The sequence below is a fragment of the Camelina sativa genome, chromosome 2 (assembly GCF_030686135.1).
Source record: "Camelina sativa cultivar CO46 ecotype springtype chromosome 2, ASM3068613v1".
Classification (NCBI taxonomy): Eukaryota; Viridiplantae; Streptophyta; class Magnoliopsida; order Brassicales; family Brassicaceae; genus Camelina; species Camelina sativa.
This window is the reverse complement of record NC_141881.1, coordinates 14,250,702-14,311,649: the sequence shown is the minus strand read 5'-3', so window position 1 is coordinate 14,311,649 and position 60,948 is coordinate 14,250,702. Positions and strand designations below refer to the sequence as shown.

At 35.8% G+C, this 60,948-nt stretch overlaps 2 protein-coding genes, 1 long non-coding RNA gene and 6 pseudogenes across 5 annotated transcripts; 5 read left to right on the top strand and 4 right to left on the bottom strand.

Annotated features, from left to right (window-relative positions):
- Positions 1 to 215: 215 nt before the first annotated feature.
- On the bottom strand, positions 216 to 3,090 carry LOC104718733 (cysteine-rich receptor-like protein kinase 34; annotated as a pseudogene). The gene is made up of 6 exons (XR_015567356.1): positions 2,761 to 3,090; positions 2,505 to 2,634; positions 2,091 to 2,431; positions 1,772 to 2,009; positions 1,534 to 1,687; positions 216 to 930 (listed from the first exon to the last, which is right to left on the bottom strand). The product of XR_015567356.1 is annotated as a cysteine-rich receptor-like protein kinase 34 (transcript).
- A 4,329-nt stretch (positions 3,091 to 7,419) lies between these two features.
- LOC147948593 (putative cysteine-rich receptor-like protein kinase At4g11521 pseudogene) lies at positions 7,420 to 8,034 on the bottom strand (annotated as a pseudogene).
- A 1,081-nt stretch (positions 8,035 to 9,115) lies between these two features.
- On the bottom strand, positions 9,116 to 10,117 carry LOC104718740 (putative cysteine-rich receptor-like protein kinase At4g11521; annotated as a pseudogene). Its single transcript, XR_015579230.1, has one exon. The product of XR_015579230.1 is annotated as a putative cysteine-rich receptor-like protein kinase At4g11521 (transcript).
- A 7,054-nt stretch (positions 10,118 to 17,171) lies between these two features.
- On the bottom strand, positions 17,172 to 19,036 carry LOC104718745 (uncharacterized). The gene is made up of 4 exons (XR_756449.3): positions 18,515 to 19,036; positions 18,315 to 18,420; positions 18,034 to 18,078; positions 17,172 to 17,959 (listed from the first exon to the last, which is right to left on the bottom strand). It is a non-coding gene; the product is annotated as an uncharacterized LOC104718745 (long non-coding RNA).
- A 3,813-nt stretch (positions 19,037 to 22,849) lies between these two features.
- LOC109126439 (uncharacterized) lies at positions 22,850 to 25,990 on the top strand. The gene is made up of 2 exons (XM_087467775.1): positions 22,850 to 23,458; positions 23,696 to 25,990. The coding sequence occupies exons 1-2, from the start codon at positions 22,850 to 22,852 to the stop codon at positions 25,988 to 25,990; spliced, it is 2,904 nt and encodes a 967-aa protein (XP_087323901.1).
- Positions 25,991 to 27,427: 1,437 nt separating this feature from the next.
- On the top strand, positions 27,428 to 27,899 carry LOC109128197 (protein RALF-like 28 pseudogene; annotated as a pseudogene).
- Positions 27,900 to 30,002: 2,103 nt separating this feature from the next.
- Positions 30,003 to 31,665, top strand: LOC104718749 (ASI1-immunoprecipitated protein 3-like). Its single transcript, XM_010436559.3, has 6 exons — positions 30,003 to 30,141; positions 30,296 to 30,427; positions 30,696 to 30,779; positions 30,946 to 31,005; positions 31,104 to 31,190; positions 31,378 to 31,665. Exons 1-6 carry the CDS (start codon positions 30,079 to 30,081, stop codon positions 31,594 to 31,596), a joined length of 645 nt encoding a protein of 214 aa, XP_010434861.2. The 5' UTR covers positions 30,003 to 30,078; the 3' UTR covers positions 31,597 to 31,665.
- A 4,203-nt stretch (positions 31,666 to 35,868) lies between these two features.
- On the top strand, positions 35,869 to 44,332 carry LOC109126441 (uncharacterized; annotated as a pseudogene).
- Positions 44,333 to 46,238: 1,906 nt separating this feature from the next.
- LOC109127648 (protein RALF-like 28 pseudogene) lies at positions 46,239 to 46,689 on the top strand (annotated as a pseudogene).
- Positions 46,690 to 60,948: the final 14,259 nt, after the last annotated feature.

The following is a 60,948-nucleotide window of genomic DNA, read 5'->3' as shown; positions in this document are numbered from 1 at the left end:
CAATTGATCAGAGAGAAACTAGTAATTCTAACTCTAGTCCAGAAGGGAATCATACAAATCAAGCTTAAACACCCTACATCCTAAGATCCTCCACCTAATCTATCCCATCCTCAAGAACTAACGCACTACTCAGATCCAGAAATCATCATCAACAATACAAACTCAGAAAACATTGAAACAAGCATTCTTAGATAGGTAAAAATAAGATAAACAAGTTTGTAGAAGAAATCAAATGCAAATACTCAATGTATCAAAAGATATATGGATACAAAGCCTGAGAACGGTTCTTGGTGGCTAGGGAAACCTTACAAAATAAAAACGAGATAAAAACTAAGATGATCTCCGCCAAGACTTAACAAAACGTATTTATAGTAAAAACATGTAAATCCCTAAAACTTAAAACGACAAGATGAAGTGTCGGTTTGGGAATCTCCTGAAGCGTGTAAGACGGAACGTCTTCCTGACATGTGCGAACGAGTAGTGGCTCGAGTGGGTGATGGTGTTGGCTCGAGTGGAGGAGAATCGAGTCGACGGGCAGCGGCTCGAGCTGGAGGGTCGAGTCGACGGGTGGCGACTCGAGCTGGAGGGTCGAGTCGACGGGTGGCGACTCGAGCTGAATGTATACGCTTCCACTAAAACGATGATAACTTTTGAACCGCACCTCCGATTGGCTTGAAATAAACGGCATTGGAAAGATGACTCAATTCTCTACAACTTTGATGAAGACGTCGAAAGCTGATTCCCCAGACCGGTGGCTAGAAGGACGACTCGAACGGCGACTCGATCGGCACGACAGCGCGACTCGATCGGCATGACAGCGCGACTCGATCGGATGTGTGACGATGGAATGATGGCGTGAACCAAGCGGATGTGTGATGATGGAATGATGGCGCGACTCGAGACAGCCTGACTCCAAAGTCTCCAAAATACCTGAAATACTCCAAAATACACGATGTATGCGAAGATAATGCAAGAACTACCTAAATATGAAAAGTGTACAAAAGAGAGTAGAAATTCATGCAAAACAATTAGTTATCCTAACTAGATGCGTGACAAAAACATGCTTAGCAGAGACAAAATATAGACATATCAAGTATTTTAGTGGAATTGACTAACTTTATTGCCTACTCAATTAGCAAAATAAAATATTATATGATTTGAAAATGTGTAATAATTAAGGTTTATAAAATTACATAAATGCATAATCATAATTATGTATTTAAACTATTACATAAAGGCATAATCATAATTATGAATTTAAACTATTTCATTTCTCATCCAAGATATGGTTTTTATTATGATATTTTCTTTTATTATAAAATAGTGTGTATGTTTTCACTTTAAAGGATGAAAGCCAAATTAAATAAAATGTAAGAAAATGTGTAAAACAGATGTATCAAATATCAGTTAATTTATTAGTAAATGTTAGATGACAGATGTCAGTAAAAGAGAATGCCAAATGTCGCAATGTGAGTAAGAGTTAGAAAAATCTTCTCATATTATATAAGATGTGGCTGAAAAGATTATACTCACATGTGTGACCAAATTGCCACCAAAATCATCAATGTCGCAGAAGCTGCGGATCATTTTGCCACTGATAATCTCCAAGATCAGTATTCCAAAGCTATAGACATCAGATTTCATGGAGAAGTGACCGTGCATTGCATACTCTGGTGACATGTAACCACTGCAAAAATAAAGAAACACACCTTTTAGCCTACTTGAATTATGAAACAGTTTTTTCTAGTTATTTTTTTGATAGAGAGTTTACTAAGTTCCAACGATTCTTCTTGTGCTGGCTTGACTTTGATCAACTCCAAATATCCTTGCCATACCAAAATCTGCGATTTTTGGATTCATATCGGCATCTAAGAGAATGTTACTCGCTTTGAGATCACGGTGTATGATTGTAAGCCATGAATCTTGATGAAGATATAGAATTCCCCGAGCAATGCCTCCAATAATGTTGAAGCGTCTTGTCCAGTCTAGTTCTCCTTGCTTCTCAAGATCTATAAATTGCATAGATAGAAATCATTAGCTACAGAAAGACTACTCGAAACTTGCAAATATCAATGAAGCTCATATCATACCGAACAGGAAATAGTCGAGGCTTTTGTTTGGTACAAACTCGTAGACGAGGATCTTTTCTTCTCCTTCCAAACAAAATCCAAGAAGCCTAACCAGATTCCTATGCTGATGCTTCGTTACAAGAACAGCCTCGTTCTTGAACTCTTGTGCGCCTTGTCCTGATGTTTTTGACAGTCTCTTTACCGCTACTTCAGTTCCATCTAAAAGAATAAACGCATTACCTTGTAAACTTCACCAAATCCACCTTGTCCGATCATGTTACTTTCCACAAAGTTATCAGTAGCATCTTCAATTGTCTTAAAACTGAATTGCACTGAGTGTGTGCTTGTGATCTGGTCACCAGCTGCACAAATAAAGTGAAATCATCATATTTTCTTCCACAATTTGTAGCTAAAAAAAAAGGAAGAGGAACCAACCTTGAACTTCAACTGTTTGGTATGATTTTTTTCTCCTGCAAACTGCAAATCCCACAAGAAGCAGTACCAAGATTACTACCGTAGAGATAGTAACTGCCACAATAATCCCCGTCGATTTTTTTCTTTTTGTCTGAAACCATCAATAATCATTGCAAACATGTGACTTAGTTTTAGTTTTCAACAGATTCTTTACTAAGAATTATTATAGTACAAAGGCAATATTACCTTTTCCAGTTGTATTTGTGCGATTGCTTACCGGTGGCTGAGGTAAAACCGGTGTTGGAGGTGGAGAAAATTGTGGTGAAGGTGGTGGCGGTGACAATGTAACATTTTCAAAAGCACCAGCAAAAGGATACAAATCCCACCGGATAAAGCAAAATGGTCTTACATAAGCACCACCCTTGTTACCGCGACAACATTTCTTGTAATCAACAATAGTTTTCTTCAGACAGTACTCACAATCCCCTGAAGAGACATCCGGTGTACATTGCACCATAGCGTACATAGTTTGGAATGTTGTCAATGAAGCAACCTCAGCTGCATAGTACTTATTGTTAAGGATACGATTATGATACGATCGTATCATCTCTTCAATGTCTAATATCTACCTTCCTTCTATGTATATTCTTCCATAAGTAGCTTAGCCTAGAACCTTCCTCTGCTCTCTGTATATAAACGATCTTGTAATCACTCTTGTGAATATATCGAATACACTACATTTACATGGTATCAGAGCTTAGCCGATACCCTTAGATATTTTCCTTCCTTTCAGCAGTCTCCAAAACCAAATCCTCTGCTGAGATGTGGAAACATATCGCCTCTACCTACGCAAATCCAAGCTGGGGCCACATCCAACAGCTCCGCCTGCAACTCAAACATGCCTCCAAAGGTGAGAAGACCGTTGATGAGTATATGCAGTCTCTCACAACGAGATTTGACCAACTCGCTCTTCTTGGCAAGCCTCTTGCTCATGAAGAACAGCTCGACCTCATCCTTGGTGGCTTACCAGAAGACTACAGATCTGTGATTGATCAGGTCGAAGGTCGTGAAACTCCTCCATCCATTATCGAGGTTCATGAAAAACTCATCAGCAAAGAAGCTAAACTTTTGTCCCTCTCCATGTCTTCCTCTTCCACTGGTCCCATCTCTGCGAATGTTACCACCTACCGTCTGAAGTTCAACTCAGGGAAGCAACGCCAACATCAGACCTGGAACAACAACAACAACAACAAGCAACAATATCAACATCCTCGTCCAGAAAATCGCCAGACCAAAGGCTATCAAGGGAAGTGCCAACTCTGCGGTGTGTTTGGTCATAGTGCCAAACGGTGTTCCCATTTTCAGCAGTCCTCCTACGGCTCCCAACAAGGTCTCCTCCCGTCTCCGTGGCAACCTCGCACGAACCTTGCTGTTGGTCATACACCACAGTCCAACCCTTGGCTCCTTGATAGTGGGGCTACTCATCATATGACCAGCGACCTAGGCAATTTGGCGTTGCACCAACCATATCAAGGAGATGATGCAGTCCTCATTGGTGATGGTTCGGGTCTTCCCATATCTCACACTGGTTCCCTATCCCTACCCTCTAACTCTAAACCTTTATCCCTCACAAATGTTTTATGCGTCCCTCACATACACAAAAACCTTATTTCAGTATATCGCCTATGTAACTCTAACAACGTTTCTGTTGCATTTTTCCGTGCTCACTTTCAGGTGACGGATCTGATCTCGGGGGTCCCATTGCTCCAAGGCAGAACTAAAGGCGAACTTTACGAGTGGCCGGTTTCTCTATCCACAATCCAATCTTTCTTCGCCTCTTCATCCTCCAAACCATCTCTAAAAGACTGGCACTCTCGCCTAGGACACCCTTCCCATTCTATACTCAAAACAATTGTTTCTCGTTTTTTGCTTCCTCATTCCCAATCAGATTCACAGATCATGTTGTGTACTGATTGTGCTATCAATAAAAGCCATAAACTTCCATTTTCACAAACTACTCTCACCTCCACTCAACCACTTGAAATCATTTTCTCCGATGTATGGACATCCCCAATCATATCTGTTGATAACTTCAAGTATTACGTCATATTTGTTGACCATTACACACGATACACTTGGATTTATCCTCTCAAGACCAAATCTCAAGTTCGTGACACATTCATCACGTTCAAGTCACTCGTCGAGAATCGCTTCAAGACCCAGATCAGAGCTCTATACTCTGACAATGGTGGAGAATTCATTGCTCTCCGCTCCTTTCTGTCCACCGCTGGGATCTCTCATCTCACGTCACCACCACACACTCCCGAACACAATGGGATCTCTGAACGGAAGCATCGACACATTGTCGAGACCGGACTGTCTCTCCTAACACATGCCGGAATGCCACACAAATACTGGACTTATGCTTTCGCCGCTGCTGTCTATCTCATCAACCGTCTCCCTACGCCGGTGCTAAACATGGAGAATCCCCATCAAAAGCTGTTTGGTACCGAACCGAACTACACTAAACTCCGAGTCATTGGCTGCTTATGCTTCCCTTGGCTGCGTCCATACACCAACCACAAGCTCGAAAATCGCTCCACTCCCTGCATCTTTTTGGGTTATTCTCTCTCCCAGAGTGCGTACTTATGCCTACAACAAAGTTCTGGCCGGATCTACGTATCGCGTCATGTCAAATTTGATGAGAGAAGCTTCCCCTTCCTCAATTCCACTCAGTCTCAACCCGCAAACACACCACCGTCTCCCTCACCTTCTCTTCATCCGCCTGCAATCCTCATACCAACTCCAACCTCTATCGTTAATCAGTCACCATCTCTACCTCCGCCACCGTCACCACTCGTAACGTCGCCACTGCCGGAACCTCCGACCTCCGACCTCACCAGCCAGTGGTCGTGGAAACAGACAACACTCAAGACGCCGATAGGGTTACAACCGATGTTACTGAATCTCATCATCATCCTCGCAACACTCCGGCCACTCAAACACGTCAACCCCCTCCTCTACAACATTACACTCGTCGGTCCAAACCCACAGGCCCATCAGACCAGGCCCATCCAAATCCCCTATTACCAAACCCAAATCCACCTTTACCAAACCCAAACACACAACCAACAAACCCGAATCCACCCTTACTAGCCCCGCAACCTCAACCTCAAATACAACCAGCTCCACAACCTCTAGTCGCTGACAATCACCATCCGATGACTACTCGCCGGAAAAACAACATATCTAAACCAAAACCTAAGTTCAACCTCACCGCATCCCTATCCAACTACATCCCACCTGAACCAACAACAATGAACCAGGCTTTGAAAGACCCCAACTGGCGTGGTGCCATGTCCACTGAAATTGATGCATTTGCACGCAATCGCAGGCTTGACTTGGTTCCACGTCCACCGAACCGTAACGTCGTTGGTTGCAAATGGTTATTTAAAAATAAATTTCTTCCTAGTGGTTCTCTTGGCAGGTGCAAAGCAAGGCTCGTCGCCAAAGGATTCACTCAGCAACATGGACGAGATTACACCGAGACCTTCAGCCCGGTGATCAAGTCTACCACGATACATCTCGTCCTCGATGTTGCTGTCTCCAAAGCTTGGCCTATAAAACAGCTTGACGTCAATAACGCATTTCTGCAAGGCACCCTGGATGAAGAGGTATATATGGAGCAGCCACCGGGTTTCATTAACTCAGACCATCCCGACTATGTCTGCCGTCTTCACAAAGCGATCTACGGACTAAAACAGGCACCCAGGGCATGGTACACGGAGCTCAGGAACTACTTGGTGGGACTTGGTTTTGTGAACTCCCTCGCAGATACCTCTCTGTTCGTACTACAAAATGGGAAGGACTTTCTTTACCTCCTTGTTTATGTAGACGATATACTAATCACCGGGAGCAATGCAGCCAATATTCAACAGATCCTTAACTTGCTTGCTGAACGTTTCTCTGTTAAGGATCCTGAAGATCTCAACTATTTTCTGGGCATCGAAGCACACCGCACCCCACAAGGACTTCATCTCTCTCAGAGGAAGTATATAGTTGATCTCCTTCACCAATACAATATGACCGAAGCTAATTCTGTCCTCACACCAATGGCTTCTTCACCAAAGCTCACTCTCACCACTGGTAACACTCTCTCCGATCCATCGACTTACAGAAAACTTGTTGGCAGTCTTCAGTACCTCGCATTCACCCGGCTTGACATTGCATATGCGGTTAACCGTCTCTCTCAGTTCATGCACCGTCCTACCGATGCACACTGGCTAGCTGCCAAGCGAATTCTCCGCTATTTGGCCGGCACTCCGACACATGGTCTCTTCCTTTCTTCAAGGACGCCGTTAACTCTTCATGCATTCTCTGATGCGGATTGGGCAGGCGATTCACACGATTATGTCTCTACCAATGCATACATTGTTTACTTAGGTAGCAACCCTATCTCTTGGTCTGCAAAGAAACAGAGTGGTGTTGCCCGCTCTTCAACAGAGGCTGAGTATCGATCAGTAGCAAACACCGCCTCTGAGATCCGATGGATATGCAATCTCCTCTCTGAGCTTGGGATACAACAAACAGCACCTCCGGTGATCTATTGTGACAATGTCGGTGCCACATTTTTATGTGCCAATCCGGTGTTTCATTCTCGAATGAAACACATTGCCATCAATTATCATTTCATCAGAGGTCAAGTCCAGAATGGTCTTCTTCGAGTTGCTCATGTTCATACCATAGACCAACTTGCTGATGCCCTCACCAAACCGTTAGGACGTCAACGGTTTCTTCACCTAAGAAACAAGATTGGAGTAACTAAAGCCCCTCCATCTTGAGGGGGGATGTTAAGGATACGATTATGATACGATCGTATCATCTCTTCAATGTCTAATATCTACCTTCCTTCTATGTATATTCTTCCATAAGTAGCTTAGCCTAGAACCTTCCTCTGCTCTATGTATATAAACGATCCTGTAATCACTCTTGTGAATATATCGAATACACTACATTTACACTTATGACCAAATGATGATGATTCATGAGTGCTCGAAGAAGCTGCTGTTATCTTACGGGACATTAACTCTTCCCAGACTCTATCAAATAGTGTCAACTCAACATCGATAGGTGCAGGATCGGACACCCGTTGAGAGGGTTCCACAATGAGTGATCCTGATCCAGAGAAGGAAATGTTGGAATAACGTACCATACAACAATCTGGCCATACATAACCAACGGTTTGGTTAGGACAGCGTCGTAACAAGCCGTCTGATGAGCCTTTGATACATTTTGAACAAGCCTCTGGTTCAGTTCCTGGGATACACATGCCAATGATGAAGAGTTGGTTAGGATTCTGGCCGATGGAGGTGCTATAGAAGCCGTTGTGAGTTGTGACATTAGAAGCAAGATTTGAGAGAATTTGACGACAGTTTAGGTCAAAAATACTATTGGGTTCAAAGTATCCATTGAAGCAGGTTTGTGCAGAAAGGGTTTCTAAGTTTATGAGGAAAAACAAGAATATTGGTAAAAATAGAGTCTTGAGCTTCATTCTCTCAAGATCAGAAGATAGAATCAAGATTCTTGATTCAAGAATGTCTTCTTTGTTTTTTTTTTTTTTGGGCAAAGAGAATCAAGAAGTTAAATTAAGCTTCATTCTCTCAAATATCGAATTTTCATGTCCATTGAAATTTCGAGTTCAATGAAATACCGTGTTCATTGAATTTTCCAAATCCTAAAAGACGCCAAAGACATAAACTTTACTCTGAATGACAGACCCATACACTCTCAATGGGTCTCATCAAGAGATGGTTGAGGAAAAGTAAGCAAAATCAGATTGTGAAACGACGTATTGTTTTACAAAACAGAGGAAAAGACTTATACTCGTTAGCAGAGTCAACAATATTAAAAGTTTCGCATCAATGGTAAAAAACAAACAAAGCATACGTTTACTTCGTTTTCAGTCCATACAAAAATCCTCAAATTGAATTCAAAAATAGCGAAACGCAACCTTAAATCCCACAGTTCTCTTCTTTATAAAGTGTCAGTCAATTTATCTATAATAAATTTTAAACTTTTCAAAAATTAAAATTTATTATATCAAAGTACTCCCTCTGTTCTAAATATAAGAGTTTTTGGCTAAAAGCATAAAGATTAAAAAACAATAAATATTGGATTATTTAACAAAGATCAACCAACTGAAAAAATACTGCAGAATTTAAATAGTTAAAAATCATAAATTAATATAAAAAGTGCATGGAAACTTGAAAAAAATCTTATAAAATATAACAAACAAAAAAACCTAAAAGATCTTATATATTAGAACAAGGGGAGTATAATTAAACGGTTTGATTAGAAAAACAAATTAAACATGTATATATATTTAAATTTTGATGTTTATTAAGTTATCTTATTCGGATTTGGATTTAATTTGATATTATTTAATCGATATAGGACACTGATCACATAATTGTTGTTTTTTTAATTAAGAAATACATGTTCATTTTAAAATTCGATTCACAACAAATGCAGAAAATTCAGATTTTAATTGAAATTTCGAAATTGAATCCAAAACTTCATAAATCTTTTTTCAAATTTGATTTACTTCAAAATATGAATAATAAAAAAAAGAGTTTGATACATAATTGACAGTATTGTATTATTGAGTGGAAGGGTACAACATATCACTTAACATACTCAAAGGACATAACTAAAAAAATTACATAGAATAACATAATTAATATATACTAGAGTACTATATCGGGTTGAATAATCATAGGTGATATGATGATGCACTTTATTTAATAGATGGTGACGAAGGCGGTGGCGATGTAACATTTTCAAATGCTCCAGCAAAAGGATACAAATCCCACCGGATAAAGCAAAATGGTCTTACAAAAGCACCACCCTTGTTACCACGACAACATTTCTTATAATCAACAACAGTTTTCTTCAGACAAAACTCACAATCCCCTGAAGAAACGTCTGGTGTACATTGTTGTACCATCGCGTATATGGTTTGGAAAGCTGTCAATGAAGCAACCTCAGCTGCATAGTACTTATGCTTAAATAATGATGATTTATGAGTGCTCGAAGCTGCAGTTATCGTACGAGCCATTCACTGTTCCCAGATTCTATCAAACACTTTCAAATCAACACCGATAGGTGCGGGATCAGACACTGGTTGAGACGGTTCAAAAATGAGTGATCCAGAGAAGGAAATGTTGGAATAACGTACCATACAACAATCTGGCCATACATAACCAACTGTTTGGTTAGGACAACTTCGTAACAAGCCGTCTGTTGAACCTTTGATGCAATCTGAACATGTCTCTGGTTTAGTTCCAGGGATACACATGCCAATAATGAAGAGTTGATTAGGATTTTGGCCGATGGAGGTGCTGTAAAAGCCGTTGTGAGTTGTGACCTTAGAAGCAAGAGTAGAGAGAATTCGACGACGGTTTATGTCAAAATTACTATTGGGTTTAAAGTATCCATTGAAGCACGTTTGTGCAGAAACCGAATCAAAGGTTATGAGGATAATCAAGAAGATTGGTAAAAACAAAGTGTTGATCAACTCCATTCTCTCAAGGTCAGAACAAAAAACTTGTGTTTAGATGTTACAAGCTAGACGATCAGCATCAAATACCGTGTATATCCTCTTTGGAGAAAATATGGAATTTTATTGACAGTTTCGTTGAATTTTCCATACACCAAAACGTGACAAGAACAGTTTGAAAGAGATGGTTAGGAAAAATTAAGCAAGTTGAATGTGAAATGGTCTGAAAAATCCGTCTTATGTTACTATCGTCTACAAAATCAAACAAATTAAAAATTTGGAGTTAACAGTATCTAAAGTTTTGATTCAAAAGCAGCCGCAAATGCAGAAAAATAATTTGTCTGGACATATATCACATATATATAATAATTTGTCTGGACATATAAAAGTATTAAATTTACATTATAAAAATATTAAATAAATATTGCTACAGAACAATTTTATATTATAGATTTTAGTTGAATCAATTTGATTTGACATATCCAATATTAGTAGGGTTAAAAAAGGTAAAATGACTGGTTTCATCCATATTGAAGAGTAGGATTAATGATATTTTTACTTATTAATATTGATTTAAATATGTTCCATTTTATAATCCGTCCAACAATATAAACTGTCAGTGTTATTTAAAAATTTTAATATATTTAAATATTAATATACATTATATTCTAACTTCCTAAAATATAATATAAACTGACATGTTTATTTTTTTATTAATTTTAGATATATCATTCACATAATATTTTAACTTCCTAAAATTTTAAAATATACTATATATAATAAAATTAAAAAGTTCATATATTTTGTATGAAGTGAGTAATATATTTCCGTTTTTAAAATTTCAAATCAAGAATATATGTCCAAAATTTAATAATAAGGCACAACCAGAACTACAAAGGTGATATCATACGAATTCTAGATGGCAAGGATGAAGATGAAGTCGCTGGAACAGATTGTTGTTGTGCAGAACAAAGAGGTATGATGGAGCAGGACTCTGCATCAGACCACAGACGTATGCGGCCAGACAAGGAAGCAGAGCTGACGCGTCACAGTCTGATTGGATCAGATGATGTGTCACGAGAGTGTTATCTTTTGGACGTGAAGATAAAGCCAAATAAGTAGAGAAGATATAAAGAATATTCATGTCGACGTTTAAGGAATGACAAATCTTTGGGAGCAAGCTATTGCCATAAGAGGATACTCGAAGATATTTCTGTTAGGATTTGGTGTAGCTCAGAATCATTGTGTGAGATTGTAAAATTTTAAGCCTAGCAAAAAAGCTAAGAAGGTGGGTGTTGAGTTTTTTGTTTTAAATCTACACTAGGTTGTTTTAGATAGAGGAGAGAAGAGTGCTTAGATTCAATTTTGTATTCAATAACTTTGATCAATCTTCTATATATACATTTTTGAAGTACATTTTGGGTTCTACCCTTTTAGTTTTGCATATTTAAAAACTTATTTACAAAGTTAATCCCTAAAAAATTTCCAAAAATAACATCATTTCAGATTTTGTTTCCTAAATATTTTACATTCCATTCCAACTAAAAAATAACAGTAATAATTATGGAAATAGAAACTGTGATCTATTTAACCACACTTTCTATTGTGTTTTGAAGATTTTCTATCTTTGAATCCTTTGCAAAAAAAAAAATTGATTTCCATTTTGTTTTCCGAAACTTGTGAGCTTTGATTCTTAACGTAAGAAGAACTTCGATTACATTTATTTAAATATTATAATTAACATATATAAATTTAATAAATTTTAAAATATTACGAATATGTAAAATTTTAAAATACTAGATAAATTGGTTATATAGTAGATGAGTTATAAAGAGAACATGTTAGAATTAATAAAATATTATTAAATTTGTGCTAACACGGGTTAAATCCTACTAATATTAAAATGTTTGACATAAAAAATCAAGGCTGCAAATAGTTGCATAAAATTGAAAGAGTTGGAAATATTAAGCTGAACAAAATTGGGTTGAATAATGTTCAACCCATTCATCTCCAAAATAGTGGTTGAACAAGTTGAACAAATTTGTTGTAGGATTAGTTTATTTTTTCAACTTTTAATGTTGAATGGGTTGAATAGTTTTTTCCAACTTTTTCAACTTTTTATATTCAAATGGTGAAACTTGGTTGAATATTTTTTTTCAACTCCTTCAACCTTTTCAACTATGGAACCATTTGCACCCCAAGTTGATTTAACTAAGAATGAGTTAAATAATTAAATCATTAGGAAAATATGACTTAATCACAGTGTATAAATTACTTATTATGTGTTTAGATCTTTTATTTTTTTGTTATAATAATTAAAAATTAAAATAGAATCTCAAACACTAAACAAAACAAACTAAATATAACAAACAAATTGTCATGAAATGTATTACGGGTTAAAAAAATGAATATAGACATTTAGCCGCACAGACGAAAAATCTAGTTATTCCTCTATTTCCAAAACATCCAATATTTAACAAATAAATACAACATAAAATATAATTATAATAAAAATTATATGCCCGCAGTGTACAGCGGGGTAAAATTTAGTAAAATTGAATAGAAGAGCGTTTGCTTGACACGTTTACAAGCGAACTTTGTGTTTGTGACCTATATACTTGTACAAAGGACATGTGAAGGAGGGTACTCTTAAGGGTGTGTGTACAAGGGTAAAGTAGTGGAGACTGGAGAGTCCTCTCAAGGGGAAATCTAATGGAGGGGGGAACCACCGGGAAGAGATAGTTCCCTTTGTTTCAACAAATTTAAAATTTAACTATATTAGGTATAAAATCATATATATAAAAGTAAGGTTTTGGTCTATCCTTATTGGTTGATTTTCATATAATGTTTTTTTTTTTTTTTTTTTTTGCTTTCTAATTGCTTTAAACAGTATTTAAGAGCCAATTAACACAATACATTTAACTCGCACATTAAAATAAAATTATAACTGAAAAAAAAAATTATGCATTAATCATATTCTACCACTCAATTTTATTCAAACACAATAAATTATTATTGTAACTCCATAATTTTAAATGTAACTTCTATAAATTTTTATCATATAAATAAGCATTCTCTCTCTCATATTGGCATTCTTTTACTTTCTCATTTTCACATTCTCTCATTCTCTTCCACTTCTCTCATTCTCTTCCACAATACCTCAAATCATTTTTTGTTTTCGATTTCTTATTTTTGTGTTATGGGTTGTAAAAACAAATGAATCTTCCTCTCCAACCAATATCAATTGTTGTTATATATGTGTTGTAAGAATCTGATTCTATATTTTAATTTAGAAAGTATTATATATATATATATATATATTTTTTTTTTTACATTGTTCTATTTTTTAAAGATTCATCTCCATTATCTAATTTGGATTATCATCTTAAAGTAATCATTCTCTCTTCTTCTCCCACAAATATCAAATGTTGTTATATCTCATATGTGTTGTAAGAGTTTGTTTCTATATTTTAATTCTTTTAGTAATCATTCTCTCCTCCTCTCCCACAAATATCAAATGTTGTTATGTGTTGTAAGAATTTGATTCTATATTTTAATTTAGAAAGTATTATATATTTAACATTGTTTTCAATTTCTTTTATATAAAAAGAAAATATTTCTTTTATATTTCTTGCCTTTCTAATCTATTCATCTTTATTTTTTAAATTTCCATAGTTAAATTTAAATTCATATATGTTGGTTTTAACAAAAAAATCAAGTTTATTTGAGAATTAGATGTTCATATTCCTTTTTAAACGATTAATGTGTAACATATTATACTTTTGAATCAAATTGTGGATCCACCAACACTCACTTTTAAACTAAATGGGTTTTAATTTTAGGAGTTGGAAAAGTATAAAAGTTTTTTTGTAACTCCCATAATAATATCATAGTAGTGTTCTCCAGCCCCGGCTCAAGGGGGCGGCGGGAGGGACAAATGCCCAGGGACAGTTCCAAAATTTAGAAAAATCCCTTGAACAAAGGGGACCAAAAAAAAAAACATTCTTGTGAAAGGGGTCTAAAAAATCCAGTTTACCTAGGGTCTAAAAACATATAGAGACGAGACTGGTGTTCTCAATGAATTTAATTTAATATAATAGAACATGTTAAAAATGTATTAGTATGCACTTAATTGCACTTTTGTAACTCTCAAATGTTACCTTTGATACATCCATTTATGTATTATCTATTAAAAGAAAGACACATATCTCACTATAACTGTAAGACCCCGACCCTAGAAACCATACTCGGACCTAATCAGGCCGATAAAAATTTTCCTAAGGCCGACGAATTCTATGCGAATATTAGACAAGTACAACAGCGAATATGTATAACAGGTGATATAACTTAAAACTTGCGAATTCATTAATAAAAAGAGGTTCAATTCATCCTTAAAAGAACAATGGTCCCATGCATGACAAATAATGAAACTAATAAAAATAATGCCATGAATATTTCTACCCAAGCCACCATCCTCCTTCCTCCCTTGCCTCCGTCACACGAGCTGGTCAGCCACTAAAGTCCCGATCATCAGACCTATCTTTTCCTGCGTCCATTATAAAGGAGGCGTAAGTAAACAAAATTTACTTAGTGGAGCGGTCATCCCGTCTCACTAGGCTCAGTTCAACGATCTCAATCTAACACAGGAATATTCCAATCAAGTCAAGCAAGTCAATCAAATACCATAGGATAGTCGCCTAAATCGCTTAGACCAACCATCATTCATATTGCAATAGAAACCATAACCATAAGACAAGCGATCAACAAGACTAAATAAACCACGGGTCAAGAGAATCAACCATGGAACTCGGCCACAGTCACGCACTCACCTTCGGTATCGACCTAAGGTGTTGAACTCTCGGTTTCTATGCTCGGATCTGATCCCCGCTTCTACACGGACAGATCGATACCATTAGTATCCGAGATATATCCCCTAACCATAACCATAACCATCGACGGATCAAGGTGGAAGGACACTTACCGTTCCTCTCTCGACTTGGACGTAGGATCTCTCTCTCGGTTAAAGCTCGACAGAAACTCTTCTCTCTCTTTCTTGCGGCGGCTCTCGGATACTTATGCGAAACTAGAGAAATTCTAAGGGTTTTATCCCTTTATATAGGATCCATGAACCGCCCTAAGTTGCCTTAGAACGATAAGTCTCACCGCCCATAACTTCCCATTTTTCTCGCATCCAGCCTTATCCGATCACCTTTCCATTACCGCGAGTTTCCATTTCTCTCGGGTTTCCTTACCCGTGAGTCGGTTTAAATCTCCGCAAGATTTCCGAGTCCTTTAGGCCCTCCATCGGCCCATCGTCCAATTGATCCACTCTCGTCCCTCGGCCCGGTCCATCGATCGCCGATGCAACCATTTCCGGATAGTCTACTTCACTATCACTTCACTATCACTATCACTTCACTATCACTACACTATCACTATACTATCATCACTAGGACTTTCATTCCTATTTTACTCGGACTGTCTCTCGGACTAAGTACCGAAACCTCCCATTCCGTTACTCGACAATTTACAAACCCGTTCGTCCGAACCAATTTTCATCCAGAAACTTGCAAGCCTGAATGATCTGATCACTGTAAACTTGGGATTCCATTTCTTCAGTCCAAACGTCTGTTCACTACTTCAGTAGTCTCGAACTCTCCATTTCCATAGCCCGATCCCCATAACTTATCAGATTCTACTGTTGGACTCTATCGTCGCTGGCTACCGCATTCTCTCGGCAATCCTCGATACCAAGTATCGGCAACTCTCGGCAATCCTTGATACCAAGTATCGGCATTCCTCGGCACTAGTTACCGGTATTCCTCGATACTAAGTATCGGTATCTCTCGGCTCTAGTTCTCGGTAACTCTCGATACAGACTCTCGGTCTTTCTCGGCACTAGCTCTCGGTCTTTCTCGGTACCGTTTCTCGGTCATTCTCGACTCTGATTCTTCGGCACTCTCGACACTGATTTCTCGGCACTCTCGGCACTGATTTCTTGGCACTCTCGGCACGGATTTCTCGGCACTCTCGGTAATTCCGTTATCGAGGTTCCTGGTCGTTACAATAACCCTCATGGCCTCATATTTCAACTCTCACATAATTTTATAAATTCTACGATATCATTAATGTATTAAACCATTTATGTATTATTTTATTTTTCTTGATTAAACCTATATATGATACCTTAACTTAATAAAAGTTTCAGTTTATTTGAATAGGATATACATGTAATATATGATATATAGTTTAATTATATTTTTCTATATGAAACAATATTATTTCATATAAATCAAAGTCCAGACACAATGAAAGACTTTAATATAATAACCTAATAAAGTAGTTGCTGTTTTTATTTTATTTTTATGGAAAATGTATTAGTCTAATAATCTATGGTTAGACTCACTTAGTTATATATGTATGAGACACTGCAAACCCACTGTTTATTATTTTGACTAACCCAAATATTTTTAGTCTAGGAAAGAGATACTTGTTTTTTGTATACAAGTTAGGGACATATCATATAACTTTAGGTGTTGATGTAAGACCTTAGTTGTCTTTAAGGTGCAGGGTTCGACTCTTTTGAAGGCACTTATTTGTTTTATTTAATTAATTAATATTTTTATTAGTGGCTTTTTTTTTTCTTTTTGCTGTCCAACAAAAGTTTCTATTGGTTCTATATGTTAAGCTTTCATTGTTTTTTCTTCGATGATACGGTTCTTTATATATGTCATTAGACAGACATTGCATACATACAAGGTCATCGAAGTGATTACTTGAGAGAGATTCTTTATATTCATAAATATTTGTGATTATATTAATTGGGAATAAAATTTGCATACATATAAAAATCGTCAATGGAACTTTTTTCGATGTACTATTATGGGTCGGTCTATCTCTTTAAACTTCTCGACGGCTAGTGCCTACTAAATTTGTTTTTCTCCTACTAGTTATAGTCAGTTTGTGTCCTTTATTTAGTTATTTAACTCTCATAAACTGTGAAAACTAATTATATAAATGTTAATGGATGACTACAAGGTTTTGTAAGAGCATCTTTGGATTATTTAATAAGAGTTTTGTCTTTGTTCGTGTAATCATGTTGAAAGAAACATAGAGTTTTTGGTCGTGTCTTTGATTCCTTTGAGATCTCAGATTCAACTTTTCTTCTTCTTCTTCTTACAGTATCCACAATGGAAATAAACCACAACAAATTTACCAATAAAGAGATCTCAGATCGTAGCCAGGACTCATTAAGAGCTTTTGGTAACAAACAGTTTCGACGTAGAACCAGATTTAGACCTATATCACCAGAAATAGTTTCATCCACCTGGTCTTGAGAATCTGATCCTTTGTCATCAAACTGTGGCTCGCCAACAAGCTTTGTTTCATGAGTTAACAAACCACGTTTATTCTAATGAGAGGACAAGCAGTTTGTCTGTGACCAGATTCACCACAAGTGTAACACCGTAAAGCACATGTTCATGGCTGACGAGAAGCGACAATGGAATCAGATGGAGCATTAGTCTTTGGCGGAGCAGGACGTAATGATGTAAAATTATTGTTGTTAGGAACACGGGCATCAGCTGTTGAGTGGGGGTAAGAAAACGAGTCAGTGACGATGAAGAATTCAAGTTAGACTTGTATTTAAGTTCCATTCCAAGAGCTCGTTGATGTGCTTCAGAGACAACAGTTGGATTGAATTGTTATAACGGAATTTGGAGTTGGGTACGAAGTCCACCAAGAAAACGAGACACAAGTTGTTCCTCTCTTTCAACAAGAGTTGTACGAGCTCTACAACAAATATCTACATTGATAGCAGTAGAGAAACGCTATAATACGTCATTTATAGCTCTTTCACAAACGCTATGTTAGGCCACTGTTATCGTAGGTACCACACATACAAACGCTATGCGAAAACCTGTAATGTAGTTAAACGTTTAGAGAAAACAACAACCACAATAATGTACTAACTAAACCATTCAAAATGCTAACCTGTCTCGTGATTACAAGAAAAGAGAAGCTTCTCTATCTCCAAACCTGTGTGACAACAACAAAAATTAAAAATTTGGACCACAAAAGAGAAGCCAAACAAAGTTCAGCACTTTCCCCAAAATACCAAAGCAGTAACACTAGTGATAAATCAAAAATGTTTTAACTTTCAACCCAAATAAACTTAAAGAGAATCACACAAAAAAACCCACAAACTTTGCAACAGATATGAGAATGTGTTGAGTTGTTTCGTTAGGATTTTGATAAGGAAAGAGAGAGCTTACAGCGGAGAAGATACAAATCAGCAGAGAATGTGTGAAAGGGCGTGAATTGCCTCCTCGTCTTTTTCTATCTCCAAACAAAAGTTTGGATCTCTATCTCCAACAAATTCTAAATCAAATCCCAAAAACCCTTACATGAGAACGAAATTGAAACTGATTTTTTGGGATAACTACTCAAATCTAAGAAAATTGAAAAGGCTTACTTGCAAATCGCGATTGTGTGAGAGCGACAGATAACAAGAGCGACGAAGAACAAAAATGTTGTTTAAGATAGATCCCTTTCAATATCCAATCACACACCATCACAGTAATTTCATCAAACACATGGTGTGCAAATGACCGTGAAGCTCTTAGACAAAAAAAAATGACATAAAGGGAGAGAGAGGGGACGACACAGTGAGAGAACAAAGAAGATGGATCGAAAGAGTTAAGGGACACAGTGGAGAAGAAGAAAAAGATCAGAGACGACAAAGGGTATATGGAGGAGAAGAGGATCTAGCTCATGAAAGTTTTTTTCTCTTCTCTAAACACCTTTTTATTTATTTTTTAATGAATTGATTTTGGCACATAAAAGTTTTTTTTTGGAGTAAGATCTGAAAATTTTCACTAAATTTTGGCGGAGTAAGTGATTTTATCTTCCCACTTACTGATTATTTTGTCATAACATTGTTTTAGTGCTATTATAAAGTAATCAAAATAAAACATTCATCTTTCATAGCAGTTTGGGAAAATGAGCTATCTTCTACTGCTATCAATGTAAACTTTTCTTGTAGTGGAGCAACCATCTCAAATAAATCAGAGGTGTATTCATCCACTTTTCCTGAACCTTGACGCAAATTTTGGAGCTTCGTATATAACGTATTCTCATATTTATAAGGTAGAAAGCTGTGACATGTTTCTTCATCTTCTCCTATGAATCAATCTTTTATTTTCTGGAATTGCGACGAGATTCTTTGAGCTGAGTCCACCAAGCCATGGCCCGACCTTTGAATCTTGTTGCCACCATTTAAAGCCGATCACCATTACAAACATTCTTAAAGTCCAACACCTTTTCCACAATGTTGATCCAATCAATGAATTCTTTAGCTTTGAACGTTCCAAAAAATTCTGGAATATCCAAATTAAATCCGGAATCCCATCTGTGAAAACCATTTTTGTTGTGGGCAATGATGTCGTTATTGTAACGCTCCGACCGCCATCTCTCAGTGGCCCCATGTCCACTCTCAGTCCATGGATCTACATTTTTAATGGGATTCATCCTCTCACTAGGTCCGTGAGCCCATCCATATCCGACGGTCGGTTTGCTACGTTCGGAAGTTTTAAAGACTTGTTACCATCCCTACAAATCACCACATGATCTTTTCTTGTGTTTTGTCTTCACTCGCACAGTTCCGGAAATCACTTCTCAGAAGATCACCCATCCTGAAACTACTCCAGCATAAGCACGCTTAACTCTGGAGTTCTCTCAGTACCCTTGACCGAAAAGATAAGTGCACTTTGATGATATAGGTTGCCAAATCAATTCTTTTGTACCTTTCCGCAAACCGGGGTGCCATAATTCAGCCCCACTAACAGATCGCAATGTCCTCGTTGCGCACCAAGACCATTATTTAGGAGCATTTTGCAATTTGGAAAATTTTGTATCACGCTCTTTCACAAATACAGTCTCTTAAGTAGTCTTTGAAGCAGTGCCTGTCACAGTTTCATTTTTGAAACAGTTCATAATACAAGCATGATTATTTCACTCAAAACAAACAACAGATTTGAAAAAAAAATTCAAATCCAAGGTCACACTTATCTGTCTTGCCAATATTCAAGATATGATCCAAATTCTTTTGAGTTTCTTTAAGTTTCACTTTACCTTGTGATGCCTCTTCCTCATTTTCTGTTGCATATTTCTCTGCTTCAACGACCTTAGCCTCTAACTTGAGCTTCTTCTTAATTACTTTAAGCCAATGTTCATACAACATCTCCTACTTCGTACCAAGTTCTTCATAATCCATACTCTCTGCATCACTGCCACTTTTAGATCATGTTCTAATGTAATTGCAGATTTAGATGCAGTTGCAGGTTTTGCTGCAGATGTAGAAACATAATTATCTTCAAAAGTTGTAAATGCCACAAAATTCTTCAAATCTTCTTCTTCATCTAAATTAGTTTCAGAACCACTAGTAACGACATTCATAGTCTTCTTCTTATGCTTGTGTAGATTGGTACATTCATAACGTACATGTTCATACTCTTTGCATTCGAAACATTTAAAATTCTTTGATGAACTTCTCATCTTTTCATCCATTATATTCTTCTTTTCTTTTCCCTTAATCTTCAGATATTCAGCAAATCCTTTTGATATCATAGACATTGAATCTTCATAAGATGATACCTTAAGAGCAACTCCAATGTCAACTTCTTTTTTTATTGCATCCTTAACTTCATCTTCTTTTTACTTTATTCCTTCAGCTTCATATGATTTGCTTAATTCAAAAGCTTTAAGAATCCCAACAAACTAATCAAAAGTCATCTCATCTATGTTATGAGCTTCTTCAACTGCAGAAATGTTTTACTCAAATTTTGCAGGCAATGATCTCTTCAGCTTATTCACTAGCTTTTTGTCTTTGTAATGCTTTCCAAGAGTAAAAGCCTCATTAGATATATCGCATAACTTTGCACTGAACTTAGCCACAATTTATTGTTTTCCATCTTTAGATTCTCAAATTATGATGCCAATATATCCAGCTTTGTTCTCTTAACACTTGAAGTCCCCTCAAACATATTCTCCAATGACTTCCATGCTTTCTGAGCTGATACACATTCAAAAATTAACTTGAAGTGGATTGAACCAATAGCAGTGTAAATTGCTGTCTTGACCGTAGAATTGCAACTTGATAGTTTTTTCCTCTACAACAGTCAACTTATCTCTTAGCTTAAGACTCTCAACTCCTTTATCATCCACAACTTTAGGAAGTTCCCAACCAAGCTCCATCAAATTCCATCAATCTTTATCAAGGTTACTAATAAACGCTTGCATGCGAACCTTCCAATATCCATAATTCAACGAATCAAGCAAAAATGGTCTTGTCATAGACATGCCTTCCTTATACGACTTCATTATAATTGATATGCCTTACTTCCTAAACTAACCTCAAACTTGATGTACCCGAAACTAGACTGAATCTCTATCTAGAACCCGTTTTGATACCACTTGTTAATGCGGATGAGTAACTAATAATAAAGTGTAAAAAGTAAACTACAAAAGAACTTTGTTGACGAGGTTCGGTTTTTCCTACTCCCTAGGACCACATCCAAATTTTGATTAAACTAGAAGAGTAAAACAAATACAACCTATTCGCAAACATGTTATCAAGCGCAACCCTCTTAATTCACCACTCAGTTCTATTACATGAAACCTTAAGGATAAATCTCTACCCTTAACTAAACTCACATCGAGCCTAGATTTCAACCAAGATAACCTAACTTTGGGCTAAAATCATGCTGAGCCTAGACTTCAGTTTTCCAAGTCTCTTGAACAACCTTCACACACATGTCACACCGACAAACAAAGAAGCTTGATCAAATAAGCACCAAACCACTAAACCGCAAAACTAAATCACACACAAACACATAAAGCTCTCTAGGATTTATCTTTATGCCTCAGCTCTCTTGCTTCTCTTTGACGTGTCCAACACCTCCTTATATATTCATCAAAACTTCCTAATCCCAGAGGAGAAGATTTTCATATTCCATAAATATATATATATATATATATATATATATATATACTTTTCCTTTTGCTTGTAAATCTCCACTTTCATCAACCAATGAAACATTAATTTCCTCTTTGATTTATCTCAAACAATCCTTCAATCTTGCCTTTGCAAATTCTCTAGAAACTTCTCACGCACACAAAACAACAATAATCATGTATCACATAGACACTACTTCAGAGAGACCAATACATCTTGGGTTTTTAGACTCCCTTTAATTTATGGCTAAGTCAGTTTCATGTCCAATTATAATATATTTCTCTTTGCAAGGCCTGCAAATCATAAGTCATCTATCTCTCTCTAGATGATATCTATGCTGCTAATCTCTCTTTTCTGGGTTCTTTTTTCATCTAACCTAAATATCTCCACTTCTATAAATCTCTCTTGAAATTTCTGTCCTTATTTGCTTCTGTAACACCTAACTTTCTTGTATTACACGTTATTTATTGAGATCTCATGTACTTTTTCCAAAAACATAATTATAATTTAAAAATATATTGTTCCTCTAAATAACACGTCTTTTTAAACATGATATTTTTATTAAATGACATAGTTTACAATTACAATACTGTGCTGCATATTTTATATCTAATTTGACAGCAGTTTTGTTTTTTTTTTTCATCTCTAAAAGAAGTTAGTTTTGCTTCCGGATCCCGGGATTTGTGGATAAGATAAAAAAATTGCAGGAATTCGATTTCTTGGTGGAGAAAGAATAACGTTTATTCTGGCCCAAGGCTCATCTCTTCCCTAAAGGCGGCTTTACAGGAGGTGAAGATGGATGATTTGATTTCTCAGGAGGAAATTCGGGGTATAGAGAGGAAATTGAAAGAGGCGTACCGGGATGAAGAATTATACTGGCAACAAAAGAGTAGGAAGTTTTGGCTACGGGTTGGGGATAAGAATACAAAATTTTTCCAAGCCTCTACTAGACAGCGACGGGTAAGAAATAGGATTATTGGTTTGTTTGATGATGATAATGTATGGAATGAATCGGCCTCCGGGATGGAGAATATCGCTACAAAATATTTTGAGGATCTTTTTAGGAATTCAGAGGCCCAAGGTGTGACGGAGATGCTTCAGGAGATTAATCCATTAATTTCGGATGCTATGAACAGAGATTTAATTCGGGAAATTTCAGAAGCGGAAGTTCGGAAGGCCCTGTTTGCTATGCATCCGGAAAAAACTCCAGGACCTGACGGCATGACGGCTTTGTTTTTTCAACGTTTTTGGTCATCCTTAAAAGGGGATTTAGTGGCTCTGGTTAGAGAATTTTTCCGATCAGGCAGTTTTGATCCACGTTTAAACGAGACAAATATTTGTCTCATTCCTAAAGTTGATCGGCCGCAGCGGATGGCGGAGTTTAGACCGATCAGCCTTTGTAATGTGAGCTATAAAATTATTTCCAAGGTTCTGTGCTTCCGGCTAAAACGGTTTCTCCCATCCCTGGTTTCCGAAACACAGTCGGCTTTTGTTTCGGGCTGTTTGATTACGGATAATATTTTGGTTGCGCAGTAAATGTTTCATGGGTTAAATACTAATCGTAGGTGTAAATCGGAGTTTCTGGCCTTTAAAACATATATGAGTAAAACTTATGATCGTGTGGAATGGGATTTTTTAAAGGCGGTTATGGTTAAGTTAGGGTTTGATAGGAAATGGATTTCCTGGATCATGTGGTGCGTATCCTCGGTGTCATATCAAGTTCTCCTCAATGGTCAACCCCGGGGTTTTATTAAACCTCAGCGTGGTCTTCGCCAGGGGGATCCATTGTCACCGTATTTGTTTATCCTTTGCACAGAGGTGCTGATAGCGAATATCAAAAAGGCAGAAAGGGAGAAGAAAGTAACGGGTATCACAATCGCCCGCGATATCCCTACCATTTCGCATTTGTTGTTTGCTGACAGTCTGTTTTTCTGTAAAGCAGAGGCGACTGAATGTAAGACGGTCATGGAAATTATCAGGAATTATGGCAAAGCATCAGGGCAAGAGGTTAATCTAGAGACATCCTCTATAATGTTTGGCAAGAAGGTTCCTCCTGAGATAAGGAATCAGTTGAAGTCAGTTATTGGTATTTCTAAAGAGGGAGGTATGGGCTCTTATTTAGGCATACCTGAAAGCCTCCAAGGTTCCAAGACGAAGGTTTTTGGATATGTTAAGGATCGGTTGGATGATCGTGTTAATGGTTGGAATGCAAAGCTTTTATCGAAAGCAGGTAAGGAGATTATGATTAAATCAGTGGCGTTGGCACTCCCCACTCATGTGATGTCCTGTTACAAATTGCCACAAGAGTTGACGTCTAAATTAACAAGTGCTATTTCCACTTTTCGGTGGAAATCCAATGATAGGGCCCGTGGTTTACATTGGGTAGCCTGGGAAAAATTGTGCAAGGATAAGTGTGAAGGGGGTCTTGGTTTCAGGGCTCTGGAACAATTTAATGATGCTATGTTAGCGAAACAGTATTGGCGGTTATTCCAACATCCGACGTCCTTAATGGCTCGGGTGTTGAAAGGCCGATATTTTAGTAATAAACATCCTCTTATGGCCAAAAAACCATATAATCCCTCCTTTGCTTGGAGGAGTATTTTCTCAACTAAGGGTTTGGTGGAACATGGAGCACGATGGGCGGTAGGTTCGGGTAATTCTATTTCGGTTTGGAGAGACCCATGGATACCGGACATTCGACCACGTCCAGCTAATGGTCAGGGTCGTCTCTGGCTACCGAGTTTGATGGTGAATCATTTAATTGATCCTGCTACGAAGGATTGGCATCTGCCTACTCTGGAGGAGTATTTGGATCCAGAGGATATACCGATTATTCGGAGTATGGCGGTCAGTAAAGTCCAGCAACCGGATCGCTTAGTATGGCACTTTTCCAAGTCAGGAAAATATACGGTTAAATCAGGATATCGGTTAGCTAGAGAATTAATGACGGATGTCGAATACGGGCCGACATGTTTGGCCCTTAGAGCCCAGGCGTGGAAGCTTGATGTTCCCCCGAAGGTCCAACATTTTTTCTGGCAGATTGCTTCGGGCACTCTCCCAGTGTTAGAACGACTTGCGTACAGGGGTGTCCGGTGTGATACTCTCTGTAAACGATGTGAGTCTGCACCAGAGACTATCAATCATGCTCTCTTTGAGTGCCCTCGCTCGCGGGATGTTTGGGGGTTGTCACCGGTATTGTTAGCTCTTGATGGCTTCCCATTTGCTTCAATCTATGCAAATTTAGACTTTATTTTCTGGCGGGCTGCATCTCAATCGGGGGAACCTGATGTAGCTCCTCGCCTTTCCTGGATACTTTGGTCACTATGGAAAGACAGGAATAAAAAAGTTTTTCAGGGCTTAGAGGCTGAGCCGATGGAGATTATTCTTCAGGCGAATAATGATAAAATTTTGTGGGAAGAAGCCAAATCTTTCGCGGTCAATTATTCGCCTTCTATGCCTTTGTTGGAGGACAGGGGGGTGTTTCCTCGATGTCAGATTGATGGTTCTTGGAAAGGTTCCGATACTCTGCAGGGTCTATGGTGGTGGTGTTGTAGTGATGAAGATTCAACACTTCTTTTGGGAGCTCGGAGTCAGAGGCGCGGTCCTACATCCTTACATGCAGAGCTGCAAGCCTTGATTTGGGCCATAGAGTCACTCATAGCGGCTGGAGTAGACTGTCAGAGCTTCGAGACAGATTGTGCAGAATTAGTGGCGATGGTGCAGATGCCAGACGATTGGCCAGTTTTTTCGAATCTGTTGGAGGAGTTTTTTATGCTCAGATCACGTTTTCCATCCTTCTCACTGACCAGGATCACTCGAGAGCTCAACGTACGGGCAGATTGCCTTGCCCGCTTTTCAAGACCTTTATTATCTGAAATTTCTTTTATAAACTCTTTTCCCCCGGTTTGGACAACCAATCAGGACGTTATTTTTTAATTTGATTAATGTTTGGTTGAAAAAAAAAAAAAAAAAAGTTAGTTTTGTAAGTCTACAGATTCATGCTATTTTTCTTCATTCTTTTTCTGTCAGAAGTAAGTTTAGTAATATAACCCTTGTTTTAGTATGCCAACAAATAATTTCATGACAAATCGTTAGTAAAGTCAGCAAACTAGAATATGACACCTAATCACTATAATTTTGCAGATAACTATAACAAATTAGTATTTTCTTTTCCACCTCCACACAATGAAAAAAATCGGACACGTAATATTATGTATATAGAAGTAGAATAATATTGGTAATAAAAATCTGTATATTTTCTACTTGTCAAGTTTTTAAATCATTCCTTCTTTAATTTCCTTCTAAGTAAAATATAAAAATATAAAATAGACCAACCGATATTCTCACGACACCATTGATTTAAAAATTGATATAAATTAAATTTTCTAAATTTCTTTTATAATATCTCCTATATAATAAAGCGGAAGTACACCACATTTTTTTGTAGACTATATACTTTTTCTAAGTTGGTTACAAAATAGGTTATAAATTAAGTATATGGTGGTTACAAAAAAAAGTTATAGATTATTTGGTCAATCTGTGGGCTATATGAAATACACTTAAGAATATCCCAAAAAATTCTCTTAAAAAAATTATTTCAGTGATTTATACAATTTTCAAAATAAAATCTTTAGTATTCCATGTATCGTTACAAAATATATATTGTTAGACATAAAAAATAATAAAATATTAACAATTTATCACACTTAATCGGGATTTCCAAGATCTTATTGTGTAGTTGAAAATAAAATCTTACCTAAGTATGAGTCATATTAAAAAACTTTCACCAAACATGTTCATAAATTAAAATAAAAACAAACATAACCAATTCTCATACATAAAATTACAAAATTAACAGTATAAAACTTACAAAATAGGTGTTTTTCCAAGCAATCATATTTAGCATATGATTTTTTTTCATAATGTTTTATCCAAAAAATTTTAAAAATAATCTTATAAATTATATTTTATTCTAAAATTATAATATAAATAAAAGGAATTTCAAAATCCATACTCTAGCATGTGTCCTAATTAGTTGTATCACTATTTTGATATGTATGGATTTGTTTTCAAAACATTCATTCACATCACAAAGTGAAACCCTGTTAATCACTCATAGAAACCACTGCTAGCTATTTGATACACGAATACATATCTAATATCTTTAACACATAAGAAACAAAAATAATAAAAAATAGTCCAACCAATAATGTCACGACACAATAGATTTAAAAACGAATACAAATCAAATTCTCTTTATTTCTTTCCTATTATTGTATCACTATTTTAATATGTGTGGATTTGTCTTTCAAATTTTTTATTCACTATAAATATCACAACGTGAAACTCTTTTTATCACTCAGAAAACAACTTAGCTATTCAATACACAAATACACAAATACACAAATACACATAACACATCTTTAGACATAAGAAGAAAAAAAACGAAAAAGCACAACTCATCATGAGCATTTTGAAAGGAACAAAAAGGTTCATGCTCGTGGCGATGTTCATAGCATTTGTTGGTATAAGTAACCTAGACGTAGCAGCTGCGAAAGTGATTGGCTATCCAGCGATAGGACGTGGCGATCGCCCACCAGGATGTGATCATGGCAAATGTCCACCCGATCAACCGGCGAATCCGTACCAACGAGGATGTGATAAGTCACATAGATGTCGTGGTCCACCTTCACCTCCACCAGTTCCTAAAAACTATATAGAGAAAGAGAAAAAAGAACATGGTCAATTTATAATAATGTAACCATGCTCTATGAATTAAAAGAAAGCTATTCTAGATCTATTCCCATTATATTTTACAAGTGAATACATAATTTGTATTGATGTATTCTCTATGTCTTTATTTCATATATTATAAAAGGGAAAATTCCATAAAAAAACCATCAAGATGGCAATGACTTCCAGTTTAAACCTCCAAACTATTATACTCCTAACTAAAAGCATCAAAGTGTCAAATTTATTAAATCAAATCTTCAATGTGGCATTCGTGTTCGTGGATCCATATTTATCACCGGAACAGTTAACTTCGTTAACAGAATAGTTCACTCCGTCAATTGAACAATAACTCCGTTCGTTCTATTAGAATTTTAAAGGTCATAATTAATTATAAAAAGGTAAAAACATTACAAAGGAAAAAAGAAGTCAAAATAAAACAATCAAATAAAAATAAATCACTCCATAAAACATAAACCATGTTCATACAAAATGCTTCCGAGTCACTACAAAAAGACAACGTGTAAGTCTTTTTTTTTTCTTTTACTAACCCTAACCCCAAAATCGATTTGATTTTGGACATTTTTGTTTTATTTTTGTTTTAATTGTTTTTATTAGTAGAAAAATATATTAAAAATCACATCTGGGTTATTAAACAAATGGAGTTATTTTTCAGTTGACGGGGTGAACTATTTTGTTAACGGAGTTAACTGTTCCGATGATATATGTGGACCGGCGAACCCGAATGCCACATTGAAGGTTTGATTTAATAAATTTGACACTTTGGTGGTTTTAGTTGGGAGTATAATAGTTTGGAGGTTTACACTGGAAGTCACTGCCACCCTGGTGGTTTTTTATGGGATTTTCCCTATTATAAGACCAAAAAAATAAAAAATTCAAATAAAGGTGAGGTTATACCTTTATCTGTAAACAATTATCCTTAAATATCAAATACAGGTGAGGTTCAAAAAGTGTTTCTAGATTAAAATGTCTGTAAATTTGTAGGATATTTATAAAGAAATATAGGTAACAACCCGTGCAGAATAAATCAATTTAAATAAAATAACTATGAGTAAAATTACAATCTAACTAATATCCATTTGTGTCAAACACTCATGTGGAGGTGTCAGTCGACACAGCTAGAATTTTTGAGAAATGTCGAGAAGGTGTCGTTCGACACCAGGAGGGAGGGTGTCGATCGACAAACACCTTAGCCAGGTGGCAGTGTCGATCGACACCAGGTGGGTGTCGGTCGACACCAACCTTCAGCAGACCGTTGATACTTGATATTTCTGGTTTGATTGTATTGTTTGTTGTTTGTTGAACATTGAATTCTCAATTGCTTTTATGTATAGCCTAGTAGATGGGAGGATTGCCTCACTGAGTGTTTAGGACAATACTCATGCATCTCAATTGTTGTTTGCGGTGCAGGTAATGATAAAGTGTGATCGTGGAATCAAGGCAATGAAGATGAGGATGTTCTAGTGGCTCGTTGATGTGTTGTCTGGTTTCTTTTAGATTGCTAGAGTTGAGTCATTAAAATGTTGCTAGGTTGCTGGTTTTATGCTTCATGACATTGTTGGTTGATTTATTATTGGTTATTAAAATTTTTATTGGATAATTGTTGGTTTAATGTTGGTTATTTTCGCTGTTTGATGGGAATGTTGTTACGATTTTAGTATGGGATCACCAGTTAAATATTATATTAGAAACAAATGGGCCGGGTCGTTTTTGTTTGGTATCAGAGCCCTTACGGTTTTAGGTATGGATTCATTGTGTTTCCGTTGTTGATGTTTCAGATTCGCATGCCTTTGAGTGATTATGTGAGTTAGTCGATTATGTGTGGCATAGGGTCCTAGAATATCCTCTTCGAGATTTTAATGAGATTTCATGGTAAGTTGTGTGTTTGTGTTTGTGGTTTGAATTGTGTGTTTAGCCTTTTGTCTTGGTAGTGCAAATGGTTAGATGTGGAGCTACTGCTGGTCGTGGTCATGGAAGCAGATGTGGTGGTGGACACGGACATGGTCGTGGTAGGGGCAAAGGCCCAGTTGTTAGTGAAACCATGGATCAGATTATGACGGCAGAGGGCGTCGGCAGGTCGCATGCATTCCAGGAGGGGTCAGTGAGTGTCGCCGGTAGTGGTACCGATGGGGCCGTAGGTGCTGGTCAGTGTATGGTTTCTATGTCAGATTTACCAGTGATATTGGGGTTCCAAGTGTTTGGAGAAGCTTCTGGAGGCAGTCCAACACATATGTTATAGTCCTGAGAACAAACCAGTCGGTGACGACGCAAAGATGGGTTCAAATGGATCCCATCTTGAACATGATGAGAAAGATACAAAGACTGAAAATGGAAAGGTATTAACTAAACGTTTCAATCATTTTGATCACCCTAAATATTCTCCCTCTTCATACAGTCACCTTTCACATTCTTTCCTACCAAATTTGACCAAATTACATTTTAAGAATTCAGTAATGCTGGAATAACTCTTTTGTTTAAACTGATTGGCAGGATGAGAAATTTCTCTGGCCAGATGCTGCTGTTCCTCCAGTGTGTGCTCTTGAGAATGCTTCACATGCTTCTCTTGCATCGGATTATCAGAAATACAACCAAAAGATGAGGACACTGGTTTTCAATCTCAAGGTTAGAATCTGCATTTATGCCATTTCATTACTTTTTCTCCCCCAACTGACCGTACTGGAATATTTGTACATGTATGTTGATATATGAATTTAATATGACATGGTAAAATTTTAATACGTAATGATTGGTTGATTACTGGACTCCTCATTCGAACAGTAATATGTCTGTTCATATTTGAGACTTTGTGGAGGTTCTCAATTTGCATTAAACATCGCTTTTGCGTTTCTTCTAAGTATTTAATAGTAATTTCAATTTGTGTTGTCTGCAGAACACTGCACTGCTGGCTAGACGACTGCTCAATGGCGAGTTAGAGCCTGCAAAGATTTTGAACATGTCACCCACTGAGTTAAAGGTTACAGACTATTGCCTTCTGCGAAGTATTTAATAGTAATTTCACTGGCATAGATTTCATTTCAGATCTCTTCTGAATGTTGTTACTCTGTTCCATAGTAAGAAAGTATTAGTGAGTATATCTTGCATGTTAAAATGACTAAAAAGTGAGTTGTTCTGGGATTCAGGAGGGTCTAACTGCTGACGAAACAACAAAGAAGGAGCCTGATGAGGCGGATCGCATGCAGGTCTTTTATTTTTTCTGAAAATTTAGCTTTTAAATGGTTTGCTGGATTTTAATTAGGAATTGTCTATGACTAATATCATGTGTTTGTTCTGGGCACAGATGACTGATGCAAGATGCTCGAGATGCAATCAATTGACGGTCGGGCTGCGGGATATCATCCAAGCTGGGCATGGAGATCGCTATCAGGTTCTTATGCTTTTCCATATTACGCAGTCTATATCCTTGGATAAAATACAATTTGGTAAACCTAAACTGAAAAGAGATGGTAGTCTGTTGTATATAAGCCAGGGAGATCATATAGCATGATCTTATTTTCTTACTATACATATCCATGAACCCTAATAATTACGTTCTGCTTCTGTTTTGCATCTAGCTGGAGTGTGTTGACTGTGGCTATTCTTGGTACGCCTCAAGGGATGAGGTTTCAACTCTGACAATAGGCATAGAAAAACCTGCCCAAGGCACAGAGAAGGAGGATACTGAGAAGAATTTGACCAGTCCTCGTGAAACTGAGAAACCAAAAGACGAAGCCTTGAAGACCAATGACTCAAATGCTGACAACAATCCAGAAGCCTCCAAGAAACCAGAGTAAAGGTGTTCCAACTTTTAATCATGTGTTTATGAGTTTCAGATGTGAATTCGAAATGGGTTTCACTTTTAACAGTTGGTTAACCGTATAGATAACTCGGATAATAAAGCTTATTATGACAACAAAACTAAGACTGGTTACGGGCATCTATCAATTGTCAGTTAGCTTTATTTTCCTGTAGTTTTCTCAACAGGTGTGTCTATCTTATAGAACTTTATTGGGAATTTTCCACCTACACCCACTTTCTACTAAAGTATTGACACTTACACCCACTTTCTACTATCCGTATACTTTTCTTATGTCAAATTACAACTTACACCCTCTAACTAAGCTAACCTTCTCTTTCTACTTTTTTTTTTTCCTTCTCATCTCTCTCTCTAACTTTTCTCTTTCTTTTTAAAATTTTTTTTCTCTAACATTTATTTTTCATTTTCATGACTAAATTTTAAGTTTAGTAACTTTAGTTGGTGATAAACATACTAAATTTTAATTTTAGTAACTTTAGTTGTTGACAAACCAAAAAAAAGTTAAGCAACTTGTAAATAAGTATTTTTTGCACCTTTCAATATTTTTTCTTTCCACAAAAAAAAAAATCATGAATCTAATCTAAATCAAATACAATTGAATTGGTGTTCATAGTCAAATCAACAATTTCTAAGTTCAAACTAAATTAATTAAATAATTTAGAAATTAATAAATTTATTTAACTAAAATTTTAATATGAAATATATTGTTTGTCCACATACTTTAAGCTTAAATTAGATGCATGATGGATTAACAAAATATTGCATTCATAAATAGTTATCTATTTGGATAAGTTTTAAGAATATTTTGATTTGTTACCAGTACCCCAAAATTCTATTGGTATCCACATGAACATGAATATATGGATTTGATGTTGTCGTTGTATCATAAACCCTAAATCTCTAGAACCCGCAAATTCAATTGGTATCCACATGACTATGAATATATGGAGTTGATGTGTTGCTAGTACCATAATTATGGTCATGTATTATGGATTTGATAACAAACTTTGATGTGTTGTTAATACCCACATTTATGGTCATGTGTTACTAGTACCCACAAGTTCTATTGGTATCAAACCCTAAATCTCTAGAATCCAAAAATTCTATGGGTATCTACATGACCACAAATATATGGATTTGATACTATCGTTGTATCATAAACCATAAATCTCTATAACCCAAAAATTTTATTGGTATCCACATGACTACGAATATATGGATTTGATATTGTCGTTGTATCCTAAACCCTAAATCTCTAGAACCCCCAAATTTTATTGGTATCCACATAACCATGAATATATGGATTTGATGTTGTCGTTGTATCTTAAACCCTAAATCCACATAAGTCATAAATCCTAAACTCTAAACCCTAAAACATCACCATGTTTAGGGTTTAATTTAAAGCCCATCCACCTTTTCTACCATTAAAATTTGGTTAGATATATCCTTAGCTCGTAACCATAACACCACATAGACACTAAATCCATATAAGCCCAAAAACGTAAACTCTATACCGTAAATCTTAAATCCTAAACCCTAAACCATACACCTTGAACCCAAAATCCTAAACCATGAATTAAAAATATAGACACATCATCCACATACCTAAACCCTAAACTTTTAACCTTAACCCCTAAATCCTACACCTTGAACCTTAGACAATACAACTTGAACTCAAAACATAGACATTGAATCTATATACCATATAAAGTCTAAACCCTAAACTATGGTGATGTTTGAACATGCAACAAACTTGTCAATAAATTTCATCTGGATTGCTTGTCCACATGGTTAGAGTTTGGTGGATAGGCTTAGAGATTAATAATGACCATGTTTATTGTGTAGTATGCTTCTAGTGACACTTCTAAGTTATAATATCTCTACTTCTAGCTTAAAAATAGTACAAAAACATATGGCTAAAAGACATCTAAGTGGCTAAACTATGGTGATGTTTGAACATGCAACAAACTTGTCAATAAATTTCATCTGGATTGCTTGTCCACGTGGTCAGAGTTTGATGGATAGGCTTTAAGATTAATAATGATCATGTTTATTGTGTAGTATGCTTCTAGTGACACTTCTAAGTTCTAATATACCTACTTCTAGCTGAAAAATAGTACAAAAACATTTAGCTAAAAGAAATCTATGTGGCTAATTTATCTTGGACAAATTTCTGCTCATGTAAAGAATGAGCAAGATATTATAAGATAAGTATCTATAACTACTAATCCACATGATTGATATTCAATGTTCTAAATAAATCAATGTTGTTAATTTTTATTTTGTTTATTAACCACTTATGAGTGTATATGTTTCTGGACCAACACAAAACATGAAGCAAGGAGCTCATGGTGTCTATGGATTTAATTGTGTGGATGTTGTATGATGATTCTTTGGTCTGTCTACATTGGTATCCACAAAAAAAATATGCACATGATCACATCCATAGCCACCATTCAACTGTTATTCTTCTGCTTAAAAACTCATTTGACTCTAAATAAATGATTGATGTTTGTCCATTGAGATATAATGGGTTTCTTTTAAAGTGCATCAAGTTCACAGAGAACTTTTGTTTAAGTATCTGCACGTTTTGGATGGGCTTGAATGAAAATCATGAATCTTAAGGTCTAGATATGCTTTCTAAATCTATGGAGACATATCCATAGTTTTTCTATCCACTAAACTTTGTTTATTTTTTTTAAAAAGTGAATAGTTTTGGTTTTGGGTTCAAGGGTTTATGTTCTAGGATTTAAAATTTAGAATTAAAGGGTTTTGTACTTATTTGGTCTATGTTGTGTTATGGATAATATGCTATGGATAAAGATCTAACCAAATTTATGTATGTATATTTTGTATGAATAAACACAAGTAACTATCTATTAACAATACTGCAATTGATTATCCACTTATCATTGAACAAATGTTCAACGACAAATAGATATTTTATAATCTAAAAATTCATAAAAAAAATATAGCAATATGTATCTTAAAATGTAGAAAATATATAATTATAACATATTTTATATAAATAAATAGACAATTTGTTTTATGATAACCATTTAAAGTGTTAACAACAAAAAAGAAGAGAAAAAGAGAGAAAAGAAGGAGAGAAAGAGGAAAGGGGCAAAATCGTTTAAAATATGTGTATCCTTACAAAAAACTTGTAAAAGTATAGGGAGTGTGTAAAGTGGGTTTTTGTGAAACAGCTCAACACCAAAGTGGGTTTTGGTGTCATTTTCCCAACTTTATTTCCTTGGAACATCTTTTTCAGTAACTGTCTCTTTGTCTTTGTCGACGATCGTTCCATGTTTGTGGACCATACAGTCAGATGCGGGGAAGTAGATAGAGAGACGCAAGTTAGTGGCACAAGGCCCATAGTGTATTGCTCTATTTTGTGCTCAAATTATAACCCATACGATGACCGTCCCAATACCACTAACACCACGAACTTCACGTTGCATTTGATCTTTAACTCCACTTCATCTTGTTCTGATGATTTTTATTACCTCTTGACTGCAATATAAGTTTATATGGCGGTGAAGAGGTTTTTGAAATCATTGAAGAAGATGACATTTTGTTCATGAAACGAGGTTGTTCTTGATCACAAACAGCTTTTGCAGATAAATCTAGTTAGAATGCTCGGGTTTTGTCTCAAATACATCAACACGTTTCTGCCCAACAAAAGCCTCCATTGATATTTGATATTGGTTCCTGTTTTGTCAATAAAAATTTGTTTTCATTTTTAATTCCTTAGATGAGACGATTCTATATTTCATTAGCTAATAGGTATAAAACATGGATGATCATGCAGACATTGCAATGAAAACGTACATCTATATTGGGCTGATACGGTACAAAATCATAGAAGTGATAACTTGAGGAGGGGCTCTTTATGTTCACTAGAATTTGTGATTACAATGCGAATGGGAGGGATATATAAAGTGATCGTCAATGGAAGTTTTTCCCATGAATATTATTATGTTATGGGTACTGGCTCTTTGTTTATATCAACGGCTAGTGCCTTTTAAAATTGTTTTAATTTTCTCCACATAGGTATACTCAATTTCTGTCCTTAATTTAGTTATTTAAGTCATTACCTTAAAATTAATATAATTGTTATTGGGTGGATAAACAGTTTTATAAGATACTTGAAAGAAGCATAAAGAGTTTTCCTCGAGTCCCTTGTTCCTTTGAAATCTCAGATTCAACTTTTCATTCTTCTTCTTAATTCTTGTAGTACTATACGACCATGGAATCTGAGGGAGTGTGGTTACAGTTGATCCACGAGCATCTTATGATGCCTTGGAATGATCTGCGGGCAGGTGATTGTTGTGGACGCTTGGACTCTTTAAGTGATGACTATTACTGCAAAAGCTGTGATTTCTTTGTTCACAAGAAATGTGGCGAATCCTCTGAATATATGGAGCACCCATCTCACTCTGTTCACACTCTTCAGCTTCGAAAAGGCAGATATCATGGCTGCGATTTATGTGGCAAGCATATAATTCTATCGTTGTGAGATATGTGACTTCGACGTGGATCTATACTGTGCCCAATACCCACCACCAGAGGTTATTGACTTTTCCGAGACGCATCACCACAAGCTCACCCTTATCAAGAAGCTGTCCGATTTCGACAAGGATGCTAAATGTGCGTTTCTTTACAAATGCCATGAGTGTGATTTATCCTTCCATGTAGATTGCGTATGGAACCCTCCGGAGGCAAACTACCTGTCAGAGGCAAACTACCTGTCAGAGGTAAACAACTCTTACCACCCTTTACACCCTCTTAAGCTCCATAGAGGTCAACCACCGGAATATTCTGATGGAAAATGTCGTCTCCGCGCAAGAAAGATTTACCTTGATAAATTGTTTTATCATTGTTCTGCATGCAACTTCACCTTGGATATGCGTTGTATTTTAAAGCCACCACCACAATCTGTTATGGATTTGAAGGTTCATCGTCACCAACTCATCTTTCGCCCAAGACTCGATTCTTTTACATGTAACGCTTGCGAATTGAGTGGAGATCGAAGCCCTTACATATGTGTTCAATGTGATTTCATTATACATCAAGAGTTTCTTGCCCTTCCACGCCTCATAAACATTCATCGGCATGATCACCGTGTTTCTCTTCTGTTCTTGGTGTTGTCAATTCTGCATGTGGAATTTGTCGCCACAAGGTGGACCGGACTTGGGGCGGTTATTCTTGTCAGAGGTGTCCTCAATATGTCGTTCATTTGAAGTGTGCTACCAGAAATGACGTGTGGAACGGGAAAGAACTCGAAGGAGTTCCTGAAGAGACAGAAGATATCGAGCCATATGTGGTAATAGATGACAACACAATACAACATTTCAGCCACAAATACCTAAGATTTCACGTTAATGGTCTTCTCTGCCAGGAAAGCAAGCAGTGCAGCGCTTGCACCCATCCCATTTGTCTCCAAGCCTTCTATGGTTGTATCGATTGTGATTTCACCCTTCACCAAAAATGCGTCAAGTCTCCTAGAAAGAAATGGCATGCGTTACACAATGACCAGCTTACTTTAGTTACAAGTGTGGCCAATATTTTTTGGTGTCATGGTTGTCGTAGAATATCCAATGGTTTCATGTACCAATCTGGGGATAAGAAGTTAGATGTTCTGTGAAGTTCAGTTTCAGAGCCGTTTGTCCATCCAAGCCATCCCCATCATCCTTTATACTACATTCCACCACTAGGAGAAAAAAAATGCAGTGGTTGCAACAACAGCGGGTCATTTTCTCAGCTTACGTGCATTGAAAGTGGTTGTGGATTTGTCTTATGCTTCCGTTGCGCTACTTTCCCCGAGGTGGTCAAACATAAAGTAGACGATCATCCTCTCTCACTATGCTATGGCGAAGAGGCAAGTGGCAAATACTGGTGTGACATATGTGAGGCAGAAACGAATCCAAAAGAATGGTTCTACACGTGTAAAGATCACCGAGCTAGTTTGCATACACATTGCATGCTGGGAAACCTTCCAAGGCTCATGCCAAGAAGCACAATAAAGTATTTGAACATATCATATGAGGTGGTGCTCAATAATAGTATATCTCGTCCATTTTGCTTGGGGTGTAAGTCGCGTTGCAAGTACCCAATCAGCTTGAAGATGATTGGAACCTCAGATCACGTTTGCTCTTTCTTATGCCAGTTCTTTATAGATATACCACGAAAAAAAATGAAAATAGATCAACACTTGGATTCCGTTTTGTTTCGTATTATTGAAAGACTAAACAATTTCTGTCTTTGACTTATCTTCTTAGCAGTTAAAAGTCATTTTGAGAGAGAGAGATATTATGACATTTCTCCTTTTCGTTATAGTGTTAAATTTGAGTAGATATCATCATTCTTCTCAAAACCATGTCTGGGTGTTGTTACATGCTTTCTTCTTGCTCTTCCTTTTGTCTTCTCTCACAAGCTTCATGGCTTCAACTCAAAACCTTTTTTGCTTATATTATGGAATATGGATGTCCCAAAACGACGATGTTTGATAATGACATTAATTACTTCAACTCATCCAGGACCATGGTCAGTTCTCTTTCTAGCTCACTTCCTCCTTTCTACCTGTTTCAAAAGCTTTTACCTTTTAAGAGATTCAATATTTGGGTTCTTTGTGTGAAACTATCTGAAGTCCAAAGCTCTAATCATCGCCATCGGTGTACCAGTTGGAGTAGTTGTGACAACGACTCACGTCAAGTGGTTTGAGGACAATTATAGGAGCAGATATCAGTTTAAAATATATCCAATAACTCTGGTAGTGTACATCGTTTCAGATGGCTCCATAACAAGTGATCCAGAGAAGGAAATGTTAAATAACAAACCATACAACTATTTAGCCATGTATAAGCTTATGTTTGTTTAAGAAAGCTCAGAAAAGCCAAATTATGCGTCTTTGATTCAAGGTGAACATGTCTCTGCTTTAGTTCTAGGGGATGCATGCAGCATGCACATGGCAATGATGAAAATATCGTTGGGATTTTGACCTTTTGAGGAATTGAAGAATCCGTTGTGTATTGTAACATTAGAGGCAAGTGAAGAGAGTCTTGGACGACTGTTAAAATAATATGTACTATTGGGTTTACAGAATCCATTGAAACATTCTTGAGCGGAAAACAGAATGTAAGCTTCTGAGTAAGAGGAAAAAAAAAGAAAAAAAAAAGAGATTTGTAAAAATAAAGAAGATTAGAAGTTAAACGATAAAAACAAGAAGACAAGACATATGAGAATAATATGGGATTTATTTTGGTCAGTCTCTTACAATGTTTCGTGTTTTCAGTGTACAAAAGAGTGACTCAGACTTTTGGTATGGAAGAAACACCAAGTTACTTGTTTCCGGATATGAAGTAAACAACGAGGAACTTAGAATATGGAACAGAATTATTCTACTGACATAATATTCAAAATGTGCTTATTGTTGCAGAATGTCAATTTGTATATGTAAAGCAAGCAAATGATATATTACATATCCTTCTATTTATACTAATATTTTTGGAGTACATTTGATGTTCCACCTTTAAGTTATACTTATTTACATAGTTAACACCAAGATTTTCTCTAAACTTGCAACAATATCAATTTTCACAAATAACACAATTTTATATCTAAACTTCTAAAATAGCAATATGTTTCAAAATTAAATTTTCGAAATAAAATCATAAAACTCTCTATTTGTTTTAATTTAGTTGTCGTTTTAGAACTTAAATTTTGTTTTATAATCGTTGCCGTTTTAGATTTTGAATGCAAATATTTGGTGAATATTTTAAATTTATCCTTGCTGTTTTAGTGTTTCGACCAATAAAAAAAATTAAAAAATATATTAATAAATGATAAAACAGAAAATTTGATAGTTCTCTTAGTTTGTGTGAGAAACCTAAAACAAAAAGAAAAAAAATGGATGGAGTATATACTAAACCATATCCCTTAGAACTATACTCTAATTCTCTAAATATAAAATATAGAACAAAAACTTTAAATTTTTGTTTTTAATTTAAAAATATTACAATCATGTAGTATTATTTAAAAACCTTTGTTGAGTGTGTATGCTATAATTATGGAAAAAAGATGGCTAGCTACATGAAGTATAGGTGAATACATGGTCACACATATCAAGTATATTATTGTATACTCAACTACACAAAGTATATGTATTACATGGGCACATGCATGAACTATATGACATCATGTGTTCAACACCATAGACATACAATCTGGTACACTGATTGATTAATTCCGGTGAAGACCAGTGTTGACTCCGGTGTTGACCAAAAAAAAATCTAAAATAAAAAATAAAAAATAAGAAATTATTATATTAAATAATTTATGGTTTTTATTAATTAAAAAATATTCTATTCAATATCTAAATATTTTTTTTATATATTTCCTAAATATATCTTAAATGTAAAATAGAGAATCCAAACCTTAAAAAATTTAGAAGTTAATTTAACATATTGTAAATGTGTAAAAGAGGGTAAAAATGAAAATGTTCATATGTTAAAAATAAATATTGTGAATTTTTTTGTTGTTGTTTATATGTTATTTTGAGTATGTAAATTTTAAAGTAAAGAGTGTCTAAAATTTTGTATAACATTTACCATGCAAAATTTAGAGTAAAGAGTCATATACTCAATCTTTTGCATATTATTTTCTAATAAAAGTAGTTGAATTTGATTTTGTTGATTTTAATATCTTGAAAATAATTATAAATGATTTTATATCTTGAAGGTTATTATAAATGAATTTTCATATCTTGAAAATAATTATAAATGATTTTTATTTACTTTAGCTTGAAAAATAAAAAGTAACTAATTATAAGAATGAATATATATTAGAGATATATGAAAAATATTTGGATATTGAATAGAAAATGTCTTTTAATCATGAAACCCATAAATGATTTACTATAATATATATTTTTTTAATTTAAAATTTTTTTTAAGTGTTGGTCAACACCGGAGTCAACGTCGATCTTCGCCGGAGTCAGTTGACCAGTGTACTGGATTATATGTCTATGATGTTGACCGCATAACGTCATATAGTTCATTCATGTGGTCATGTAATACATATACTTTGTGTAATAAGTATACAATATTATATTTGGCATGTGTGACCATATATTTTCCAGTACTTCGTGTAGCTAGCCATCTTTTTTATATCCATAAAACTTGTTTAGTGCTATTTTAGGATATCTCTCACTGAACTATATATTTCGGCATCTATATATTTAGTAGTTTAGTTTTTAAATAAATCGATCGGTATATTTGTGCTTGTCAATTCACATATCCTTCCTTCTTTGAGGAAAACACAGCATCAAATCTTTTACATTAGGACGGACACAATGCATTTAAAAATGGACAATTCTTGGGTTCACCCCTAGGGGTGAACCTCTTTTATTCACCCCCACTTTATTAAGAAAACAAATTATTAATTAAAGAAATCATTCAATTTTAAAGGTTAGTAATTTAGATTTACATACTATAATTAAAAACTAGATTTACATATTATAATTTAAAACTATAAGTAATCTTGATTTAATAAGTGTTGCTATTTCTTCTCAATATATTTTGTTTCTTACAAAAAGGTTAGGCTCCGATTAGTAACTGGTTTAGTATATAACCGGTTTGGTTAAACGTAATCAGCTAATTCTAAATCCTTAAATCCCACTGATTTTATCAGTTCACTAGTTTACATTAACACAATATGACAAGTTGACAACAGAACAGAAGAATCACTCCGGGTCAAACTAAATTATAATATCAGTCACCTCAGCAGAGCAGAGGATCTAAACAAGTAATAGTCACACCATCATCAGCTAGATAGAACAAGGAACTGCTTATACCAAACAACTTCAAGCCCTCAAGCTTTAGAGAAACAAGAAGCAACATGACAAATTCGGAGTGTAATAGTTGTTATGAGATTCGAAGTCTCTTATTGCATAGCGAGAGAACGTATTATTTGGTTCACATTCTGTATCTAAATTTGCTTTCATTTTTCTTTTTCTTTGATGCTATGTAATTATATAGTACTTTGAGCTAGATTACTGGTCATGTTAGTGACTTTTTTTAAAATTGTTTTTCTCCTGACAGTCAACTTCTGTCCTAAATATAGTTATTTAACTAGTAAACCATAACCATTAATTTGATTTGTTATCGAATGACTACAAAGTTTTATAATTAAGAGCAAACAACACTTTTAAGTAGAGAGAGAACGAGACTTGAAAGGAGCATAACCTTGCGATCTCAGATTCAACTTAGGATTTTTTTTTTTGGTAAGGAGATTCAACTTAGGATAGTACTCGCGCTACGCTGCAGGTTGATTTTTTTTTCCTTTTTTATTACTATTTTGTTGTATTTTTTGTATGTTGTTTGTAATTTTTTCTTAATTTGTTTGGAACTTGTTGGTATGCAGACTATTTTTAATAATTAATTGTAGTTTAAGAGAAATAAGATTGAGCATTTAAAAATCTAGTAAAAATTGGAATTTAGTATTTGATTTTGCTCAAATTTATTGTATACTTTATGCATTTTAATATTTATAAGGTAACCACTTAAATGACATCCTTTTAGCAAAAACACAAGATTATGAATTTTTTTTCTTTTTTCTTCTTTTAGTGAAAATTTTTTTTATTTTAGTAAACAACAAAATCTTATTTTATTATTCTAAACAATGTTTTAAGTCTGATCCATAAAGAAGACCAAATATCAGTCAACTAATTTCTGTCACAAATTACATATTTTACTTTTATTTTAGTTAATAGTTAATATTGTAAATAACTGAATTAATATATATTTATCATTATAAAGATTTAAATAAATTATTAGCTTAATTTTCCCTTATAAAATATATATGTTGGTTTGAGTTATTTGTTTTGTATAGAGATTTTTGAAAAAAAATGTTTTCTTTCCGTCATAATCATATTGATAACGTAATAACTGGAAAATGATTATATAAACAACCAAATAAGTTTAAAAATAAAATATGTTATAACAAAAATAATTATGTTGTAAAAAAAAACACCCTACCTCTCCATAAAACTTTACTTTTACTTCAAATTTGTATTTTTTATTGAAAAAATTAATGGTGATTAAGCAAATTACCTTGACAGGATCCAGAACGCCCAACAACTCTTTTAATTACTATTATCTTTAGAAAAATTTTCCTATAGCTATAATTTTAGCCGTAAATCTCACTCCAAAATTTGTATATGTGTTAGAGAGCAAAATAGAAGCTATTATGACTAACACAACACACTTCTTTATTTGGGCTTTGATCAATCATGGGGCATATTAACACTTCTCATTACCAAAACACTTCAAGCCCAAATTCCCTACAATGCAGACATGTATTAATTATTTTAATTTGATAGACTACTGATTTTTTCTGAGATATCAACATCAGCTTCAATGTTAAGGCTGATGTGTCAGAAAAGCAGAGCAATATATCATAGTTTTATTGTATCGATGAGTAAAATAAAACCTTAAACACGAATTAATAATACTATTATAGACTCATTTATATGTAAAATATCAAATTTGTCCATCTTGACTCTTTAATCATATAATTTGTCAATGTTAAGTTGTTGACAATGACATATGTATGATGTGTCTATGCATTTCGTTCACATACAACAACAACAACACATTTAAGTTATAGTGACTTGTCTTCTTTCCCCAAATAATGTTGTCTCTAATTTGCAACATTAGCCACACACACACAAAAAAACCAAACTACATAGTTTAAATTGTAGATAACTGGAACCGGTTAGAATATAAAATAAAGTGAATTTGGTTTATAACACAGGTTAGACCCTAAACCCTTTCATTATATTGACTTGTTTGGTCTGATGGTCTCTCTCTCCGCCGCGCTCTCTTCTCTCTGGATCGAGCAAAATCAGAACCTACTCGATTTTCTTCATCTTCTTTGTCAAGGTTTGTGTTTGATTTCAACCTATACTGATTCAAAGAGCTAACTTTTTTCCCCTTCGATTAGATTAGTAAAGGAATCAAATTTTTGTTTAACCTAAGCTGTGGACATATATATGAAGAAAAAAGGGAAATTGTCATAAATACCACTAAAATAGGTTTTTATTCCAAAAATTCCACAATTTAGTTTTTTTTCAAAAGTATCACTAAAATGTATTTTTTTCCAAAAATACCACATAATTGAACTAAAGTTCTAATACTAAAAACTAATTCCTAAATTATAAATACTAAACCCTACCCCTAAAAATTATACCCTAAAACTAAATTTGTCAACCCAAACATAAAAAAATAATTCTGCATCTTTAAAATTCAATTTTTTTTGTGTTTGTCGTAATTTTGGAAAAAAAATCTTTGTGGTATTTTTGGAAAAAACTAAATATGATATTTTTGGAAAAAAACTTTTTTTGTGGTATTTAAAGAAATTTCTCAAAAAAAAAAAGTCCTAACTTTTATGAATCTCTTTTCTCTTACGTATCAGGCCAAAGTATGGAGCTTTCTGATGTAAACAACGACAAGAGCACACGACCAAAGCAGCCTCCAAAACGTTTCATCAAGAACCAAATGCCTGAATCAATCCTCAACGATGCGTCTCTCAACTCTGCTATCTCAATCCTCCCTTCAATATACGAGTTTGAGGTTCACAAGTGCGTTTGGCGGATCAAAAAATTGAAAGCTAAACACATCGCTCAAACGGGGAAGAACAACAAATCGAGATAATTATGTGAATTGGCAAAAAAAAAAGCTGATCTGAATTATTTGTTATAATTTTATTGGCTAATAGTTTTAACTGATGTATCAATACCAGGTTGAAAGTTAAAGACTGAAGTGTCAAGCCCTGGAGAAAAAAACATTGTACTTTTATTGTATTGATAAAATATGACTCAAAAAATACTATTTTATATAATATGCCAAATAATTATAGTACATAAGAATGTAATTAAAATAATTTTATAAAAATAAAACAAAAAATTATTTTCCTGCACTGCAGCACATATCACTCATATATAAATAACAAAATGTACAAATAACAATCATTTTTTATTAAAAATAAAGTTAAGTTGAACTTAGGCTTTAACTTTTATTCTAGAATATATATATATATATATATATTAATAAATGATAATACTACAAAATATTAACGAGTATTTACGGATCGGATAACAAAACGGGTAATGAGTTGGGTAACGGCACGGCTATCAAAAATTAAATTAGTACCTGATACTCGATCCTTAATCACAAATAATATAATTATAATATTCTTCACTCAATCCTAAAACTGCGGGTACCCTTTCTCGGGACAGATACAAGACGAATAACAGATTGAATACGGGTAACGATATTAGTTTCCAAGCTTATCTATTAGTAGTTTAATATGACTCAAAACTCACTATATAATATTATATTATATAACATGTAAATAAATAATAAAACATAATTATAATCTGAACAAATAAAAACATATAACAAAACAAAAAATTATTCTCCGCACTACCAGCGCAGATCATTATCTAATTTTAATATTAAAAATGCATTGTTTCTCTAAATGACACGCAGTTTTTTTGGTTTGATATAATACTTTTATTAAAGGATATGGTTTTTCACAAATTACAATACTTTGCTACATCTTTATATTTGAGAGCAGTTTTGATATTTTTATCTCTAATAGACATTAGCTAGTGACAATATTTTTCTAACTCTTTTGATTATAACTATATATTTTTTTAAAAATAGATAGTAATATAACCATTGTTTTAGTATACCAACAAATAATTTCATGACAATGCGTAGTCGTTAGTAGAGTCAACAAACTAATATGACACCTCATCACCAATTTTGCAGATAACTATAACAAAATTTGTATTTTCTTTTCCACCTCCACGCAGTAGAGACCTAATATAGTACGGATATAGAAGTAAACTACCGGTTATATTCTACCTATCAAGTTTATATATATATATATATATATATATATATATATATATATTATTCCTTCTTTGATCTCTTTCTAAGTAAAATAAAAATAGAGCAACTAATAATCTCACGACACAATGGATTTGAAGATTGATATAAATTAAGGCCATGAACGGAATGATTTTTGAAATTGGTTTTTAGCTTTTGGGTTTTAGGTTTTAGTATTTTGTTTTTGGTTTCTGTTGAAAAGATGAAAACTTTAAAAATGAAAGGAAAAGAATCAACGTTGAGAAGAAAATGAGAAAGAAATAGAAGAGGGTTTTTGGTTTTTCTTTGAAAATGTATTAAATCTTTCAAAAACTAGATTTTGTAAAATCTTGAAAGGCAATTCAAAGCTGTATTTAATCTTGAAAAGGTATTAAATCTTTCAAAACCAATTTTGTAAAATCTTGAAAGGCTGTAAAACTGGTTCTTAGAAAAGCAAAAACCAAAATCTAGCCAAAAACTACTAAACAGTCAGGGCCTAATTTCTTTCATACTAAACAGTCATAAGAAACAAAAATAATAAAAAATAGACCAACAAATTAAATTCCCTTTATTTCTTTCCTATTATTGTATCACTATTTTAATATGTGTGGATTTGTCTTTCAAATTTTTTATTCACTATAAATATCACAACGTGAAACTCTTTCTATCACTCAGAAAACAACTTTTAGCTATTCAATACACAAATACACATAACACATCTTTAGACATAAGAAAAAAAAAAAGCACAACTCATCATGAGCATTTTGAAAGGAACAAAGAGGTTCATGCTCGTGGCGATGTTCATAGCATTTGTTGGTATAAGTAACCTAGACGTAGCAGCTGCGAAAGTAATTGGCTATCCAGCGATAGGACGTGGCGATCGCCCACCAGGATGTGATCATGGCAAATGTCCACCCGATCAACCGGCGAATCCGTACCAACGAGGATGTGATAAGTCACATAGATGTCGTGGTCCACCTTCACCTCCACCAGTTCCTAAAAACTATATAGAGAAAGAGAAAAAAGAACATGGTCAATTTATAATAATGTAACCATGCTCTATGAATTAAAAGAAAGCTATTCTAGATCTATTCCCATTATATTTTACAAGAGAATACATAATTTGTATTGATGTATTCTCTATGTCTTTATTTCATATATTATAAAAGGGAAAATTCCATAAAAAAACCATCAAGATGACAATAACTTCCAGTTTAAACCTCTAAACTATTATACTCTTAACTAAAAGCATTAAAGTGTCAAATTTATTAAATCAAACTTTCAATGTGGCATTCGTGTTCGTGGGTCCATATTTATCACCGGAACAGTTAACTTCGTTAACATAATAGTTGACTCCGTCAATTAAACAATAACTCCGTTCGTTCTATTAGGATTTTAAACGTCATAATTAATTATAAAAAGGTAAAAACATTACAAAGGAAAAAGAAGTCAAAATAAAACAATCAAATAAAAATAAATCATTCCATAAAACATAGACCATGTTCATACAAAATGCTTCCGAGTCACTACAAAAAGACAATGTGTAAGTCCTTTTTTTACTAACCCTAACCCCGAAATCAATTTGATTTTGGGCATTTTTTGTTTTATTTTTGTTTTAATTGTTTTTATTAGTAGAAAAATATATTAAAAATCACATGTGGGTTATTAAACGAATGGAGTTATTGTTCAGATGACGGGGTGAACTATTCCGTTAACGGAGTTAACTGTTCCGATGATATATGTGGACCGGCGAACCCGGATGCCACATTGAAGGTTTGATTTAATAAATTTGATACTTTGGTGGTTTTAGCTGGGAGTATAATAGTTTGGAGGTTTAAACTGGAAGTCACTGCCACCCTGGTGTTTTTTTTATGGGATTTTCCCTATTATAAAACCAAAAAAAAAAAAAATCAAATAAAGGTGAGGTTATACCTTTATCTGTAAACAATTATCCTTAAATATCAAATAAAGGTGAGGTTCAAAAAGTGTTTCTAGATTAAAATGTCTGTAAATTTGTAGGATATTTATAAAGAAATCTAGGTAACAACCCGTGTAGAATAAATCTAACTAATATCCATTTGTGTCAAACACTCATGTGGAGGTGTCAGTCGACAAAGCTAGAATTTTTGAGAAATGTCGAGTAGGTGTCGATTGACACCAGGAGGGAGGGTGTCGATCGACAAACACCTTAGCCAGGTGGCAGTGTCGATCGACACCAAGCGGGATTCGGTCGACACCAACCTTCAGCAGACCGTTGATACTTGTTTTTCTGGTTTGATTGTATTGTTGGTTGTTTGTTGAACATTGAATTCTCAATTGCTTTTGTTTATAGCCTAGTAGATGGGAGGATTGCCTCACTGAGTGTTTATGACAATACTCATGCATCTCAATTGTTGTTTGCGGTGCAGGTAATGACAAAGTGTGATCGTGGAATCAAGGCAATGAAGATGAGGATGTTCTAGTGGCTCGTTGACGTGTTGTCTGGTCTCTTTTAGATTGCTAGATTTGAGTCATTAGAATGTTGCTAGGTTGCTGGTTTTTTGCTTCATGACATTGTTGGTTGATTTATTATTGGTTATTTAAATTTTTATTAGATAATTGTTGGTTTAATGTTGGTTATTTTCGCTGTTTGATGTGAATGTTGTTACGATGTTAGTGAGTATGGGATCACCAGTTAAATATTATATTAGAAACAAATGGGCCGGGTCGTTTTTGTTTGGTATCAGAGCTCTTACGGTTTTAGGTATGGATTCATTGTGTTTCCGTTGTTGATGTTTCAGATTTGATGCCTTTGAGAGATTATGTGAGTTAGTCGATTGTGTGTGGCATAGGATCCTAGAATATCCTCTTCGAGCTTTTAATGAGATTTCATGGTAAGTTGTGTGTTTGTGTTTGTGGTTTGAATTGTGTGCTTAGCCTTCTGTCTTGGTAGTGCAAATGGTTAGATGTGGAGCTACTGCTGGTCGTGGTCATGGAAGAATATGTGGTGGTGGATGCGAACGTGGTCATGGTAGAGGCAAAGGCCCAGTTGTTAGTGAAACTGTGGATCAGATTATGACGGCAGAGGGTGTAGGTAGGTCGCAGGCATTCCAGGAGGGGTCAGTGAGTGTGGCCGGTAGTGGTACCGATGGGGCCGTAGGTGCTGGTCAGTGTATGGTTTCTATGTTGGATTTACCAGAGATATTGGGGTTCCAAGTGGGGGTCGCAGTTCATAGAGCCCCTGGTTGACCTGCTACCGTTGCGGACTTGCTGGCGCGGATGTTGGAGCGGTTGCCGAGAGTCGTACCGGTGCAGGCTCCGGTGGTGCCGCTTGTGGCGGCAAGGTGTAACAGCCAGTTGGTGCTGGTGAAGGAGATTATTCTCATTATGTCAGCATGCTAAAGGAGATGTGTAGGATCAGTATGGGGTACTTTTTGGGTGGTACCGACCCTAATGTGGTTGATGCATGGAATACGAGGCTGGAACGCAACTTCAAGTCTCTCAGATGTCCTGAGGAGTATCAGATGGACATAGGGATCCACTACCTGGCAGATGATGCCTACTTGTGGTAGAGGTCGGTGGTTGCCATGAAGGTGCAGAGAGTGATGATTTGGGTTGACTAACTCACCAGTAGCGTTCATGAGGTTGATGAACAATGGGTTCCACATGTTTTTTGGATGTGTCTGTTATCATCTTCATTGACGATATTCTGGTGTACTTTAAGAGTTTTGAGGAGCATGCAGTATAATTGAGAATAGTGTTGGGGAAGCTGCAGGAGCTGAAACTGTTCGCTAAATTGAGCAAGTGCGTTCCTGCGTTGCGGATATGAAGTCTCATTCGAAGCTTTGAGACTATCATGTATGACTTTAATAAAGATGGGGTTTTAGTTCATGTACCATATGCTGCGGGTTTCTTAGTAATTGAGCAGTTTTTGACAGAGGGGGAGAAACAAGGTTTTGTATGTGGTGAATGATGATGATGAATGTATGCAATGGTGAGATATGAATGGATGGATGGATGGGTGTTTCAATTCCCCTTATGCTGTTACAGTATAAGAGGTATCAATCCTAAATGAGTGTTTGTGAACAATTAAGATGTGCATATGAATCTAAGTTAAGACAAATGTAAAGATTGCTTGTCACTAACAATCCTAAGATGAAAATGTAAAGATGCAGAAAGTAAACTACAAGAACTACTGAATGATTGCAACAGTAATGATACTAGAACAGAAATAGAAACTACTACTAATGAACTAATGCAAGACAGGTAATGAACTGAAAACTAAATGAATGCAACAGAAATGCAAATAGGAAAGAAATAGGACAATCACAAATCATAAACAGGAGTTCTGGGGATGAACTCGAGCAAGCACTCGACCGAGTGTAGGTCGAGTACAGGGTCGAGCTGGATTAATCCGGGAAACAGAGCAACACAATAAAAACAGAGCAATGCAAATACAAATCAAACAACAAGCAAGCAACATGATTAAGACTTCAAAATCAATAAACAAAGAAGGCCTTGAGGAGGGATTCATGGGCTGAACTAATCATTGTGGTTATCTAACTTGGTCAACAAATCTCAAGCAAACTTTGAGCTAATCTCTAGACATATAAATCTAAGACAAGTTTCTTCCACTCTCATGGCAAGAAACAATCAAACCTATGCAATTCTAGACTTGTTCTCACACAGTAAAGAATCTACACAAGCAGGCATTAAGCAATACATCTCAAACCAAACAAGACCTCTAATCTCTTAGCAAGCCTAATGGTAAGCTCTAGATCTAGCCTTATCTATGCTTCTTAAACATTGGTGTGATGCTAAGATGCTTGAAATCAAACCCTAACCTCTCAGTTCAGGATCAGCATTAAGAACATCTAGCCTAGAAGAGATCTACAACAATCAAGCTTGACCAAATCACACAAACCACAAGATCAATCCAGCCTAACCCATCCTCAAGATCCTAAAGAACTACTCATATGAACTCATGATGAACATCAAAGTCATAAACCCAGAAAATCTCGAAACTTGCATCAAATGAAAGATAAGAACAAGATCTACAATGTTGCAAAAGGAATCAAACCCAAATTCTTAATATAATTAAAGTTATGGAACCAACAATATTGAAGAATCTAAGAGTTTTCTTAAAAAAGGTACAAAATCTAAAAATATCAAAAGACAAAGGGAATAATTCCTTAAAAAGTAAAAACTAGGTTTCTGACTCTCTAAAAGGTTGCACACTCTGGTGGCTGCAGGTACAAGGCTTTATATAGGAGAGGAGGTGGAAGCCCTAAAAATACTAAAAGACAAAATAGTCAACGGCTCGGTCAACTCGACCTGTGCTCGGTCGAGTGGCAGGTCGAGCTGGCTTCTCTCGTGCAATCTCCACTCGGTCGAGTCCTCCTCAGCACACGGTCGAGTGTCTAGTCGAGTGCGGTCGAGTTGGACTCCGGACCTTGTTGTTTCAGCCTTAACTCCTTTGCTTTCTCCTCATGATTGCTTCACTTCTCCTCAGCATTGCTTCCATGCTCCTTAAGCGCCAAAATCACCTGTTTATGCATGAAAATATGCAAATACAATGCAACTAAACTCTAATGCATGATTGGTCCTAAAGCTATGCAATAATGGTTAAAATGGATAGCAAAATATGCAAAAGATGTGAATATACTAAGGGAAAACAAGGTAAAATATATGAACATCAGGGGGATGGGATTTCTTGGTCACATTGTGTCTGCAAAGGGAGTATCAGTGGATCTAGAGAAGATTCAGGCCATGAGGAATTGGCATAGACCATAGAATGCGACCGAGATCAAGAGTTTCCTTGGTCTGGTAGGTTAAACAGAACGTTTGTGAAGAGGTTTGCGAGCAAGACATGACCGATGAATAAGTTGATAGGGAAGGATATGGGAGTGGGAGTAGAGTTTCCTAAGCGAGAAAGAGATGCTGACGACTACGCCAATGGCATTGCTAGAGCAGAGTGAGACCTAAGTGGTTTATACAGATAATTCCAGAGTTTACTTGGGATGTGTGTTGATGCAGTGATAGACTAGTTTTCACCAAGGGTATCAATTCCCTATGCAGTTGTAGTACAAAGGGTTATCAATCCAAATGGTTGTTATGCTAGCAGATAGGATGCAATCAGAGTCAAGCAAGTCAAGCCAAGTAATAGTGGGGTTTTGGTTCTAACAGTCCTAATATAAACAAAGCAAAATAATATAAACAAGTAAACCACACGACCTAAGCACTCGATGCAAGCAATCGAGTACAAGATCGAGTGGGGTGATCGAGCATGCAAGTGAACTATGAACAGCTCGAGGTATTACTCGATGCAGGTTATCGTGTACCTGATCGGGTAAGTGGTCGAGTAAGTGAGGAAAATGCAAGAAATGAAATACAAAAGTTCCTAAGGATGGGGGTAATCAAATCCTAAGTGTTCTAGACCAATACGGATGCCTTACATGCCTCAAGCAATTATTTCCTAGACAATGAACCTCTAAAACCTTGTCACCACACTGTCGCACTAGCAACAATCAACCTTGAACATACTACCACACTATCGCACTAGCAATATGAACAAGCAGGCATTAAAAACAATTCATTTTTGTCAGTATACTTAGACTTATCTGATTTTGTCACTCAAAGTTAAGTATACCTCTAGCATTGACCTAATCAAGCATTTTATCTACTCCTTTCGGCCTGTAGCATTGTAAACGCCCTAGATCTAATCTCAACCTTTCGGTCTGTTGACCGCATTAAGAACATCAACCTACAAGGAAATTTATCAATCAAAGCAATCAACTAAAGCATCCTAACCGATCAAGAACACCTAATCATCTATCCAATCCCTAGAAACTTTGCTACACTACTCGGACATGGAAACAAATGATAAAGCAATAGAAATAAACAAAAATGACATTATTAAAAAGATAGAGTATAGTAGAAAAGAGTATGGGATAAAGATCTAAGAAAAACTACAAAATAAAAGTACAAAAACAAGAAAAATATGTTGAGTCGCTCAGTTCTCTCACAGAAGCTCTCGCTCTCTGGTTTGAGGGTCTGCGGCGTGCTCGTTTGCAAGCTAGAGAAAGAGGGGGTTTATATATGGAAACCCATTTGCCCTAGCTTCCCAGACCTGCCCGATGGTCTACTCGATGGGGTACACGAGGCTTGAGTCGGGTAACTCCTCGGGTGGATCTTCAGGTTGCTCTTCGCGCTCTTGGATCCTCTTCGATCGTGTTGGGGTTCAGACTTGTTCTTGTAGCTCGATAGCTCCTTTGGGTACATGCTCGAGTTGTCCTTGTTTTTCTCCATTTTTGGCTCTTTAGCACCTGTTTTCATCAAATATATGCAAATGCAGAAATGCAACACCCTAAATGCTCTAAAACTTGATTCCTACAGTAAATGGTCTAAAAATGCTAAGTTAGAGGTATGAACAATGCAAAATATGGACAAAAAAGGATGCTAAAAATATGTAAATTAGAGTGTTATCAGACCCCCAAAATTAAATCTTGCTAGTCCTCTAGCAAGGAAGTAAGAAGGTACGATTTGAAAGTGGGGACTCGTAACCTTAAGATGCTAACCGAAGGATGCAAGCTATAGTCCTTATAGATAGTTTAATGGTGCTAAGATCAATCAACATACTTACAAATATTTTTTTTATGCCTATTACCATGCATCGATCTAGCTCAACCTCCAACTAAAGATAAGGAACATCTCTTTCACATTCAATTAAGTGTTTGGCGAATTCTTGCAAATGGAAGGTGAATCAAGCTCAATCGGTTTCAAGGGTAAGGCTTTCTGATAAGGTGGTTTCAAGCAAATTCTTTAGGTGGTTTTCTCTCAAAAGTGGAATGCTAGACAGTCGTGAGAACTATCTAAGACTGAGAACAATTTGGGCATACAAAGCTTAACTCTTGATGATCTATCCTTTTCTCATACATTCATATTATTTATTATTTATTTAAACCTCCTAGAATTTAACTACCCACACCCTTGATTTTAACTCTTTCTTCTTCTTTTTTTTTTACTCCCTAAGGTTTAGACTTTTAGACTTTAAAATTCTAGCTCTTAATCTCTTTTTTTTTTTCTTTATTTGCTAAACTCCTAATATAGATATATTCTTTTTTCTTTCTTTTTAGGAGACTATAGCAAGATTTTTTTTTTCTTTTCTCTTTTTTTTTTTGTTTAACTTAGAGACTTAGAGCTAATTAATTCTAACCTTAGGGACTTTTTTTTTTTTTTTTTAATTCCACAACCCAATCCCAAATAAACATTCTAACCACCTATCCTTCAAAACCGAATCTATTAGCTAGTTCAAATCTAACTTAGCTAAATCAAGAGGCAGTTCTTTGTCGTTCTCAATACTCTCAAGGTTTCACAACCTATAGCACAATGAAAAAGGCCTCACTCAAGGTTTGAAAGAAAGGTTTGGGTTCATGGGTAGGAAAAATGAATCGGGTTAAACGAAAAGATTGGTAAAAATGTAGTTTGCTAACCCGAGTTTAAGTTACCATGAGCAAGTATTCAAGTTCCATAAGCAAGACAATTTAAAGTTCAAATTAAATCCAATAATATAGAGATGTTCTAATGTTCAAACAAGTGGAGGAAGCATTCAATCGACACAAAGGATCTAAGCAAAGATTTTTCATTTTTTTCCAAAGATTGATCTAGCAACAATGAACTGTGACTAAGGGCTATAGCTTCAATCTAAGGTTTGATTTTTAAACAAGGTGGTTTTAATCATTGTCCCCTAAGATGCATATGCAGGAATCCTATATGAAACAAACTAGACTCAATCCTAATATGCAAATGCAACTACATGAACACTCTTTTATATATATATATATATATTTTTTTTTGAATTTTTTTTTATTGCACATAAATGCAGACTCAAATGAATAAAACTAGCATGCAAAAATTTGAAATAATAAAAATAAGAAAATAAAACACAATGTTAAATACATTCTAGGACCCTCCCCCAAACTTAAATTACACAGTCCCTGTGTAAATAAAAGTTGGACAAAGAATCCAAGAATCACACAAAATAAAATAAAACTTGGATGAATGTGGTACCTCATGGGTTGGTGCAGAAGGAGGTTGCAGCAGCCTCCATACCTGCCAACATATAGCCAGGATCGTCTCCGGCTTCAGCAGGTGCCGGTGTTTGCTCGTCAGAGAGCTCAGTCATGTGCACGGACGACTTACTCGGACCAGCATCCGAGGTGTTGATCGAGGGTGGGATCGCGTAGCTCATCGGGTAGGGCATCGGGTAGTAGGCCGGAAATGGCGGAAGAGGCCCAGAATGATCACCGGTGTATCCACTCGCAGGGGAAAAGGGCCATTTCATACCCGTACACACCTCAAAAGTACGAATTGCTGCCTGTACAAACAAAGAGTGCCAATTTAGACATGTACCCTAATACATTTCTAATTTCATACCTGTACTCACAAAATCGAGCCAATTACAAAGTCCACGTTAACGGATTTAAGTCAACCGTTAGAGATGCTGACTCAGAATCCACGTGTATGCAAAACGACGCCGTTTTGATACGTTTTCCTCGCAAAACAATTTGTGGACATTCCACACTCGGGGAGATTCGAACCCTCAATCTCGAACATTACTAGCATTGGACTTAACCAATTGATCCCACAACAACACTCGGTAAAATCATACAATTATATTCTTATTTTTTTACCGAGTGTTGTTGTGGGATCAATTGGTTAAGTCCAATGCTGGTAATGTTCGAGATTGAGGGTTCGAATCTCCCTGAGTGTGGAATGTCCACAAATTTTTTTGCGAGGAAAACGTATCAAAACGGCGTCGTTTTGCATACACGTGGATTCTGAGTCAGCATCTCTAACGGTTGACTTAAATCCGTTAACGTGGACTTTGTAATTGGCTCGATTTTGTGAGTAGAGGTATGAAATTAGAAATGTATTAGGGTACATGTCTAAATTGGCACTCTTTGTTTGTACAGGCAGCAATTCACACTTTTGAGGTGTGTACGGGTATGAAATGGCCCTTTTCCCCACTCGTAGGGTGCATCATGTATGGCATCGTGAATGGCATCTGGTATGGTGGAGGAAAAAGTCCAGCATAATCACCCCATTGGGTGCTCGATGGGTGCATCGGATAGTGCATCGTGTACCCCATCGGATTGGGTGTCGGGTAAGCGTTAGAGTGGCTTTTCCTCGATGCTTCTGGTCGGGTGATGTCCTCCTCAGCTCGGGGCTCGTACGATGATGCTCTTTAAGGTTCAGGAGGTGGCAGTCCTCGAGTTCCTCCTAGTGGTCCGCTTCTCCCCATCCATGTAGGTGCTTGTGCCGAGGTAGGAGTTGAGGCACAGCTTGCCTTGTCTTGAAACTCCTTGATCTGACCTCCCATTACCTTCACTTAACCGGCAAGATCCTTCACCTTCTTCACTAAGAACTTGTTCATCTTTTTCAACCACCCGATCCTTTTGTGAGCTTCTCTCACTCCAACCGGTTGCTTTTGAGAGCATGCATACTCCTCAAAATCAAACTCCTCCGAGCTATCTCCTTGTCTCTGCCCGGTATCTTCTCTCTTCTCAGCCTCGGACTCCTCCTCCGGGTTGTACAGCTCTTCCAACAGCGGTGCAAAGTCAATGTTGTGTCCTAACCGAACCTTGGTGTATACGACATTGCGTAAAATCATTTGAGCAGCTCCGGCGGTTGGATGGACAAACTTGAACAATGTCATGTCATTAGGCCTCTCATAGGCCAAAAATCTCGCCAGCACGAGGTAGTCCGTATCCAGCCACCTTGGTTCGTGGACAATTCCTCTTAAGGGCACATCGCATGCCACTAAGATTGGTGTGACTAGTCCCCCAATAGAGATCTCTCCGCCTCCTTCTCTCCTTTTCACAGCCCACAATTTAAAGTACAGGAATTGATCGAGTAGCACGAACAACATACTAGTATCAGCTATGTCTCCTACTAGCTGATACTAGTTCTGAAAACACCTACAGGCATTCAATTTAAACCTATGTTATGTGTAATGCGGTTTATGAGGGTGGGAGAATATGAAGGTATGTAACATAAATTAGTTCTACTATAATCATCATAAGGTAACCAATATATTCACTTAAAATTATAAATGCCTGTAGGTGCACCGTGTCTTGAAAACACCTTGGCCTCTTCGAAGATCTTCATAAAACCATAGTTTGAAGGACTGGAGCATCACCAGGGTATGTAAGATGTAATTATGTATATTAAAACAAGTTTTGTATGATGTTAAAGTAAAATTTCTTAAAACACTTTATAAATTACAGGTCTGAATTTGCTGGACGTTATTATATAAACCATGTGATGAAGCTAAAAGGTGAAAGCTCAGGCATTCAAATGTAAAGAATGGGGTGTTGGCCGTTTATTTTTTTCTCATTTTAAATGTCTATAAAATTTAGTATGTCCGCTACTTGAAATCCAACTTTGCATTACTCTCATCTTTATTTTGTAATTGAGATAATACATTATAATATTGAACTAATGGAAATTGCTTACGCTTTTAAAAATTTAGAATTTACTTATTGAATTTCAATATCTGTTTACTACAACTTAGTTGTTTATTTAAAAGACTCAATTAATATTTCACATTGAAAGTATTATTTATCTTTAGTAAGATAAACCTTTCTGTATATATGCAAACACAAAAAGTACTTAACAATCCAATAAAACATTTTAAACTTTTTCAAAAGATAAAATACTATGTTTAAATATGTCAATTATTACATATTAAATCAGAAAAGTAACATATCATGAAATAACAAAACTATTGTTGTTAAAATCTTATTACCGCGCTTAAAGCGCGGGTACCTCCCTAGTTTGATAAATAAATACACATCTTTTGTATAAGAAAAAAAACACACACACACAAGTCATCATCATGGGCAGTTTGAAAGGAACACAAAAGTTCATGCTCGTGGCGATATTCATAGCATTTGTGGTTATAAGTAACATAAACGTAGCAGTTGCAAAATTTATTAGCTATCCAGTGATAGGAATTAGGACGATGGCGATCCCCAACGAGGATGTAGTTAGCCATGGGATTATAAACCGAACCAATATTTTTGGTGTTCGGTTTGGTTTTGGTTTTGACGGCTGAACCGATCGGTATAATTTTTTTTGTTAAAAAACCGAAATATTTCGGTTATTTCGGTTTGGTTTTTGGTTAACCGAAATTTACACCTAAAATAACGAATCACCCGGAAAAACCAAAACAAAAAAACCGAAATATTTTAAATAAAACCAAAAAATCCAAATTATCTCTAAATAACCAAAAAATCCAATTTTTCTTGTTTTTAAACAAATTTCAGTTTCGAAATTTTAAAACCGAATTAACCGAGAAACCGAAATAACCAAACCGAAATATATTTCAGTTTAGTTCCGTAAGATTTTCAAAACTCAAAAAACCGAAAAACTAAAATAACCAAACCGAATTCACCGAAATAATCAAAGTCCGAGGACTAGATATAGTCATGGCAAATGTCCATCCGATCAGCATATGAGTCCGTACCATCCGGGATGTGATATGATACACAGGTGTCGTCGTCCACCACCAGTTCCTACAAAAAGATATAAGAACAACGTCAATTAATTAAAATGTAACCAAGCCCTTTGAATAAAAAAAAAATTATTGGTTTTTGCTTTTGTTTAACAAAATTATTCTAAATCAATTTCCCATTATATTTTACGACTGATGAAAGAAATATTCTTTGTCTTTATTTCCAATATCATACAACAACAAAAAAAAAAAAAAAAAAAACTAGTTACTAGTGATAATGTTATACCAAATTAAAACGATCTGACTCATTTTTTTTTTTTTTTAAATAACCCTCTAGTAATATCATACTCACTAACATCCTAACATCGTTCAATACAAAAAGGGTAAAATATCAACTATTAACCATCAACTAATCAACAAATATTTCAATAGATGAATAACTAATAAACTAATGAATTCAATAACTAATAACCAGCAATCCAATAAATATCAAGAAGCAATAAACCATCAACTAACATCATTCTAATGACCCGCTCTAGCTACCTAACATATGCTAGAGAACACATCAACGAGTTACTAGAATGTCCTCCTCTTCATCACCACAAACAACAATTAAGATGCATGAGTATTATCCCAAATACTTAGTGAGACAATCCTTCCATCTATTGGACTATACACACAAGCAATGGGATTTTCACATGAATTAAACAACAATCTTAAATAAAACCAGGAAAACAACTAGCATTCAGTTGCATGCTGAGTAATAGTGCTGACTGATACTAGGGGGTGCCGAATGAAACTGGTCACCTGGTGTCAACCGACACTCTCCAAGTGTCGACTAATACTTTAAAACTAAACACAACAAAGGAATTAAAGAAACACCTCTAATAGAAGTAAATGTCATCTTTTAATGAGGAACTAAGTCATTAATCAATGAATCATTAATAGAACCAGGAACATATTTGATTGGAGGTAGAAACATCTCCATTCCTCGTATACTGGTGACTCAGGCACTGGTAATGTGATGGAGTTACTTGTGAGCAGCAAGATTATAGTCGATAAATTTGGATGCTCTTCTGGATAATTTTGAACACATCATAGCATGATATGGATGCATCTGATAACTTCATTACTCTGGTAGTTCTTTTCGAGTGCCAAATCCACGAGCTCTAGTGGTGATCCGTTTATCCAATGCCTCCAAGCCTACCACAACGATCAATCAAATGAATGTCAAAACCTTAACAAGGTTATAGAAGTAAAATCTTATGAAAGTTTAGGTCCTTTTATGCTCATATGTGTGATCAAATTTTGTCCAGACTCATCAGTTTCATGGAAGTTACTGCTTCTTTTTCTGCTAATAATCTCAAGAATGATAAGGTCGTGAGCATCTATGCGAGGTAAAACAAAACACGTGCGAGTGAGGAGACACGTGTGTAAATGTGGATTCTGCAATAACTCGCTGTGAGGAACAAGTCGTTGTGCCGAGCAGAGTGTTGTGCCAATCAGGAAGCTGCATCAAATCACAGACGCCCGAGTTGCTGACATGGTTGCGTGAGCTGACGTGGCAAGTCCGAGTTGGATGGTATAAGAAGATAAAGCAGAATCGGGAGAGAGGATATCTGGAGAATATCTTGTGCGATGGTTAAGGAAAGTGGGATTGTGGCAAACAAGAAATCGCCTTACTTGAAGATTTGAACATCTTTTTAGGGTTTTTAGGGTGATCGAATATAAAAGATCTAGGGTGTTGAGTGTAGTTTTTTCAACACTTGAAAAAACCGTTTGGCGTGAGATTGTAACTTCAAGGCTGATCAAAGAAAGCTAAGAAGGTGAGTGTTGGGTTGTTCTCTTAGATATATACTGGTGAGAGTCTAGATAGAGAAGAGAAGTGTGCTTAGATTTATTCTTGTAACCAATTAAGAGTTTAATAAGAATAAAGAGTAAAATCGTTTGCTTAGCGTTTTCCAAGCAGAAGATTGTGGTGTTAGTTCTCTATATCTTTACAATTGGTATCGGAGCAGACATCTGATAAAAGTCTGTTTTGCCTTTTCAACAGGTGAGATCTTGTGACAAGAGTTATGGAGAAACCACAAGCTTTTGTTGCGATACCAAAAGTTCTGAAACTGGATCCAGAGCATTATGGGCATTGGAAGGTGTCAGTGAAACAGGCTATTCAAAGTATCGACATGGAACCTGTTTACTGTTGAAGATGGCTGGACCGAACCAATGGTGAAAAATGACAAGGGTGAATCGATGCTTAAACCTCGGAAGCAGTGGACTGCTGAAGAAAAGGCTGAGGCTAAGCACAACTCTCGAGCATTGTCCGTGATTTTCAACTCCCTGCTGCTGGATCAATTCAATAGTGTCCAGGGTTGTGTGGCTGCAAAAGAAGCTTGGGATATCCTCCAAGTTACTTTTGAAGGAACTAGCAATGTAAAAAGGACACACATGGACAATCTGGCATCGGATTTTGAGAATCTGTCCATGGAAGAAGGTGAGACCATTGCAAGTTAAAGCAGTCGTTTGAGTGTTATCGCACAGGAAGAGTTACCTCAGGACTCTGAAGTCGTACAGTTTGCATGTTTTGTTTCCTCAGTCGAACCAAAGAATCACAAAGAAGCTCTAGCCAATGAGTTTTGGATAGCAGCTATGCAAGATGAGCTTGAACAGTTTGCTTGCAGTAATGTGTGGGAACTCACAAGCAGACCGGTGGATGTCAATGTTGTGGGTACCGAATGGATCTTTAAGAACAAGAGTGATGAAAATGGATGTATTGTGAGAAATAAAGCTTGCCTTGTTGCTCAAGGCAACTCGCAGGTAGAAGGAGTAGACTTTGATGAAACCTTTGCACCAGTGGCAAGATTTTTTATTCTGATATTTCCTAGGATAAACATCAAACTTA

Coding starts and splice junctions, on each gene's coding strand:
- LOC109126439 (XM_087467775.1), top strand. CDS start 22,850: ATGGATGATTTGATTTCTCAGGAGGAAATTCGGGGTATAGAGAGGAAA. Junction 23,459..23,695: donor GACCGATCAGCCTTTGTAAT/GTGAGCTATAAA, acceptor GATTTTTTAAAG/GCGGTTATGGTTAAGTTAGG.
- LOC104718749 (XM_010436559.3), top strand. CDS start 30,079: ATGGGTTCAAATGGATCCCATCTTGAACATGATGAGAAAGATACAAAG. Junction 30,780..30,945: donor TGTCACCCACTGAGTTAAAG/GTTACAGACTAT, acceptor TCTGGGATTCAG/GAGGGTCTAACTGCTGACGA. Junction 31,191..31,377: donor GGCATGGAGATCGCTATCAG/GTTCTTATGCTT, acceptor TTTTGCATCTAG/CTGGAGTGTGTTGACTGTGG.